Genomic DNA, 72,089 nt, shown 5'->3' with positions numbered 1-72,089 from the left:
TATTCCTGGGGAACAAAAGTGGGGGGAGGCTTCCTCTCCTCTGTTCCCTTGCTCCCTGTTGCTGTGAGCTCAAAGCAGGAAATTCCCCCGCTGCCCCCCCGCCTCTGCTCCGCGGCTCTGTATGCCAAGGCGGAGCAGTGGGGACAACCCCGCCTCCACTGTACCCACCTGGGTACAGATATAATCCATACGGGTAAGGAATGGGAGGTGTTAAGGGGAAGGAGGCGTGCCTGGCCCTGCCCTCGAAGGCAGGATCGAAAGCTCCTATGTTGTATGGGGAGGGTCTCTCCATTTTGGGTACCACCTCAACCCCTCCTGCGGCTCCTGCCACCACACCATCGCTCGCACTGAAATCTATAAGATCAGCTGGTCCTGCTGGCTTTGCCGTCCCTGGGGGGTCGAGCACAGCCCCTCCAGGTCCATGATCTCCCCTTCCCACGGGCTGATCTGTTCTAGCCGTGAGATCCGTTCCAGCCTGAGACCCTGCCCCGGCTCCGGCCGCTCCTATGGTCCCTGTTGCTATGGTAACCGCGCCTGGCTGATCGATCGCCCCGGCTTTCCCCACCGTGCCTGGCCGCAAAGCCGCAGCCCCATCAATCGCTTGCAGAGCGTCAGCTCCACTTCCACCAGCCTGCACGCTCTGTGCCGCCAGCTCCGGCTTCGGTAAGGGGACAAGCAACTCCCTGTCTCCAGCAGCCACCCCCGCTGCTGCTCCACCAGGTCCTGCCGGCAGCCCTGGGCTGGGAACTCCCGCTCCAACAGCCCCTGCCCCCACGCTAGGACCAGATCCAGCAGCCACCGCTGCCCCCGCCCCAGGACCGGATCCAGCAGCCCCTCCGGCTCCTCCAGCCCTCAAATTTGGAGCAATTAAGAGGTCCCAATCCTCTTCCTTAGGAATATAAACCTGGCTAATATCCTCTTTCTTGGTTTTTCCATGCCGGTTCCCCTTTGCCTTTCCCAGAACAAACACAGGCTCTCCTGAGTCCCCAGCTGGGGAGCCAGCCTTGGAAATACCCTTCTCATACCCTTTCATCCATTCTGGATGGGACAAAAAGGCCAAAAACAACTCAGCATACTTCACTTCATTCCATCTTTCCTCTGTATGCAAGATCGAAACTAGCTGTAACACATCCTCTAGCACAAAAGACCCGGTTTTGGGCCAAACCTTTCCCCTACGCCTACTACAATGAAGTGGCCACATATTAAGACAGAGCCTACACAGTTCCTGTTTCTTCAAAGATGTTTCAGAACCAGTAAGAGGACTCCAGTGATCTAAAACCAAGCCTAAAGGGGAATCTTTTGGTATCTCTTCCACTGAAATCTGGATACAGCCTATAGTGATTCTTTTACCAACACCACCACCAATGCCTCAGGCTAAACCAGATAGCTTTGACTCCGGAGTTCACAAGAGGCGTCCCCCTTGCAGCCGGCCTCCCAGCCTGCTACCCTCCTGCAAATGCTGCGTGGTCTGCCCTTCCCGAGGCTCAAGGGACAACCCCGTCCCTCCCAGGCGAAAACCCTCACCCTCCCAGGCCAGGAAACTGGCTAGGCCTAAGGCCAGTTCTCCCTCCCGGCCCTTCCGTATTCCTACCAGGGGCAAAAATCCCCCCTTTCCGTAGCCAAATGCCACAGAAACCCAAAGTAACTGCCCGTTATCTCACCTCCATGGTCCGGACCAGGAATTTGAAGTGAATCAGGTCCTGCTTCCACCTTTCGTGCAGTCAAACTGTTGCCGTAGAAGTCTGTAAAAAAGACTCCAAGCCAAGTTTTGTAGGAGATAAGATAATGGGCAGGCACTTTAATGAGCAACCCCGCTCATCCAGGAATACATCGACGCACGCGCCCGCAAGCTCTAAGTTCTATAGTTTTTATAATATAACCTATCCAATCACTACTGTCCACATGTCCAGTTCCACCTCTGTCCCCTCCCAGTTCCCACCCTTGTTCAATTGGGCCTGGGGTCGTTGGGACCCTCTGTCTTCATCCACCTCCTCTTCTTCAGCACACAAAGGTCTCTTGGATGCTCTCCAGGGCTTCGGGTCACACTGCTCCATGTTTATATTCTCTTCTGATATGCTTTAATCAGGTACCTTGAGGAAGAGACTAAATAGCTGGCAGATCTTAGCTGCCTGTTCTGGAGCAGGGGTAGAGATAGAAGGATTTTATGCTACAAGCTGCTAAATATTAATTCACTAAAATTTACAGCATTACATCTACTGTGTTCCTAAAATCAACAAAATATGAAAATTGAAAAATTAAAAAAACCACTTTCGGCATCAATATTTTGTTTATGTCATCATAACATCAGAAGCAGTGAGTTTCATTGTGAATGCATATTCAGTCTTGTTTGCCCTTCCTGGTTCGGGTTGCTACCTCTGGGGCCGCATTAAAAATTGCACCCAGCCCGTGAGGGGAAAAGGAGGGAATGTTTATTTCAACCCTTTCACCTTCTCCTCCCCCTTCAGATCTGCTATAACAGTCTTTGAGAATACTGAATTTCCTTTTGATGTTAAGGATAGCATAATCTTGTTGTTAGTCTTGCTTTGTCTTGTCTGTACCATCTACAACATGCTTAGGGGCAGAAGAGGGTTTTCTATGGAGGTTTTCTGGAGGCCTGCCCTGGGAGGGGATAATGCTGAGTGGCACGGAAGGACATGGGCCAGTATTTGGATAGTTTCTTTCCTCAAGTGATCTGGATATTCACCCCTGAACAGCTGCAGGACCCTGTCAAAATAATAAGCTGTGTGAAAGGGAAATGCTCTGGCAGCCCCAGAGGTGTGCATCTCACAGCAACCTGCTGGGCCCTGACCACTGCCTACTGCACACTGCTTGGTGTGGTACAGCATCATCAGGAGGAGGAGAAAAGGAGCAGATCCACGGGCACCATGTTCACTCAAACCACATCTGAGCCAGAGAGGAAAAGAGATACATCAGCCAGCACCATGTCCACCCAAACCACAGCTGAGCCAGAGGGAAAAGGAAACAAATCAACCAGCACCATGTCCATGCAAACTGTAGAGGAGCCAGAAGGACAACAGAAACCGGTATCAGTTACCCCTGTCCAGAAAAGAAAATCAAAGATCAAATCAGTTTGTATAGTCAATGACGAGGAAGAGGCAGGACCTTTACATCCAGCGGAAGAAATGGAGCCAGAAATAATCACCCGGTCCCTATCCCTGGGAGAGCTGCATCAGCTCCGGAGAGAGTTCACACGACAGGCAAATGAGTCCATAATGACTTTGCTGCCATGAATCTCGGACGCTGCAACCAATGATACAATTCTAGATGGGAGTGAAGCAAGGCAGCTGGGATCCCTGTCTTGAGATCTGGTTATTGATCAGGGGATTGGAAAGAGGCAGGAAACTCTCAGCCTCTGGCGGCGACTGTTGTCAAGCGTGAGGGAGAGATATCTTTGTAAGGAGGACCTCCACGTACAGCAAGGACAGTGGAACACGATGGAACAAGGTATCCGATGCTTAAGGGAATTGGCCGCACTAGAGATAATTTTTTCAGAGGACAAAAAATTCCCTAAAAGTCTGGATGGTGTCCAGTGCACATCCCAGATGTACTTAAAATTTGCATGGCTTGGGCAAGAAATGTGTTTCCGCTACTTAGCAACGTTGCAGTGGAGAGAGGGGGAGGGCAAGGTGGGTGCACTGGTCAGCAAACTCAGGATTTATGAAAACACTGTCACCGCCCCATTACGAGCCCATGTCTTAGCTGTGGAAACAAAACTGGCTGAACTGGAAGAGAAGATTAAGGAAGGACTCTTCCATATCTCTCCAGAACAAACGAGAGTCTCTGCCATCAGAAGCAGGCATCCTCCGGCTAAGGAGAAAGGGTACACTCCACGCGGCAATCTGTGGTTTTACCTCCATGAGCATGGAGAAGATATGAGGAAGTGGGATGGAAAACCCACCTCTTCCTTAGCTGTATGGATACGTGAATTGAAAAGAGGAACAAGTACCACAAGAAACTCTTCAAGGTTAAATGTCGCTCTGGTCTCTCATGGGCAAGAATCGAGATGGTGACCAGATTCTGTGACCAGATTCTGTGACCAGAACTAGGAGGACCCTGCCTCTAGCCAGGTAGAGGGGAGGGACAATCGGGTTTAACGGACTGTGTGGATTCTGTGGCTTGGCACATCAAACCCACAGAGATACAAGGCTTTAGTTGACACTGGGGTGCACAATGTACTTTGATGTCATTGAGATATGTAGGGACAGAATCCATCTTTATTTCTGGGGTGACGGGGGATCCCCCACAGCTGACTGTACTGGAAGCTGAAGTCAGCTTGACTGGGAAGGAATGGCATAGACACCCTATCGTGACTGGTCCAGAGGCCCCATGTATCCTTGGCATAGATCATCTGAGGAGTGGGTATTTCAAAGACCTAAAAGGACTTGGTTGGGATTTTGGCATAGCTACTGTGGAGACAGAGGAAATCAGACAATTGAACACCTTGCCTGGCCTCAAAGAGGACCCTTTCTGCTGTGGGACTGCTAGGGTTTGAAGAACAATTGGTACTGATGGCCACAGCAACAGTGCACCATCGGCAATATCTCACCGACTGAGACTCTGTGACTCCCATATACAAGATGATTCATGAGTTGGAGCGTCAAGGGATGGTCAACAAGACTCGCGCACCCTTTAATAGCCCCATATGGCCAGTGCATAAGTCCAGTGGAGAGTGGAGGCTGACGGTGGATTACCATGGCCTCAATGAAGTCACATTCCCCCGAGTGCTGTTGTGCCAGACATGCTGGAGCTTCAGTATGAGCTGGAGTCCAAGGCAGCCAAGTGGTATGCCACCATCGACATTGCCAATGCCTTGTTCTCCTTTCTGTTGGCAGCAGAGTGCAGGCCACAGTTTGCTTTCACCTGGAGGGATGTGCAGTACACCTGGAATTGAATGTCCCAGGGGTGGAGACACAGCCTCACCATGTGTCATGGACGGATCCAGACTGCACTGCAAAAAGGCGAGGCTCCAGAACATCTACAGTACATCGATGACATCACTGTATAGGGAAACACAGAAGAGGAAGTTTTTGAGAAAGGAAAGAAGATAATCCAGATTCTCCTAAGACCTGGTTTTGCCGTTAAATGAAGTAAGGTCAAGGGACCTGCTCAGGAAATTCAGTTCCTAGGAGTGAAGCAGCAAGACAGATGTCGCCAGTTTCCAACGGAGGTGATTAACAAAATAGCAGCTATGTCCCCACCGCCCAGCAAGAAGGAAACACAGACTTTCCTAGGCGCCATGGGTTTTTGAAGGATGCATATCCCTGAGTACAGTCAGATTGTAAGCCCTTTTCTACCTTGTGACATGGAAGAAAAATGATTTCCAGTGGGGCCCTGAAAAAGACTTTGAGCAGATTAAACAGGAGATTGCCCATGCAGTAGCCCTTGGGCCAGTCAGGACAGGACAGGATGTGAAGAACGTGCTCTACACTGCAGCCACGGAGAATGGCCCATCCTGGAGCCTCTGGCAGAAAGTACCTGGGGAGACCCAAGGACGACCGCTGGGATTCTGGAGTTGGGGATACAAAGGATCTGAATCTAGCTATACCCCAACTGAGACAGAGATCCTGGCAGCTTATGAAGGAGTTTGAGCTGCTTCAGAAGTGATTGGCACTGAGGCACAGCTCGTCCTGGACCCCGACTACCAGTGCTGGGCTGGATGTTCATAGGAAAAGCTCCTTTTACCCATCACGCCACCTGGAGTAAGTGAATAACTCTGATCACACAGCAGACCCGGATAGGGAATCCTAATCGTCCTGGGATTTTGTTAATCATCACCAACTGGCCGGAAGGTGAGAGTTTCGGACTATCCTCCGAAGAAGAAGAGGAGCAGGTGACACGAGCTGAGGAGACCCCACCATATAACCAGCTACCAGAAGAGGAAAAGCGATATGGTCTCTTCATGGATGGCTCCTGTTGCATTGTAGGGACAAACTGGAAATGGAAAGCAGCCATATGGAGTCCTACACGTCGAGTTGCAGAAGCGACTAAAGGACAAGGTGGATCAAGTCAGGTTGCAGAGCTGAAAGCCGTTCAGCTGGCTTTGGATATCGCTGAACGAGAGAAGTGGCCAAGACTCTTCCTCTACACTGACTTGTAGATGGTGGCCAATGCTTTGTGGGGATGGCTGGAGCGATGGAGAAAGGCCAACTGGCAGCGCAAAGGGAAACCCATCTGGGAAGCTGAGATGTGGCAGGACATTGCTGCCTGGGTAGAGAAGCTGAGTGTGAAGGTCCATCACGTAGATGCTCATGTACCCAAGAGTCAGGCTAATGAGGAGCATCGTAACAACGAGCAGGTGGATCGAGCTGCCAGGATTAAAGTCTCTCAGGTAGATCTGTATTGGCAGCAAAAGGGAGAATTTTTTCTAGCCTCTAGTCATGAGGGCAGAGATGCAACATACAGATGGGCTCGGGACCGAGGGGTGGATGTAACCATGGACAGTGTGTCACAGATTATCCATGATTGTGACACATGTGCTGCCATCAAGCAGGCCAAGCGGGTGAAGCCTCTATGGTATGGTGACGGTGGTCAAAATACATGTATGGGGAAGCCTGGCAAGTTGACTACATCACACTTCCCCAAACACGCCTGTTACAACCCGCCCCTGGAAAAGGGGACGGGGGTAACCTAGGTTGTTATCAGTAATTCCCTTGGGGTGGATTAAAGTGAAGCGACACTAGATAATTGCTGTTTATTTTAACAATTCCATATAATGTGACATAGAAATAATCTTAGTGGGGGGGGGGAAAGATGCATAGGGGGGAGAAAGACAGGAGAAGAGTTCAGGACAGCAAGGAAAAAGAAAAGAGGACAATGAAAAGATTCACATAGTCACTGCCCAGAGATCCAGATTTGCATCTCAGCAGTCCTGAAGGCCATGGTCTAGATCTGCAGGCAGTGGGGGTGAGGAACAAAACCCCCAAAGTCACCAGTCCATATATATACCCTCAGCATGCCTTTTGCACCTCCCCCGAGGCAGGGGGTTGTTTTCCATGAAGTAGTGTCACCAGCCGGCCTATGAACCCCCAATATTCCTCCTGCCTTTCATGATGGGCGCAGGGTTCCTGTGGAGGGCAGGGTAATGACTCTTCTTGCCTCTTCAGGGTTTGACACTTTCAGCACTGGAGGGAGGGATGGGCCCCAACTGCCCATCAGGGGTATAATGCAAAAGTCAAAAGCCTGCAAAGTCTCCTAGAATGCATAAATCATTAACCGTTTCAGTCTCTGACAACGCGAAGGCAAGCGCTACGTGCTGACCATGGTAAAAGCAACCACTGCATGGCTGGAGACATACCCCGTGCTTCACGTCACTGCCCAGAATACCATCCTGGGCCTTGAAAAACAAGTCATGTGGCAACACGGCACCCCAGAGAGAATTGAGTCTGGCAATGGCACCCATTTCAAGAATGGCCTCATAGACACCTGGGCCAGAGAGCATGATATTGAGTGGGTGTATCATATCCCGTACCATGCACCAGCTGCTGGGGAAGTTGAGCTGTGCAATGGACTGCTGAAAACCACCTTGAAGGCACTGGTAAAGTAAACTTTTCTGCGGAGAGAAAGGATTTCACCCAACAATCCTATGAGGTTTATAGTGAAGACCTTTTATTACACATAGCACATGGTTTATATAGGGTTAGAACTACAGCTTATTGGCAAAATGAGTCTCACACCACCACGCTAGAATCTTTAATTGGTTAAAATCCATATCTCACAAGTCCACTGTTTATATTATTTTATCCTGGCTTTTTTCATGCACCTGCAGAGTCCTGTGAGAACCTACTGTGTGAATCCTTGGGGAGTAACCTCCTCCCTACCAGCCAGCAGCACCTAAACTCCTTGCTGCTTCTAGCTAATAGTTAAGTCTCACAGGGTTTGTGCAAGCTGGTTTCAGTCTTAGAGGATCTTATATAGATCTGTGGTCCATATGAGAGGTATGTTAGGAAAGACTGTTTGGGTTAGTCCCACCTCAAACAAAGGCAAACCCATCCGAGGGATTGTTTTTGCTCAAGGACCTGGTTGCACTTGGTGGGTACTGCAAAAAGATGGGGAAACATGTTGTGTACCACAAGGGGACCTAATTTTGAGTGAGAACAGTCTACAATGTTTCATTGTATATATGTGTATATATTGATATATGTGTATAGTTAAAAAGGGTATTCATTTGGGCATGACATAGATGGTATAGAATAAGGGGTGGATAATGTCCTAATTCAGCAATCCAGGACCAGTTTATCACTGTGTGGGTGTGACCAAAGCTGTGTGTCCTAAAACCCTCTGTGTAATTTCTGATAAACTGTTAACAATGGAGCATTTGCAGCAGCTGCCCAGGGCACACCTGACCCCTCAGGATGTGAGCTGGGTGTTAAAGAAGCCTGTGAGATAAGAGCTGTGATAAGTCCCCTCCAGGAAGCCATTTGCACCTTCACACCCAGCCTGAGGGGGTGTGTCTGCTAATGGGCTGTTGTAGTTTGGAATGATAATATAAATTCCCTCCCTGCCACTAACTCCCATGCCATTAGTTAACAAAAGAAGTAGTTAATTGCTTGATCGTTTGGGTGGGGGGCAGACTGGGGTAAGGTGTGGCAAGGAGTGGGTTTGCACGGTCTCTTTTGTTCTTGGAGACATCACACAGCTCTGGGGGAAGGTTGGAGCTGCGTGTGCTGGCTGTCGGAGAGAAACCTTACTCTCCTGCTCCTCCCTGTGGCTGCTTTTTAGCGAGCTGGTTCTTTTTTTTTCCCTTGCCACTGCTGTTTCTCCTGGTTTCAGCATTGGGGCCCCAGCCACTGCTCCGGCCTCACCGTCGCCGGCAGTGTCACAGCTGCCCACCCCACCGTGGCAGCGAACCGGGAGAGAGGAGTCACAGCTGCCTTTCGGGATGCGCTGCAGCTCTCCACTCCCAGCTTTCCTTCTTCGTTTGGGTGTAAAGGACACAGGGAGAGAGACAGAATTCGTCTGAGTGCTCACCGCTCATCTGTCTTGCTGGAAAAAGACTGAGAACTCACCCTGCAGCTAGCAAAGGTGTGACACTGACACTGTCCATAAATATAACTTTCTCCAGGAGGAACCTACCAGTTTGGGGGTTGTTCTCTTTTTTTTTTTTTTACTTGTGGTGTTGGGGAAGCAGTTTGCTCTGGTTTTGTTTGCAGTTATATCTATACCTACATATATATATATATATATATATAGTAGTTAAGAACAGTTATCCTTCTTATATCCATTTTCTAATTAAAGTTCATTTTCTTAAATTTAATAAAGAGTGACATGATTATTGTGGAGGAATCCTCTCCTCTGCTTTTTGGTAAACATTTTGGTTTTTCCCCTCAAACCAAGGCATGGGTCATCAACGATTCCAAAATTACCCCATGACTCACAGAGTTAGATCACCCATTGTGGAACTCCCCGCCCTGGGGGAGTTACTCGGCGGTCCCACCTGAAGCAGAGGGTATATAATCTCAGGGTTTTTTTGGACTGGGGAACCACTCAGCGGATCCAGAGTAGGACCAGAACCTTGAAAGGAGGAGACCACCACTCCCAACCAGACTGCAACCATCATCTGTACCAACAGGTTCTTCACTTCCTTTTACTTTGGACTCGGGTTAACCATGTGGGGCTCAGCATAGGGGCTAACAAACCCCACTGTGTTTGTGCCCCAGGGTGCTGAGTTATACTTCTGGGTTTTGTGGGTTAAAACCAATTTTCTTTTTGTGCCATTGCATTTATTGTAATATTTAAATTAAAATGTAACTCTGACTTATAATCTCTTTCGTGTTGGGTTCATTTCTCCTGCCAGTTTACCTTTAAACCAGCACAATAACTCAGCTTAATATTATCACAAGAATCAGACTGTGGCCACTTTTGGTCCGCATAACCATAGGTAGTCACTTCTGACCAATTTTCCTTACATAGTTCTATGGCTTTGGCTTTTGACAACCCACCTGTTCCATCAATAGATTTCCAGTGTTGCAACAACTCATTTGTCAGTGATGACTTCATTATACTTTGTCCTCCTCCCATTATTATAAAAAATCACCTTACCACCAAACAAGATCTATACTACACTACTCCTACCCCCAGGTATCTCGAGGTAAACTCACCCATGGGCCAGTAAGGCAGATGGTTGGGATGCAGGCAGTAGTGAGATGTGGGATCAAGTGAGTTGGCTAAATCACAACCGGGTTGCCAAACTGTCACAAAAATTTCATAACTGCCCCATGCTGACTGAGGAGAGAGGTTAGGACACAAAGTATAGAATTGCAGGAATAATTGTTTATTCATGTGCATGAGGTCTCCTGTTCAAATCAGGGCACCGTGAATGCGGTTTACACGATTCTTATAACTTTCAAACATTCAGGTACAACTTAACACACACACACACACACACACACACACACACACATACACACTACTATTTTGAAAAGCAACTATAATTATATGTTGTCATCATCCACCTGCTTCTTTCTTGATCTAGGAATCCCTAGAGTTGGTCCTGCTACAGTTACTTATCTATGATGCTGTAATGGTTTGACCTATGGCTTCCTCAGTAACCATTGTATCTAAGGAAGTTACAAGTATTCCACACGTGTCTTCCACGTAGCAGGGGGGGCTGTGGTTTTGGTTGCGGTTTCCCTGTCCTTGGCTGAGGAGCTGGAGGGAGGTGGTGGAAGTCTGGTCCCTCCGGTCCCTGGTGTTTCTCCTGTCCTGGGTGAGATTGTTTCATTCTTGTTCCCCTTCCTTGAGGTTTTTAATTGTTTTTGTTTTGATTCATTCGGTTTCTTTGGGTTGGGTTGGTGTCTTCCCTATTTTCTGGCTAATCAATCCCCTTTTCTCCCTTCCCCTCTCCCCTGGGGGGTGGGATCCTATGTATTGTGTATACAGTGTGGTTTGTAAATGTTAGTAAATATAATTTATCCTTTTTATTCAGTTCAGTTTCTTTAGAGTGCGTTTCTTTTCATTTTTTTTTCCTTTCCTTTGCTGGGAAGGTTCTGGGAGGGTGAAGGGGGGCCAGTCCAGGGTTGGCAACAGCTAGGCCAAACCTGCGACAGATGCCAGATAATGGGATAGTTTCACAGAGGTATTTGGAGGGGCTAGGATGCTGGCATTATCTCAGTAGTCCAAGGATATCCTTTTTTCTTTGTGGATGGTATTAAGATTTTGAGAAATGAAAGGTCCTTATCTTCAGTGTGGGGGCTGTCCTTCTCCTCCTTGCAGTGAGCTGGGGCCCTTTAGTTATGCTGACTTAACAATGTTTATGCAGTATACAATGTAAAATATATATCTCTTAAAAAGCTAATACATACTATAAAGACTAATTGGTACAATTGTTAGGGAATACAGTTTTCCTAACAAAACTCTTCCTGTTGCTCTTGACATTTCTTGCAAGTCTCAACTCCAATAGAGCTTCAACTTTCCTGATACCATCCCTATATGCCTGGGCAATGTTTCTCAGTTTCTCCTCCGTAGCCTGTCTCTGCTTTCATCCTCTGCATACTGCTTTTATTGTGTTGGAGCTTCATTATTAGTGCCTTATACCTTTGCAGAGCTTGCTCTCCTTCAGCACAGTATAATTACATTTCCCTGAAAATTTTATCTATCTCTTCTAGAAGCTTTTGGATCTCAGGAGACATCCTTCTGACAAACAAGGAAAGAGATCAGCTCTAGAAGGCATGTCAGACCAAAGGGTTTTTTCTAATTATTTTAGTGGTGTACTACCTGTAAAGCCATACCTCCTAATTCTAGCTGGTTTTTTTCAGATTAAATGGTTTAAAGAGGCACAGAAATATGTGCCCAAATCATAGCCTCAGAAAATCAATAGAATATGATAGAAAGCAAAGTTGAATTATCTAGACCGTTTATCTAAAGCAGCTTTGAATTTTACAGAAGATCTTCTATTCCTAAGATACATGTAGTTATGTAAGTATGGTATGTTTATCTTCCATTTCCTAGAAATACTACCTTACAAACATTTTAAATACCTTTAATTTATTATGACAAAGTAATCACTCTCTTATAACTACTGACAGTGGTTTGAAGCTATAAGCTATCCTGTGCTGCTCCCACAGTGAGAAAGAAGTCTGAAATGACAAGCTTTATTCTTTGATTTCTTTTTCCTCTTCCCATGCTCTCCAGGCTTGCACACCCTTCTAACTGCCTCTCTCCACAGTGATTTAATCTTTCTGTCACTCTTACCTACCTAGGTGTTGTAGTTTGGGATTATTATGTAAATTCTCTCCCCTGCCACTAACTGCCCATGCCAGCAGTTAACAAAAGAAGTAGTTAACTGCTGATCACTTGGATGGGGGCAGGTTTGTCTCTTTTGTTTTTGGGGACATCTTTCCTTTTTTTAGCTTGGCGGAACGCGGGAGCGGTGGCTGCCGAGGAGGGAAGCTGCTCTGCTGGCTACTGCTAGGGCTTCTGGCTGAGACGCTGTTTTTCTCCTCGCCGCGGCTGTTTCTCCTGGTTCCTGCATCTGGGATCCCGGCCTCTGTTCCAGTCTGACCACCGCCTGCACCATCACGGCCTGCCCGCCCCAGCTGGGGCAGTGACCCGGGAGAGAGAGGTGTGCAGCTGCTTTTGCAGGACACGCAGTGGTTCCCCACTTTCAGCTTTCTTTTTCCTTCATCTGGGACAAGAGACACAGAGTTCATCTGAGAGCTAACCACTCATCTGTCTCGCTGGAGGGGGACTGGAAATTCACTCTGCAGCCAGCCGGGCTGTGACATTGACACTGCTTAAGTATAACTTTCCTCCCGGAGGAAAACCTGCTGGGTTTTGTTGTTGTTTTTTTTTCTTTCTCTTGTGGTGTTGGGGAAGCGGTTTGCACTAGTCTGTATATATATAGCAGTTAAGAACAGTTATCCTTCTTGTATTAAATTCCTTTTTTCTTAAATTTGATAAAGAGTGGCGTGATTATTGTGGAGAAGGCCCCCTCCCCCGCTTGTGGGTAAACATTTTGGTTTTTTCCCCTCAAACCAAGACACTAGGTCAGTGTTACATCCTCTGAACATGTAATTTTATCAACATCCAATAGACACAAAGTCTGATCTAAAGTTTGGACGTGCAAAAATATATAAATACTTAATAGTGAGATTCAGTGACCCAAAACTTTGCAAATCTGAATGCAAGTCAAGGTTTGGATTTCAAGTTTACCCTATTTTTATAGGTGGTCATAACCAATAAAATGTGTGAGAAAAACAGTGAACCTTCAGGTAGACCACAGAACAAAGAGATTTTATCCCATATACAACAAATCCCTTCCTGTCTCAATTGTCTGGAAAACATGTTTCAATATGATATCTTTGTATACTATACAGATTCCTTTGCTTTTAGCAAATACTGTTTATAAACATTCAAAGTTTTAAAATTTTAAAATCAGTAAAACTCACAAGAAATAGAAATTCTTTATACTGTAATCTCACAGAAAAAAAAATCCACCATCAAGCACAGCATTATCCTGTTTCTTTTAAAAGTGAATTATCACTGCAGTCAATTCATTATGAGATAACCTATTTTTTTAAAGTAGACAAGTAGCCAACTAGTGCCTAATAGTTGTTTAGATATAAAAGTGTAAGTAGACAATAGCCAATGAATCCAGAAGATAGATAAAACTACAATGCAAGGTTAAAAAAAACTAATGGCTGCTTGTGATGGATGCACCTGCTATGAGTGAGTGAATGGTACTTTGGTTCAGGCATCACTACCAACTCAGCCTCACTGAAATCATCCCTAATATGTAGACCTTGAGAATTGTGCTAGGCCATATCTTCTCAGGATCTAAGGAGTCTATCAGGAGCTAACACCAGCCTGAGCTGGGACTAGACAAAACTAAAACTGCTCCAACTGCACTCCTGCACATAAACCAAAGGGGAGTTTAACTACAAGTCAATCACTTTATACTATAAATATCTGTACCACCCTTAAACCCATTAAGCTCTCCTGTATGGCAGCAGCCTGCACCGCAGTTAATCTTTCCCCCCTGAGCAGGGATGCCTGTTAAGATTACTCCTTGCAGTTGAGAGACCCCTTACCCAGCATCTGATATCTATAATGGGGTAAGCAACATTTTACATTAGGCCTAAAAGTATATTGTATGCTAGCAACATTTATATATACAGCTGTAGCTTACTTATTAAAAGTGTAGTAAGCAGTAGAGTGACTATCAAAATCATCTTCTAACCACTAAATTACTGTTTAAATCTTTATTTAAATAATTCTCAAATCACTCTTAAATTACCATTCAATTATTGCTTAATCATAATTTGATTGTAATTTAATTTTCATTCAATCATTAATTATCATTAATAAATTAATAAAACCCTTTTTTTAACCCCACAACGATGACTTCTCTTAATAATTCACCTGTGACACCACTACACGTGCAAGTTTAAATGGAAACGTTAATTAGGGGCGGAGGCGTCTATCATTAGGGCAAGGGGTGGCGGGAAAGGCTTTGTTTCCTCTGCGCGCAGCTCTATCTTATTTTGGTGGGCGGGGGGAAGACGTGTGAGACAGTTATCACTGCTCATTCCTGTCCTCCCTAGGAGAGCAGATGATGTTCTCTGATTATGAGGGGAGTCTCTGTCTATTTCTGTGTAGCCTCTAGTCTTGAGGAGGGAGAGGTTGGTGACTCCGCAGGCAATGGCGAGGGTACTACAAGTATCCCAAATATCTTGTCCTCCCTTTTCCCCTCGCGTGGGAGCGCGCTGGCGCATAGTCCTCAGCAACAGCCAGGAGGAGGCGGAGCTGACGCGAGCGGACGGGCGGGTTCAGGTTCCTCCTTCCTCCACCCTTCTTTCTCAATTCTTTCTTTTTTTTTTTGTGCCTTCCTTTCGTCTTTCTCCTGCGCGTCGCGCGTTCTCATTCCGCGCCGCTTCCGCAGAAGGGAAGCGGTGGTGGCACCACCAGCTTCGTGCCCTACATCCTCCTGCCCTTCGCTCTCCTAGAAACAGTCCGAAGCCATCTGCAGCGCCTCTGATATCGGCCGTGGGGTTTCTCGCTCCGCCCCCTCCCAGGAGCAGGTACGTGGGCACTGAAGGGTGACTGGGGGAAGATACGGACTCGTTTTCTGAGAGCTGTTAGCGCGGTGGCGGTATGGGATATGGTTGGGCCTCCCCGAGGCGCTTTTTGCTGCCTTTCGCGAGGCGAGAAGTGGCAGGGCGTCCATCGTTTTACCCGGCGGACTCTTTCCTCTCACTCTGACGCGATGGGTGCTGTGGCGGGAGGCTGCGGGCCAGGATGGCTCACACTCTACTCTCTCCTTAGTGGGGCAGACGGGGAGCGAGACAATGAGGCTTTCTCAGTCCTCCCTGAGAGAGGATCCGGTGTTTTGTTTGTTTCTCCTCTGTAGCCCGCCCGCCTCTACGTCTTTTGTGTTTTGGTGTCCTGAGGGGGGGAGGGGGGCGGGCGGGCGAGCGAACGAGGGTGTTTGGAGGCCATGGCGACCAAAACGTACCGCGCTTTGAGCACTTGGCGCTGCCTCCCTTTTTGTCTGGATTACTGAGCTGCATTTAATTGTTATTGGGAAATGCCTGTGTTTGATCCGCGTTCTTCACGTTTGCTTCGTCTTTTTGCTCCACCTAGAACACTGTTAGAGAGGCATATACCTGTTTTTTTTGTTTTGAGTTTGGTTTTTCTTATGGTCCATTTTTTTATGGTCCTCTAGATGAGGATTTTCAGCTAAATAAGTATTTATTTAACCAGCCAGTTTAGCCCTATCAATGACTCAATTCTAAGGTTTTATTATTGATTTAAAGTTAGTATTTGTATTCCCTTTTTAATTAAGTAATTAATCTGGTACCTTAAGGGGGCCTCTGAGAAGGCTGGAGAGGGACTTTTTACAAGGGCATGGAGTGATAGGACAAGGAGGAATGGCTTTCAACTGAAAGAGGGTAGGTTTAGGTTAGATATTATGAAGAAATTCTTGACTGTGAGGGTGGTGCTACACTAGAACAAGTTGCACAGAGAAGTTGTGGATGCCTCATCCCTGAAAGTGTTCTAGGTCAGGTTGGATGGGGCCCTGAGCAACCTGGTCTAGTGGGAGGTGTCCCTGCCCATGGCAGGAGGGTTGGAACTTACATGGTCTTTAAGGTCCCTTCCAACCCAAATCATTCTATGAGCCTAGGAAATATTAGGGTAACTTGAAGTGCTTTTACTATGAACTGTGAAGTACATAAGTTGTAGTTTCTTGGAAGTGCACTCAGTGTGCACAAAAGCTGAATTATATTTGCCACTCAAATAATCTAAATATCTGCTGTTATTAGAGTTGACTATACCTCAGCTTAGTTGTAATTTAGAACTGAAAAGATATTTTATTTATGAGAGTCTGTTAACTTTAATAATAACAAAGTATTTTTGTTCCCCTTTTAGTTTGGCTGGGTAAAGTTGGTGGTGTAAATTACTGCTTGAATTAACATGCTGAATAAAATATCTCCTTTTTATATGAGGAGGTCAGGGTTAAACAGGGACATCTCTGAGGTTTAAGACTTGCTCTTTTGGGGGCTAGGAGAGATCATTTTTTTTTTTTGCAAAGGTTTGGTTATGGCCACTCAACCAAAAGGTTGGGGAATGTGTAAGGTCATGAGACTGTAATAGTTAGGTCTCTGATCATAGTAATTTTTTTGTTCTTGCTGTGAAATAGAGATGAAAATGTCTGAGATAATGTAGCATCATGAGGCAGTTTTCTTGATTGAATTTAAGTATCTGCACTTCCTTTTCCTCTGGAAAAGCAGCTGTAGTCACATTAATTGAATTTCATATTTTTCTCTTACAGTGGGTGCATGCTTGGCTGCTTCAGTTCTGTGGGTTGTTTGAGTTGGCAGCCTTTAGAAATATAAATAGGAGCCGATTTCTGAGGCCCCTGTAGACAAGGTTTTGTGTCTAAACCTTTAGATTAGTCTGTCACACTGCAGCCTTGTGACAGGCAGAAGCTAATGTGCTCAACCACGTGACCCAAGTTTCTGAGAAAAGTTCAGGAAAGCAGATACATAGTGGTATTAGCTTGTTTTTCAGGGTAGTAGAACTGAATTTGTAAGGCCTTAGGTACTTGCTGATCTTGGTAGAAAAGTTTGTAGAGAAGAATTGGAGAAGTCTGTAATCTGTGTTTTCTGAAAACTTCACTTTCACTGTTGGTTCAAAATATTAAATGGCATATTTTAGTGTCCTGGTTATTAGCTTAAATTTTGGAAAGTATATTATAACCTAGTCAGGTGATACCTGGACCTTGAAGAGTGAAAAAGCAGAATTTCTTAACAACTTGATTTTTTAATTAGCAGCATGTATTTCAAGTAGTGAAGGACTGTGCTGACAAAGAGCTGTAAAGACTCTTGTTTGTAATATGTTAATACCAGCATTAATACCTAAAGCTAAACTTAGTAAGTGGTGAAACATGCTAATTTGAAAGTGGAGCAAGTTGAGATTGATGGTGACAGTGTATGTGTTAGCACTTTTGATAGTGCTTTGACTGTACCTGCACATAATAAGGGCAGAAGTCCAGTCTTTATTTGTTATAATAACATAGAGCTACAATAAAGGTATTTTTTTCAAGGTCTTAGATTTTCTGTTGTGTCCGCTGATGGGTGTATGGTTGTAAAACTGCAATTTTTTAAAGAGATATATCAGAATACGTTTGAGTTTGCTTTTACAGTTGATGGCAAAGGTGAGAGTTAGAATTATCTACCTTTGGGAGATGCAGAAGTCTGCCTGTATCTTAAAGACAAAAAAGATTTAACTGGCTCTTTGGAAATGCACGGGTTGTGTAAATTAACATATTCAACAGTCTAAAATAGTTTTACTTATCTTGGAAGACTAAGATCTGTGATGACGTGAGTGACCCCCCCCCCCCCCCCCCCCAAAGCAGAACTCCGAGCTGCGTTACTGTAGGGTAAGATAAAAAGTAAAGTTCCTTTAATATCACAGGGCTACAGCCCACAGGAATACATGATGACATGCATGTGCTCCAGTTCTTGTTTCCATGGCTTTTATAATAAGATCCCTCCAATCATTGCTTTACACATTTCTCAGTCCAGCCCCACCCCTGGTCCAACCCCTGGAATTGGGTCTGGGGTCATCCAGACCCTCTGTCTTCATCAGCTCCTCTTCCTCAGGCACACAAAGGTCCTTTGGAGTTCATCCAGTTCTGACTTCTGGGTCACTCTGACCTGTGTTTATGTTTCGTTCTGTAGGCCTTCTGATATCCTTCAGCTCTACCTTGGAAAGGAGTCTAAACAAGATTAATTAACTAAAGGAATTTAAGCTCCCTGTTCTGGGACAGGGGTAGTGATAGAAAGGCATTAAACTTAAACTGTTAGAAATATTAACCTTCTAAAAATCCACAACTACTGTGTTCCTAAAATCTACAAAATGTGAAAATCAGAACAAAACCCCTTCGGCTACATCTCGTCTAAGCTTATTTCAGAAATGCTTTTGGATCATCTGTTTTGAGGGCCTATTGTATGTATGCTGTTGCTAGTTAACATTTAGTATTGGGCTTTGTATGCAATTTAAGCCAAGTTAAAGGACTTGTTATAGAGGCATCCTCTAAAGACATAAAATACAGTCTTAAAATGACTGTTGCCCATCCTTCAGTAATTTTTTTTGTTCTGTTTAACAAATGTCATGAAAGTACAAACTGCTAATAATGGGATTCAAATCAAAATGATGCAAGATCATCATTACTAAAAAAGTGGAGCAGTTCTTTTGGAGTCTGCAAAGATAAACTATACTAATTACCAGAACTGTTTAGTAGATCCAAACTTGGTCTTCCTCGTTCTACCCATCTAGCTGTGTTTGTTTGGTTTTATTTCTATGCCGTAAGTGCTCAGAGGTTGTGAATCAATTTTTTGTTCACCAAGTAACTCAATTTGGTCATAACCTGGGCACACAAGTTTGGTGTCTGATAATTATCTTGCTTCTCAGTATTACTGTGTGCATTGGTGTGGTGGGTTCACCTTGGCTGAATGCCAGGTGCCCACCCAGCCACTCTATCACTCCCCTTCCTGGCCAGACAGGGGAGAGAACAAGGTGGGAGGAAAAAGAAATAACACAAACTTTGGGCTATGATATGGCAGTTTATGGAAAAAGGAAAAAAATCAAAAGCAGTGTGCACAAGCACAAAGCAGAACCCAGCAGTTAATCTCTACTTCTCATAAGCAGTATTGGTCGTCCACTTCTCTGAGAAGCAGAGCTCCAGCACGTGTAATGGGTGTCAGCAGGAAGCCATTATGAAAAAATGAGTTGACGTCATATGGTATGGAATATCCCTTTGGTCAGTGTGGGTCAGCTGGCCTACCTGTGTCCCCTCCCAGGATCTCGCCCCCGACTGAAGAAGGAATGTTACAGTGCTGTGCTCAGCAGTAGCCAAAACATGGGTGTGTTATCAACACTCCTCTAGCTACCAATGCAGAGTACAGCACTGCAAGGGCTGCTATGGGAAAATAAATTCTGGCTCAGCCAGACCCACTACAATCTCTACCCCTTATTCCATACCATTTGCATCACACCCAGATCCCGTATCCACTTATTTCCTGTGCTTGCATAGATTTTTTTTTTTAGGGCTGTCTTCCACCTCTCCAGATCTTGGGCTTCATTCCATCGCGATGGATACTCAGGGCAGGAGAAGCAATCGATCATTGGGCACCGACACCAGCTTGGTTCAGGTTTTCCTTGTCCGGTGACTTATTTCCTGCAACATACAACTCAGAATACAAGTTATTTTTTTCCCCAAGGTTAAATCTCATTTAGGCACACACTGGGTCTCTCTGTCTTCTCTTATCCACCAGTTACATCCTGGTCCCTGAGCAAAGACAATCCCACAAATGGGTTTGCCTTTGCTCAAGGCAGGGTTAATCCAAATTGCTTTACCTAACATACCTCTCAAGTGAATTACTGGGGCTTGGTCTCCATCCACTGGGACTCTGAGTGGGCAGGGCCAGCTCAATTGACAGAGCCTCTAGTGTTGACTAGCCATGTAGCTTTTGCTAGGTGCTGATCCCAGTTCTTGAAAGTCCCCCCACCCAACGCCTTCAGAGTGGTTTTCCATAGTCCATTACACTGCTCAACCTTCCCAGCAGCTGCTGCATGGTATGGGATATGGTGCACCCATTCAATGCCCTGCTCCTTTGCCCAGGTGGTAACCAAACTGTTCTTGAAATGGGTCCCATTGTCTAAATTCACTCTGGGGTGCCGTGTTGCCACAGGACTTGCTTTTCAAGACCCAGGAGGGTACTTTGGGCAGTGGCGTGAGGCACTGGGTGTCTCTCCAGCCATCCAGTGGTTGTTTCCACCGTGGTGAGCACATAGCGCTTGCCTTGGTGGGTCTCTGGTAGTGTGATATAATCAACCTGTCAAGCCTCCCCATATCTATACTTATTCCACCGCTCCCCATACCACAGCGGCTTCACGCTCTTTGCTTGTTTAATGGCAGCACATGTCTCACAGTCATGGATAACCTGTGAAATAGTGTCCATGGTTGGATCCACCTCTCGGTCTCATGCCCACCTATAGGTGGCATCTCTGTCTTGATGGCCTGAGGCATCGTGGGCCCATCGAGCCTGGAACAGCTCTCCCTTGTGCTGCCAGTCCATATCTAATTGTGACACCTTGACTTCTGCAGCTCGGTCTGCCTGTTTGTTATTGTGATGTTCCACATTGGCTCGATTTTTGGGCACCTGTGCATCTACAGGGCAGACTCTCATGATCAGCTTCTCTACCCAGGTGGTGATGTCTTGCCACATAGCAGCAGCCCAAATGGGTTTTCCTCTATGCTACCAATTAATCCTCTTCCATCGGTCTAGCCATCCCCACAGAGCACTGGCTATCATCCATGAGTCAGTGTAGAGGTAAAGCCTTGGCCACTTCTCTCATTCAGCAATGTCCAGGGCCAATTGAACAGCTTTGAGCTCTGCAAATTGACTTGATTTGCCTTCTCCTTCAGTAGCTTCTGCCACTTGTCAGGTGGGACTCCAGACAGCTGCTTTCCACTTTCAGTTCGTCCCTACAATGTGCAGGAACCATCAGTGAAGAGAGTGTATGTTACGACCCGCCCCTGGAAAAGGAGACGGGGGTAACCTAGGTTGTTATCAATAATTCCTTTGGGGTGGATTAAGGTGAAACAACACTAAATAATTGGTGTTTATTTTAACAATTCCGTATAATGTGACATAGAAAATAACCTTAGTGGGGGGGACGGGGGGGGGGGGGGGGGGGAATGCATAGGGGGAATAAAGACAGGAGAAGTGTCCAGGACAGCAAAAAAGCATAGGGGGGAGAAAGACAGGAGAAGAGTTCAGGACAGCAAGGAAAAAGAAAAGATGAGAATGAAAAGGTTCACATAGTCACTGCCCAGGGATCCAGCGTTGCATCTCAGCAGTCCTGCAGGTGGTGGGGGTGAGGAACAGAACCCAAAACCCCAAAGTCACCAGTCCATATATATACCCTCAGCATGCCTTTTGCACCTCCCCCGAGGCAGGGGGTTGTTTTCCATGAAGTAGTGTCACCAGCCGGCCTATGAAGCCCCAATATTCTTCCTGCCTTTCATGATGGGCGCAGGGTTCATGTGGAGGGCAAGGTAATGGCTCTTCTTGCCTCCTCAGGGCTCGACACTTAGCACTGGAGGGAGGGATGGGCCCCAACTGCCCATCAGGGGTATAATGCAAAAGTCAAAAGCCTGCAAAGTCTCCTAGAATGCATAAATCATTAACCGTTTCAGTCTCTGACAGCGTACCATGTTTCTTCTTTGGGTAACTGATTGTATGGTAGAACTTCCGCAGCCTGTACCACCTGTTCTCCTTCCTCATCTGCCAGACTGAAGTTCTCACCTTCAGGCCAATTTGTTATGAACTCTGTGATCCCAGGGCAATTTGGGTTTCCAATCTGGACGCACTGTATGATCAGAGCAATCCACTTACTCCATGTAGCATTGGTGGCATGATGTGTAGAGGGCACCTTTCCCTTGAACATCCGGCTCAGCACGGGTAGTCAGGATGCTAGGAGAAGCTGTGCTTCCGTGCCATCACCTCTGAGGCTGCTTATATTCCTTCATAAGCCGCCAGGATCTCCTTCTCCATGGGGGCATAGTTGGCTTCAGATCCTCTGTAGCCTGGGCTCCAGAATCCCAATGGTCGGCCTCAGGCCTCACCCAGGCACCTTTTGCCAGAGGCTTCAGGAGGGACCGTTATCCCTAGCTGCAGAATTAAGTACATTTTTCATGTTTGGTCCTGTTCTGACTGGTCCAAGGGCCACAATGTGTGCAATCTCATGCTTGATCTGGTCAAAGGCTTGCTGCTGTTCAGGGTCCCAGTGGAAATCATTCTTCTTATGGGTCACTAAGTAAAGTAGGCTTACAGTGTGGCTGTACTTGGGGATATGCATCCTCCAGAAACCTATGGCACCCAGGAAAGCTTGCATTTCCTTCTTGCTGGTCGGTGGAGCCATCGCTGGGATCTTGTTGATGACTTCTGTTGGGATCTGTTGTCGTCCATCTTGCCACTTTACTCCCAGGAATTGGATCTCCCTGGCAGGTCCCTTGACCTTACTCCGTTTGATAGCAAAATTGGCTCTGAGGAGAATTTGGATGATTTTCTTTCCTTTTTCATAAACTTCTGCTGTGTCCCTCCATACAATGTCATCAATATATTGTAGGTGTTCTGGACCCTCACCCTTCTCTAGTGTAGCTTGAATCAGTCCATGGTAAATGGTGGGACTGTGTTTCCACCCCTGGGGCTGTCAGTTCCAGGTGTACTGCACACCCCTCCGTGTAAAAGCAAACTGTGGCCTGCACTCTGCTGCCAGGGCGATGGAGAAGAACACATTAGCAATGTCAATAGTGGCATATCACTTCACTGCCTTGGACTCCAGCTCATACTGGAGCTCCAGCATGTCTGGCACAGCAGCACTCAGCAGTGGGGTAACTTCATTTAAGCCACGATAGTCCACAGTCAATCTCCATTCTCCATCAGACTTACGCACAGGCCAGATGGGGCTGTTGAAGGGTGAGTGGGTCTTGCTGACCACCCCTTCGCTCTCCAGCTCTCGGATCATCTGTCAGCCTCCCATTGGTTGGTCCTGTTCAGAGGTGTTCTTCAGGCGGATGAACTTTCCATCGATGTCGATCTCCTCGGTGGACACGTTCCCAGTGGCAGAAGCTGAGTGGGAAATGGTAACACTGCTGCTTGCTTCAGACTCCTCCACATCAATCCTCTTCTTCCTGCTGGTTGTTTGGACACTGTGGCTTGAAGAAGCCTGGGACTTGGTCACCCACGAAGATGTGTTGGAAGAAATTTGAACTTAGAAGTTTTTGTGCACAGCCCAAGCCATGGAGAGGGAAACGGGGCCTCTGTATCCTTGAGCCTGGTTCAAGAAAAGCAGTAAACAACAGAAAGAATGCGGCAGCTGCCAGGAGAAGCAGGTAAACACATTGATACAGAAAGGCATAGCTTTGAGAAAAGCACCAATCCATCTGGTAGCACGCCCTAGCCGTAGACCAATGATATTCCTGTACTATTCGTAGACTGAGAAAATATGCAATATGTGTGTGTGTAATGTAAACAATAAAGTAGAACGCCGATCATACTCCCATGGAGGTTACATCGTGATTCTCGCGCCGGAACCCGGAGAGCTCGAAACCGACATTTCTTACTTTAAAAATGGGCTTGGGGTGAGTTTCAACCTCTCCTCTTCACCCTCCAGCAATTTCTGGTATGCATTGATTTCCATATCAAGTGCCAGCTTAAAATTCAGACTTTGTTGGTACTCAGTTGTTCCTGCATCAGATTTCTCTCTCCACTTTTCTTTTTCACTACTGGGGGCAATGACTGTAGGTATTATGGTCCAAGTACCTGTCTCAGCCAGAGTGTCCTCCATTACAGTTTGGGTCCCTGCCTCCACTACAGTCTTCTGAGAGTATTGAACTGTGGCTTGCTAAGCACAGGCCAGGCCCCAGTACAAGGCAAGAAGCTGCTGGTTTTGATTGGGGTAGGCAAGGCACCCTTCCATCAGGTGACGTGTCAGTTTGCTAGGGTTGAATACCTGTTCTGGTGTGAAGTCCCAGGTAACGGAAGGTGTCAAATGCCCTAGGAACTTGCCCAAATCCTTCCACATACCCTGCCACCCAGGAACTGGGCCCCTCAGGGCACATCCCAATATATTATCACCTAAAGATTGTTTTCTCCTGCACCAAGATAACACCACTTTCCCCAAACTCCATAATCTTCTGACACTATTGGCAGTAACATTACTAAACAGCTCACATAAGGATTAGCAAGGAGCATGGGTGACTTCATTATAAAGCCATTTATATCAAAGGAAGGGGGAGAAGGTTGTATTCCTCTATCAGTCTCAGATAGTCCCCCCAGAAGACAACTCCCGCAGCACAGAAAGGCTGTTAGTAAAAAAACCCATGCAATGCAATGTGTATATATAACTGCCTTTCTTGCCCCACGTTGGAGGCTGTGAGAAATAAAAAGAGAGGGTTCGTTGTGGGCGGTGTGGAAGGAAGGGGTTTTGGTTGATTTGAACAGTTGAATTAAAAGGTTCTGTGTTAATTGCTTTTTGGAAAAGCAGAATGGCCCTTTAAGGGGGGGGATTTCTCTCCACATGCAGGTTAGACAGGCGAATTTGGCGGGCAGTCTGTGAGGCAGCAGCCTCAGCAAGGGGGGCTGTTGTCAGGGCCTGCGGACGGTGGTAGGGCCTGATAGGGCGACTGGATGGGCAAATCAGCGTTGATGACGCAGCAAGAAATTGCCCAAAGAAGGCAGTGAAGAAGTGAAGTGATGGAGTAACCTCGAATCAGTGTGCACGGGACCATACATGGACTATGGAGGGATGGACTCCTGGAGGGGAGGGAAGAGGGCGTGGCGTGAAGGAAATAAATGGGGGTGACCTCCCCCTCCCCCGTGTGCTCCCTGGCAACTTTGCTGTGGCGAGGCACCCTGTGTGTGCAGTTTGGCCATTAAACCCTATTTTGCTTTGCTCCTTCAACTCGTCTCTCTAAAAATTCTTCGAGCCGAGATTTTTCTCACAGAGGCCAGAAAGGACTGTGGTGGGTTCACCTTGACTAAATGCCAGGTGTCCACCCAGCTGCTCTATCACTCCCTTTCCCAGCCAGACAGGGGAGAGAGCAAGGTGGGAGTAAAAAGAAAGAACACAAACTGTGGGTTAGGATAAGGCAGTTTATGCAAAATGGAAAAAAAACGAGAGCAGCGTGCACATGCACAAAGCAGAAGCCAGCAATTATTCTCTACTTCCCGTAAGCAGTGATGGTTGGCCACTTCTCTGAGAAGCAGAGCTCCAGCATGCATAACAGTTGTCAGCAGGCAGCCATTACGAGACAATGAATGCCTCCCTTCTGGCTCCTTGCCTCAGTTTTATATCTGGGTTGATGCCATATGGTATGGAATATCCCCTTGGTCAGTGTGGGTCAGCTGGCCTACCTGTGTCCCCTCCCAGGATCTCACCCTCGATTGAAGAAGGAATGTTACAGCGCTACACTCAGCAGTAGCCAAAACATGGGCTTGTTATCAACACTCCTCTAGCTACTGATGCAGAGCACAGCACTGTAAGAGTTACTATGGGAAAATAAATTCTGGCTCAGCCAGACCCACTACAATTGGGTTTGTGTGGCCAGGTTTTGGTAGCAGGGGGGCACAGGGTGGCTTCTGTGAGAAATTGCTAGAAGCTTCCCTTGTGTCAGATGGAGCCAATGCCAGCCACCTTCAAGATGGACCTGCCACTGACCAAAGCTGAGCCCATCAATGATGGTGATAGGGCCTCTGCGATAACATTTAGGAAGGGGATGGGGACCACTGCACAACAGCAACTGGAAGAGAGGAGTGAGAATATGTGAGAGAAACAACTCTGTGGACTCCAGGATTGGGGAGGGAGGTGTTCCAGGTGCTGGAGCAGGGCCTGTAACTGAGGGGAGCTCATGCTGGTGCAGGTTTGCTGGCAGGACTTGTGACCCTGTGAAGGATCCGTGCTGGAGCAGTCTGTTCCTGAAGGGCTATACCCCACGGAAAGAAAAGGTGGAAGGGACCCACTCTGAAGCAGTTTTTGAAGAACTGCAGCATGTGGAAAGGACCCATGTCAGAGACATTTGTGGAAGACTGTCTCCTGTGGGAGGGACCCCACACTTGAGCAGGGAAAGAATGTGAGGAGGAGGGAACAGCAGAGATGTGTAACAAACTGACCACAACCTCCATTCCCTGTGCCACTGGGGGATGGAGGGGTGGGGGAATAGAAAAATTGTGAGTGGAGTTTAGCCCAGGAAGAAGGGAGGGGTGAGGGGAAGGTATTTTAAGATTTGGTTTTGTTTTCTCATTATCCTACTCTGATTTCATTGGTAGTAAATTGAAATAATTTTTCCCACGTTGAGTCTGTTTTGTTCATGATGGTAATTGATGAATGATCTCCCCATCCTTTTCTTGATCCACAAGCCTTTCATTGTCTCTTTTTCCACCTGTCCAGTGTAGGAGGGGGAGTGATAGAGCAGCTTGGTGAGCACCTGGCATCCCCAGCCAAGGTTAACCCACTAAACTATGACAATGTTACTTATCAATACAATTGAAGTATTGAATTATATATTAACATCCATATAGCCATCTTTAAAAATGCTGATATCGCTTTTTGTGGGCAAGGTAAGCAAACCTACTTTAATTCTATAACCATGTAATTGAGTTTGGTAAAATGCCAGTTCTTAATGCAGTTCTTGGTTTTATTTACAGCATTGAAATGGCTCAAGAGACAAACCAGACCCCAGGGCCCATGCTGTGTAGTACAGGATGTGGATTTTATGGAAATCCTAGAACAAATGGCATGTGTTCTGTTTGCTACAAAGAACATCTTCAGCGGCAGCAGAATAATGGTAGAATCAGCTCAATGGGTAAAGGTTTGAGACGTGGGGTTTTTTTGTGTGTGTCTCGAAAATATAATGTATAGGTAATGAGAGGAATCACAGAGTGTATTTCAGATCTTCTGATAGCTGCATACTAAAACTGTGAATATCAAAGGGGATAATACTTAAAATCACAATAAAAATGTTTTTGTGTAATGTATTGTGGCCCACTTGGTGTTGGACCTTAATTTGGATTTTTACTTACCTGCTGCTACAATTGTGTTCTTATACGATCCCTGTGTTTTGGTCACTAACAATATAGTCTGTCTTTTAACGAAGATGATGCAGTAGAATGAGGAATGATTGGAAATGGTTCATAACTGTATTCAGAACTACTTGACTAACTTGTATTCTATACTTTGCTTATAATTAACTTCTCAAATTTTTGTTATGTAGGGGCAGCTAGTGGTTCAAACAGTCTTACCTCAGAGTCTGCATCTGTACAAAGAGCAGACGCTAGCTTAAGCAAGTGTGAAGGTACTGCTAGTAGCACATCTGGAAAATCAAGGTAAGACTATAGAATCATTTAGGTTGGAAAAGACCCTTAAGATCATTGAGTCCAACCACAAACCTAACACTGCCAAGTCTACCACTAAACCATGTCCCTAAGTGTCATGTGTACCCAGTCTTCTAAATCCTTCCAGGGATGATGACTCAACCGCTGCCCTGGGCAGCCTTTTCCAATGCTTGAAAACCCTTTTGGTGAAGAAATTTTTTCTAATATCCAATCTAAACCTCCCCTGGTGCAATTTGAGGCCATTTCCTCTTTTCCTATCAATTCTTACTTGGGAGAAGAGACTGACCTCCACCTCACTACAACCTCCTTTTAGGTAGCTGTAGAGAGCAATAAGGGCCCCCATGAGCCTCCTTTTCTCCAGGTGAAACAACCCCAGTTCCCTCAGTTGCTCCTCATAAGACTTGAGTTCTAGACCCTTCACCAGATAAAAGTAATTATTTTGAGGTTTGAATGAACTGTGAGTACATAGCAAGTTAAAGTAACATTGTAGTAAAATTGCCCTATTACAGAGAATTTCTGCAGCAGAAAAAGTGACAGTGCACTTTACAGTGCATTATGAATCTTTATAAATGAGAAATGAATAGTGTTTGGTGTTGGATTACTGCATTTACAAGGACACTTCTGGTTTATCTGGGGAAATATTTGCCACCGTTTGCCTAGTTTCCTCTATGGAAGAGAGATCAAAGTACAAGTCAGGAACACGTATCAATAACCGATTGGGTAGTTTGATGGATTTTGACAGTTTAAGCTCTTATTATGTACTCAGAACTAATGTAATCACCCATTTCGCTGTATGTAAACAGAAATGTACTTGTTGCCGCTTTGCCTGTAATGCAGCAAATGACAGAAATGAGCATTTCAAGAAAGGAGAAAGTATCACCAAAACCAGAGATCGAGCCAGGTATGTCTGCAGAGTAATACTGGATACAACTGACTTAACAGAAGCTGACAATTTATTTACTTTCTCTTAATTGGACATATCTTTGTGGTGATTGTCTTGAGGAACTGTTCACTATGAGTGCTTCTTGAGTATTAATACTCTCAGAATCAAGAAGAATTACTAGTGCCAGAATATAGTTTTCAGATGTGTTCAATTTTAATACGTAACTTTTGACACTTGAAGAGCAATTTAGCTATCAAACCTTCATTTTTAAAAGTAAGACACTTAAATTGTATCTGGGCTCAAGATGTTAAATTTTGAAGTTGGTGTTGATTTCTTTATATAGTCTAGCAGTACGGTTTCTGCTGACTTGTGGCAATCAAAATGGTTTATTGCATTTGAAGAACAGAGTTCTTAAATTCTGTTCTATAGAAGGATGAGAGCTGGGGCAGAAGGGAATAAGGGAATACTGGGTTTAAAATACTAATGAAGACTGCTAAAGGTCCTTGGACTAATTTGAATAATCAGTAGATATAACTGAAATGCTGTTTTGTGGATATAGAATACTTATGGCATTAATTGCCTTAGTAAGAATGTTCAGTTTTAAAAAGTGGGTGTATTCCTGTTTATTACATAGCAGTTTATTCAAATGGATATCTTAATGTACTTGTTAATTTTAATAGTTCTGAAACAGTCTTAAAACATTAAAAGCTGATTTTTAATAGGAAAATCTGTTTGCTACAACTGAAGATAAAATTACTTGTGTTGAAAATTCCTGAAGGTAGCACTCAGCACAGTATAGATGCATCTTTGTCAATAAGACTGCTGTTACAGCTGATAGTTAATTGCTCAGTGTTTGTACATAATTTTTACTATTTTAATTAAGTCAAGTTAAAATTGTGACATAAACTAAATCACAGTGGCTTTTACTGTATTCTTTTTTGGTTATGTATGGACTGAGGAGATTTTTACATGTTTCAGCTTCTTGTAACTTGTGCTATCTGAAGAGACTTATTGTATGTAACTTAGACATTTATACTTTGTTACAATATTTATAAACCCATATTGTCTTGTTATGAATTGCTACCTGAAAAAGTGACAGGCAGGAAAGAAAAACATAAAACGGTAGCAGTGGTCAATTAATATCTGAATTTTGTCTTATTAAAACTGCCAATAGGAATTTGTTCTTTTGCCAATTGTAAAGGATCGTCTTCTATTTCTGTTGACTCAGTATTCATTTTCTCATAACAAGGCAACTAAATGGTAGTGTCACACAGCACTCTATTGATTAGAATGGGGGGGGGACACCTAAAAGCAACTCAAGATAATAATCTTGTAGTTTGAAACTCAGAGTTAAAACCAGTCAAAGTTCTGTTAAAGCTTATGTAGAGATTATTGGGAAAATTCCTATGGAATTTAAATGTTTGGAAAAAAAGTCTATAACAAAATTGTTTTGCTTAGTATGCATCCTTAAGTTTGTGAACCAGTCTTCAGCTGATATAAAAGTTGAAGTTCAAGTTGGGGGCAGATTTTAGACAGCACAGGATAGTGTCTTTGTATACTATTTTTAAATTACAAAGGATTTATCAGACATTTAAGATATAGCAAACACTTGCTGTATTTACTAGTACATGGATCCTGTAAGTGTCTTGCAGTCAAAAAAGCTGGCCTCAGCTTTTTATAAATCCTTACTGTGATTGAGTTAGTTCCATTTTTTTTCCTTTCTCTTTTTCTGCAGCATCCAATTAGTCTCTCTTGAGGAGGAGCTGAAACAATAGTAGAGTAGAGAATTGTCACCTCATAAAACAAAGCTAATACTTCCTATGAGGTGTAATTCTCCAAGATAATGCCTGCCATGTCTCTAGTAAAACTATTTTAGTTTTATCTGTAGTCTCACCCTGGCAATTGAATTTCATAATTTTGTATCAGATGGTAGGTCTATGTCCTAGTTCAGCAGAAGGGACCAGCTAACCCTGTGTGGGGGTGATCAAAGGTGTGTATTCTACCCCCTCTATTCATTCCCCAAGGTCAATGGGCCATTAGCAGCAGCTGCCCAGAGAGCCATTATCACCTTCACACCCAGCCTGAGGGGGGCGGAGCTGCTAATGGGCCATCAACAGCTCAACACCCCCTGGCTCCCAGAGTTAATCACCCATTGTGTGAGTCCCCGCCCAGGGGGAGGGACTGAGAGCTCCCTGAGGGTACATAAGGGGTGGGTAAGAAGACCTCGGGAACTTCTCGTCGGATCCAGAGCAGCAGCAGGACCTTGACAGCAGGAGATCACTGCTCTCGCCCAGACCACAGCCCTCGCCTCCACCAACAGGTTTTTCTTTTCCTTTTGCTCTGGTCTTGGGGGAACCACAGGGGTCTCAGCACAAGGGCAAACAAAGCCCCTTGGGTTTCTGCCCCAGGACACTGGGTTATACTGCTGGGGTATTGTGAGTTGAAAGCAATTTCCCTTGTGTGTCAGTGTTGTTATTGTAATATTATTATTAAATTTTAGCTCTGACTTATAATCTCTCTTGTGGTGAGTTCATTTCCCCTGCTGGTTCACCTTCAAACCAGCACATCTTTTGGCGCCCAACGTGGGGCCACGAGAGAGAAGTCAGAATTACAATTTCATTTTGTGAATTTGGATACAGAAACTCCCTGACTACCATGTTGCTTGATGTATTCATGTGCATGGTGTATCTGGGCCTGTTCATATTTCGACACATGGGGAACCATGTGCCTATTTTGATGCTCTCTTTAATACCAGGGAGAAGGATCAAAATTGCTTTATTAATATACTATGTTTATGTTGTCATAACATCAGAAGCAATGAATTTCATTGTGAATGTATATTCAGTCTGGTGTGCCTGTCCTGGTTTGGGTTGTTACCTCTGGGGTCTCATTAAAAATAGCACGCAGACTGTGGGGAAAACAGGCAGAGATGGTTACTTCCACCTTTTCACCTCTGCTACAACAATCATTGAAAATATTGAGCTTCCTTTTGATGTTAGGGACAGCATAATCTTGCTGTTAGTGTTGCTTTGTCTCCTCTGTTCTGTATACACCATGTTTAGGGTCAGAACTGGGCTCTCTAAGGAGACTTGCTGGAGGCCTGCCCTGGGAGCGGATGATGTTGAGTGGCACGGGAAGTGGGAAGATATGGGCCAGTATTTGGAGACCTTCTCTCCTCAAATGATCTGGAAATTCACCCCGGAACAACTGCAGGACCCTGCCAAAATGCTAAGCTATGTGAAAGGAAGATGCTCTGGTAGTCCCAGAGATGTGCAGCTCACAGCAACCTGCTGGGCCCTGGCCACTGCCTACCGCACACTGCTTGGTGTGGTACAGCATCATCAGGAGGAGGGGAAAAGGAGCAAATCCACAGGCACCATGTCCACCGAAACCACCGCTGAGCCAGAGAGGAAGAGAGATACATCAACTAGCACCATGTCCACCCAGACCATGACTGAGCCAGAGAGGAAGAGAGATACATCAACCAGCACCATGTCCACCCAAACCATGGCTGAGTCAGAGAGGAGAAGAGATACATCAACCAGCACCATGTCCACCCAAACCATGGCTGAGTCAGAGAGGAGAAGAGATACATCAACCAGCACCATGTCCACCCAAACCACAGCTGAGCCAGAGAGAAAGGGAAACAAATCAACCAGCACCATGTCCACACAAACCATGGAGGAGCCAGAAGGACAACAGAAACCGATAGCAGTTGCCCCTGTCCAGAAAAGAAAATCAAAGACCAATTCAGTTCGTATAGTGCATGATGAGGAAGAGTCAGGACCTTCATCTCAGCAGAAGAAATGGAGCCAGAAATAATCACCCGGTCCCTATCCCTGGGAGAGCTGCGTGAGCTCCGGAGAGAGTTCACACGACAGGCAAATGAGTCCATCTTGACCTGGCTACTTCGAATCTGGGATGCTGCAGCCAATGATACAATTCTAGATGGGAGTGAGGCAAGGCAGCTGGGATCCCTTTCTCGAGATGTTGTCATTGATCAGGGCATTGGAAAGAGACAGGAAACTCTCAGCCTCTGGCGGCGACTGTTGTCAAGCGTGAGGGAGAGATATCTTTGTAAGGAGGACCTCCACGTACAGCAAGGACAGTGGAACACAGTGGAACAAGGTATCCGGTGCTTAAGGGAATTAGCCGTACTGGAGATAATCTTTTCAGAGGATGAGAGATTCCCTAAAAGTCCAGATGGTGTCCAGTGCACATCCCAGATGTGGTTAAAATTTGCACGACTTGGGCCAGAAATGTATTCTCGCTACCTTGCAACATTGCAGTGGAGAGAGGGAGAAGACAAGGTGGGTGCACTGGTCAGCAAACTCAGGATTTATGAAGACACTGTCACTGCTCCATTACGAGCCCACGTCTCAGCTGTGGAAACAAAACCGGGTGAACTGGAAGAGAAGATTAAGGAAGGACTCTTCCATATCTCTCCAGAACAAACGAGAGTCTCTGCCATCAGAAGCAGGCGTCTTCCAGCTAAGGAGAAAGGGTACACTCCACGCGGCAATCTGTGGTTTTACCTCCATGAGCATGGAGAAGATATGAGGAAGTGGGATGGGAAACCCACCTCTTCCTTAGGAGCTCGGGTACGTGAATTGCAAAGAGGCACAACTAACACAGGGAATTCTTCAAGGTTGAAGGCTGCTCCGGTCTCTTGTGGACAAGGCTCCAGACAGTACAGGAATGATGATGTTATGCCCGATCCTCTTGAAGGAACCTCCCGGTCATATTCACAGGGAGAGCGCAGTGAATACCATGACCAGAACTAGGGGGGCCCTGCCTCTAGCCAGGTAGAGGAGAGGGACAATCGGGTTTATTGGACTGTGTGGATTCGGTGGCCTGGCTCATCAGACCCACAGAAATACAAAGCTTTAGTGGACACTGGCGCACAATGCACGTTGATGCCATCAGGATACGTCGGGGCAGAATCCATCTCTATTTCTGGGGTAACAGGGGGATCCCAACAGCTGACTGTACTGGAAGCTGAAGTAAGCTTGACTGGGAAGGAATGGCATAGACACCCCATTGTGACTGGTCCAGAAGCCCCATGTATCCTTGGCATAGACTACCTGAGGAATGGATATTTCAAAGACCCAAAGGGACTGCGTTGGGCCTTTGGCATAGCTGCTGTGGAGACAGAGGAAATCAGACAGCTGAGCACCTTGCCTGGCCTCTCAGAGGAGCCTTCTGCTGTGGGACTGCTGAAAGTTGAAGAACAATTGGTACCGCTGGCCCCAGCCACAGTGCACTGTCGGCAATACCGCACTGACCGAGACTCTGTGACCCCCGTACACAAGATGATTCGTGAGCTGGAGAGCCAAGGGGTGGTCAGCAAGACTCACTCACCCTTTAATAGCCCCATATGGCCAGTACGAAAGTCCAGTGGAGAGTGGAGGCTGACGGTGGATTACCGTGGCCTCCATGAGGTCACACCCCCCCGAGTGCCGCTGTGCTGGACATGCTGGAGCTTCAGTATGACCTGGAGTCCAAGGCAGCCAAGTGGTATGCCACCATCGACATTACCAATGCCTTTTTCTCTGTTCCGTTGGCAGCAGAATGCAGGCCACAGTTCGCTTTCACCTGGAAGGGGGTGCAGTACACCTGGAATCGACTGCCCCAGGGGTGGAAACACAGTCCCACCATTTGCCATGGACTGATCCAGACTGCGCTGGAAAGGTTGAGGCTCCAGAACATCTACAGTACAGCGATGACATCATTGTATGGGAGAACACAGCAGGGGAAGTTTTCGAGAAAGGAAAGAAGATAATCCAGATTCTTCTAAGAGCTGGTTTTGCCATTAAACGAAGTAAGGTCAAGGGACCTGCTCAGGAAATTCAGTTCCTAGGAGTGAAGTGGCAAGACGGGCGTCGCCAGATTCCAACAGAGGTGATCAACAAAATAGCAGCTATGTCCCCACCGACCAGCAAGAAGGAAACTCAGGCTTTCCTAGGTGTTGTGGGCTTTTGGAGGATGCATATCCCTGAGTACAGTCAGATTTTAAGTCCTCTCTACCTTGTGACACGGAAGAAAAATGATTTCCAGTGGGGGCCCTGAACAACAACAAGCCTTTGAGCAGATTAAACAGGAGATTACCCATTCAGTAGCCCTTGGGCCAGTCAGGACAGGACAGGATGTGAAGAATGTGCTCTACACTGCAGCCGGGGAGAATGGCCCATCCTGGAGCCTCTGGCAGAAAGTACCTGGGGAGACTCGAGTCCAACTGCTGGGATTCTGGAGTTAGGGATACAAAGGATCTGAAGCCAGCTATACCCCAACTGAGAAAGAGATCCTGGCAGCTTATGAAGGAGTTCGAGCTGCCTCAGAACTGATTGGCACTGAGGCACAGCTCATCCTGGCACCCCGACTACCAGTGTTGGGATGGATGTTCAAAGGAAAAGCTCCTTCTACCCATCACGCCACCGATGCCACATGGAGTAAGTGGATCGCTCTGATCACGGAGCGAACCCGGATAGGGAATCCTAATCGCCCTGGGATTTTGGAAATCATCACCAACTGGCCGGAAGGTGAGAGTTTCGGATTGTCCTCTGAAGAAGAAGAGGAGCAGGTGACACGAGCTGAGGAGGCCCCACCATATAACCAGCTACCAGAAGAGGAGAAGCGATATGCTCTCTTCACAGATGGCTCTTGCCGCATTGTAGGGACAAGCCGGAAATGGAAAGCAGCTGTTTGGAGTCCTACACGTTGAGTTGCAGAAGCGACTGAAGGACAAGGTGGATCAAGTCAGGTCGCAGAGCTGAAAGCTGTTCAGCTGGCTTTGGATATCGCTGAACGAGAGAAGTGGCCAAGACTACCTTTACACTGACTTGTGGATGGTGGCCAATGCTCTGTGGAGAATTGCTGGAGCGTTGGAGAAAGGCCGGCTGGCAGCGCAAAGGGAAACCCATCTGGGCGGCTGAGATGTAGCAGGACATCGCTGCCCGGGTAGAGAAGCTGAGTGTGAAGGTCCGTCACGTAGATGCTCATGTACCCAAGAGCCGGGCTAATGAGGAGCATCGTAACAACGAGCAGGTGGATCGAGCTGCCAGGATTGAAGTCTCTCAGGTAGATCTGGATTGGCAGCATAAAGGGGAATTGTTTCCAGCTCGATGGGCCCATGATGCCTCTGGTCATCAGGGCAGAGATGCGACATACAGATGGGCTCGTGACCGAGGGGTGGATCTAACCATGGACAGTGTCTCACAGGTTATCCATGACTGTGACACATGTGCTGCCATCAAGCAGGCCAAGCGGGTGAAGCCTCTATGGTATGGTGGACAGTGGTCGAAATACAGGTATGGGGAAGCCTGGCAAGTTGACTACATCACACTTCCCCAAACACGCCAAGGCAAGCGCTACGTGCTGACCATGGTAGAGGCAACCACTGGATGGCTGGAGACATACCCCGTATCTCACGCCACTGCCCGGAATAGCATCCTGGGCCTTGAAAAACAAGTCCTGTGGAGACACGGCACCCCAGAGAGAATAGAGTCTGACAACGGCACCCACTTCAAGAACAGCCTCATAGACACCTGGGCCAGAGAGCACGGCATTGAGTGGGTGTATCATATCCCCTACCATGCTCCAGCTGCCGGGAAAGTTGAGCGATGTAATGGACTGCTGAAAACCACCTTGAAGGCGTTGGGTGGGGGAACTTTCAAACACTGGGAGCTGCATTTGGCAAAGGCCACCTGGTTGGTCAACACCCGGGGCTCCATCAATCGAGCTGGCCCTGCCCAGTCAGAACTCTTGAATACTGTAGATGGAGATAAAGTCCCTGTGGTCCATATGAGAGGTATGTTAGGAAAGACTGTTTGGGTTAGTCCCACCTCAAACAAAGGCAAACCCATCCGAGGGATTGTCTTTGCTCAAGGACCTGGTTGCACTTGGTGGGTAATGCAAAAAGATGGAGAAACACGTTGTGTACCACAAGGGGACCTAATTTTGAGCGAGAAGAGTTTGTAATGTTTCATTGTATATATGTGTATATATAGGTATAGGTAAAAAGGGGATTAATTTGGGAATGACTAGATGGAGTAGAATAAGGGGTGGATAATGTCCTAGTTCAGCAGAAGGGACCAGCTAACCCTGTGTGGGGGTGATCAAAGCTGTGTATTCTACCCCCTCTATTCATTCCCCAAGGTCAATGGGCCATTAGCAGCAGCTGCCCAGGGAGCCATTATCACCTTCACACCCAGCCTGAGGGGGGCGGAGCTGCTAATGGGCCATCAATAGCTCAACACCCCCTGGCTCCCAGAGTTAATCACCCATTGTGTGAGTCCCCGCCCAGTGGGAGGGACTGAGAGCTCCCTGAGGGTACATAAGGGGTGGGTAAGAAGACCTCGGGAACTTCTCATCGGATCCAGAGGAGCAGCAGGACCTCGACAGGAGGAGATCACCGCTCTCGCCCAGACCACAGCCCTCACCTCCACCAACAGGTTTTTCATTTCCTTTTGCTCTGGACTTGGGGGAGCCACAGGGGTCTCAGCACAAGGGCAAACAAACCCCTTTGGGTTTGTGCCCCAGGACACTGGGTTATACTGCTGGGGTATTGTGAGTTGAAAGCAATTTCCCTTGTGTGTCAGTGCTGTTATTGTAATATTATTATTAAATTTTAGCTCTGACTTATAATCTCTCTCGTGGTGAGTTCATTTCCCCTGCTGGTTCACCTTCAAACCAGCACAGTCTAGAGCAAATGATGTAGCCTTTAAGCAAAGTAGGTTGGTTTTGGCAACATTTTTTTTCTTAAGCATTATGAAGACGCATTTTATTTTGCAAGTCAAAGTTCTAAATAGTTAGGTCTGCACAATTGTCTTTAATTTTGTGGACTAAAAGCACACTCTCTTGATGTTTTGGACTTTAAGCATCCGATTACAGAGAGCTCTGAAGTTGAAAAAAATAAAGCTTAACAGGCTTGTATTTTCTTTTGTTTATCCCAGGTTGAGGTTGTAACCTGGATTCTCACTCAGAACAAATCAGGCCTGAAGGCAATGAATCATATTTTAGCATTTGAAGAAAGAAAGGTGTGACAGGTGTAACTGGCCTAGTTGGTTGTAATTCAGATGTGGAACATGCTATATTTTTTTTAACTTGTAATTTCTTAGTTCAACTTTCTTGCTTGGTGTAGTTTTGTTATTGAATTGTGGTACGTGTTCAATTGCTTATCTGATGAACTACATAGAAGTCAATGAAATATACCTTTATATCAAAACTCCAATTCATAATTGGGCATTAGTTATAGCATGCATTTTATAGGCTTTTGATCTGCTTCTGCACTTAAGGATTTAATTTTAGTTGTCTTGACCAAAGGCAGAATATACCTGAAATGTTCTAGAGATATTGTTCATGTTTGTGGGGGTTTTTCCATGCGAACTTACAGGAATTTAATGGAAAAAACCTTTTCTAACTTCTTTACTTTCCTTGTGTTGATTATTACGTTAGAGCAATACTGTTACCAAGTTGGTGAGGCATAGTAGAGGCCTTGAAGAAACCTGTTTTATTTAAACAACAGGTTAAGTGGCAATAAAAGATTGATACAAGAGGGCTGACTTGCATACTGAGCAGTAAAACCAAACTGTTGTTGTGAAAACAAATATGTTTATATAATCATATTGTATCAGTATCAAGTCATAGTGTATTTCTAGCATTTTTGTGCTTTTGTGGGTCGCTACCTTTCTGACTGAATCTCATCTCAGGGCTGTTAGTGTTTCCAGATTTAATTAGTCTAGCATGCATATCAAAAACTTTATTTTTCTGAACCCAGTAATAGCTTTGCTTTACAGAGCAGTGTGGTGAGTTATTGGGCCAGTTTAAAGGTAAACCGGAAGGAGAAACAAACCCAACACAAAAGAGATTATAAGTCAGAGTTACAATTTAATAACAATTTTACAACAAATGCAATGGCACAAAGAGAAATTGGTTTTAACCCACTGTGCTGGTTTATAGGTAAACCGGCAGGAGAAATGAACCCACCACAAGAGAGATTATAAGTCAGTTACAATTTAATGAAAGATATTACAATAAATACACTGACACAAAGAGAAATTGCTTCCAACTCACCAAAACCCAGTAGTATAACCTAGTGTCCTGGGGCACAAACCCAAAGGGGTTTGTTAGCCCTTGTGCTGAGACCCGTGTGGTTCCCTCGAGTCCAAAGCAAAAGGAAGTAAAGAACTTGTTGGTGCAGGTGATGGATGTAGTCTGGTTGAGAGTGGTGGTCTCCTCCTGTTGAGGTCCGGCTGTTCTTCTGGATCCATCAAGTGGTTCCCAAGGTCTTCTTGCCCCCGCTTATGTACCCTCAGGGAGCACCCAGTCCATGTCCCCCCCCCAGGGTGGGGACTCACACAATGGGTGATTAACTCTGGGAGCCAGGGGGTGTTGAGCTGTTGATGGCCCATTAGCAGCTCCGCCCCCCTCAGGCTGGGTGTGAAGGTGCTAACGACTCCCTGGGCAGCTGCTGCAAATGGTCCATTGTTCTTGGGACATGAATAGAGGGGGTAGAATACATAGTCTTTGATCACCCCCACACAATGATAAACTGGTCCCACCTGCTGAACTAGGACACCCACAAACCCCAGAAGTATGACCCAGCACCCTCGGGCACAAACACAAAGGGGTTTGTTAGCCCCTGTGCTGAACCCCACGTGGTTCCCCCAAGTCCAAAGTAAAAGGAAGTGAGAAACCTGTTGGTACAGATGGTGATTGCAGTCTGATCAAGAGTGGTGGTCTCCTCCCATCGAGGTTCTGCTCCTCCTCTGGATCTGCCAAGTGGTTCCCCAAGTCCCCAGACCCCCAAGATTACATCCCCTCAGGTCCAGGTGGGACTGCTCAGTACCTCCCTCAGGGCGGGGAATTACACAATGAGTGATCTGACTCTGTGAGTCATGGGGTATTTTGAAATCATTGATGGCCCATTAGGAGACATGACACCTCAGGCTGGGTGTGGAGGTGCTAACGACTCCCTGGAGGAGAGTTATCATAGCTCTTATCTCACAGACTTCTTTCACACCCAGCTCCCAGCCTGAGGGGTTGGGTGTGTCCTGGGCAACTACTGCGAATAGTCCATTGTTAACAGTTCATGGGAAATGAATAGAGGGTGTAGAATACATAGCTTTGGTCACACCCACACAGTGATAAACTGGTCCCACCTGCTGAACTAGGACAGTTATCACTCTGAAGCCACAGCTGTGCAGTAGTGCTGCCTATGAAGAAGGTGAACTGGAACTTGAAATGCATATGGTCTTGTGTAAATGAAAGTGTTAAAAAAATCTTCTACAACCATAGAAAACTTAGTCTTATTCCATCCATGTTGTAGGTTACCCTTTCTATTCCTGAAAGTTGTCATATAATGATATTAATGAGATGGTTACCTCACTTGTACCAAGCCACTATGATGAGTTATTTTATTGTTCAACACCACAGCTGTCCTACATGCAGGTTGAGACCCTGTATTATGGATTGCTCTCACTTGGGTTACAGATAAAACCAGTAGCTATGAAAAACAGTGTGTTGCAGATAATATTCTGAGTAATACGCTGAATATCTTATGTGATGTTGAGTGTTCAAGAACATAAATTATATTGCTTGCCTCTTGTTTTAATATCTGATTCTGATTTGTTTTCGCACATGGCTATAGTATTTAAATGTGGGTACTATCTATAGACAGTTCCTTTGTGGCTGTTGATGCCGAAAGGGTTTTTGTTCTGATTTTCACATTTTGTAGATTTTAGGAACACAGTAGTTGTAGATTTTTAGAGGGTTAATATTTCTAACAGTTTAAGTCTAATGCCTTTCTCTAACCGAGGGAGACGGGTTTGTGACCTGCTGAGACGACTTCACAGAAGTTACTGCAACAGGCAACTTTATTCATCCGCTCACAAAACTCTTATACACTTCAAAAGCTGAATTCCTCCGCAGCTCCGCCACCTTGGCACTGATAATTGGTTAACAATGCTGTTTGCATGACAATGCCTGCTCTAATTGGCCGATTACACACATCTGTTGAGAGGGTGGCAGGAGCTGCTGACCTTGTTAACTAGTCCTTGAAGCTACAACACGCTAAGTACAGAAACAAGTTCAATACACAACTCACACTTTAGATCTAAGAGCATATGAAATCCCCACAATTCCCCCGTTTATTTTTTTTTTTAACTATCCATGTTTGATTAATTGTCTGCAGAATGGCTTACTTAACATCCTAAGAGCATAATATAAACACACACAGCAATAATATCATTAAGACTTAACCGAATTACAATGCTAACTTATTAATCTTAAGAAAGTAAACTAAAAACTTAAAAGAGAAACCTTATCCACAGTAGTCACTAAAACAGATAAGTGCCGGCATAATAAGAGTTGTAAGGCACTGATTAGAGTTAAGAAGACTTAAAATACTACTTAACCATGTGATAAAAGGATTTCTTACTTGAGATTAGCTAATACAAGTCTCGCGCAGTCTGGTTACGTTGGCAAAGACAAACCAAATATCCTGAGTTGGCAGCAGAGTAAGGCTAACTTCAGTCATAACAGCAGAACTACCAAACATACACAGTTCTATCGTTATTACAGGTGACAACTTGTATGACCTAAGCAGACCCAAACAATTGGCAGAGTCCAACAGGTTGATCTCGAAAGGTGATATCGTCGCCACGCTGATTGTCGTCGTCTGGTGTGTCTTTATCTTGTTGTTTGGTGGCTGCCTTGGTCCACTTTGCCGGAATCCATTGAGGTCCTGTTGGTGTTAAAACACAATTATAGCCTCTCCCAAAGAATATTACTTCAGCAGGGCCTTTCCATTCACCTGTTTTAGGATCCCTATAAGTAACCTTGACAGTACAGTTGGGCTGTATTTTGGGCAGAGCTCTACCATGTAATAGAGCTGCAGGTTCTGCATTATCCCCAAAAATACATAAATGATTCATTACAAAGAGTGCCTTGTTTAGCTTCTCCTGAATATCTAATTCATCCTTAAATTTATCCAAGTATTCCTTTAAGGTTTTATTGGTTCGTTCAACTACAGCTTGTCCGGTAGGGGAGTGGGGAATCCCTGTTACATGTTTAATTCCCCAATGTTGAAACCACTTTTTCACACTTTGACTGGCATATGCAGGCCCATTATCTGTTTTGATGGTTTCTGGAACCCCCATGACTGCCACACACTGCGTCAGGTGCCATTTAACATGCAAAGCCCTTTCTCCTGTTTGCGCAGTGGCCCATACAAACCGCGAGTAAGTGTCAACTGTGACATGGACGTACTTAAGCCTCCCAAAACTAGGTACGTGTGTGACGTCCATTTGCCATATTTCTAGGGCTTTTAACCTGCGTGGATTTACTCCCATGCCAATTCCAGGCCCATGGTGGCTGCATTGAGGGCGAGTTCTCACAATTCCAGAGGCCTCTGCCTGAGAGAGCTCAAAGTCCCTCATCAGACCTTTAGCATTTTGGTGGAATTGATTATGCGCCATCCTGGCAGATTCGAATTTGTTAAGTGGACAGTGGATCGTTATTGCTGCAGAGACTAGTGCATCTGCCTTTGCATTGCCCTGTCCCAGACCCAAACTCCACTGATGGCTCCGTATGTGAATTACACAATACGGCAAGCTGCGCTGTCGAATAGCTTGCTGGAGCTGTTGGAACAATCGCACTAATCGTGGCCTACCAGTTTCTCTTATTGCTGCATCCTCAATGCGCTGGGCCACACCTGCAACGTACAATGAATCTGTTACTACATTCAATGAACTCATCATCCAGTGATTAAATGCCCAACATACCGCGGTAAGTTCTAGTGTCTGCAATGTATCCTCAGCAGTTCCCTTTAGCACTTTCTTTTGCCACTGATTATCTGTTTTCCACGCAATGGCAGCAATTTTCGATAACTTCCCTGCATCAGTAAACACACTGACAGCATCCACCAGCGGTGTTCTAGAGCACAAGGGTATGCCTGACCATCTCTGTGTGGTTAACAAGGTCCCAAGTTTCCCTGTAAGAAATTCTGTGGTTATGGAACCTGACCATCCTAGCAAGCTTCGTTGAAGCACCTCTGAGTTATTCAAGGCCCATTCAAGTTCTGTTGGTGTCATGGGCAGATGGACATATTCTGGTTCTGCCCCTGAAATGGCAACTGTTCTCATTCTGGCCTTCATAATGAGGTTTGCCATGCTCTCAATGAGTGGTACAATGCTTTTCTTGGGCATAACTGGACCAAATACCCACTCTATCAAACACACTCTCTCCTTCTGTTTTCCCCCCTTTTTCTTTTGCCATTGAGCAATCACTGCATTCACGAATGGGGCCGACAGGAAAACAAAAACCGAAAATGGAAAATTGAGAATTCTGCGGTGTGCCCATCTATTATTAACTTTGTCTACAATGTTTTGGAGGGCCATACGTTGTGCATCAGAGACACAGACAGGCTGGGTAGGGTCTGTACCCTTCAGCAGCGGCAACAGAGGTGCAAGGTCTTCATTCCATAAGCCTACCACTGGCCGTACCCATTGCAGATCCCCTAATAGTTTCTGAGCATCATGCAGGGTAACAACCTCTGTTGATATGGTCAGTTTTTGGGGACGGATCACTGAATCTGAGATAGCCCACCCTAAATACTTCCAAGGCTGGCTAATCTGGAGCTTTTCCTGTGCTATTTGAAGTCCAAAGGCAGAGAGGGTGTCAAGGATTTGCTGAGTTTGTTCAGAAGTAAAGGACTGTTGTTGACAGAAAACCACATCGTCTAGGTACTGGTAAATTAGTACATGTGGCCATGTTTGCCTTAGTGGAGCTAGCGCAGCCGCTACATAGAGCTGACACAAGGTGGACAGCGAGTTGGAATGCGGCTGTGTTACAGCTGCAAGCCACGCAGGGAGTTGGTCAAGAATGTCAGCAATAGCCTTGTTCTCTTTTACTGCTGCCCCCAGAGCTTCAGCTAAAAATACACTTGCTGCTGCGCTTGGGCTCTGGAGACTCGTTCCAGCATATCCACCAGCGAGGCCTCCTTAGGCAAAGTGCTTAAGAGCAATCTAGTTTTGCCATTTGCATGTTCAAAGGCGAAGGTCTTAAGGCGATTCTCCCTCATACCTTCTTGCAAATTCGCATCAGATTCCAAAGCACTGACTAAGCGATTAATAAAGGTCTCATAAGTCTCTCGCTCACCCTGACGCACATTCGCCCAGTTTGGCCCCTTTTTCTCTGTTGAGATACGCAACAACGCCTTATGAGCTGCTTCTGCAGACGCTCTATGGAACTCAGCAGGCAACTGGAGCTGTCTGGGAGTCGCTGCGTACGGGCCTTGCCCCATTAGCATATCGAGCTGTAACCCATGCAATGCATGCCCCTGCGGCACTGGTGTATTCACAACCTTTCTACATTCCTCCTCCCATAACCTTTCCCACTGCACATATTGAGATGGTGTGCATAGCAATTTTGCCAAGGCCATGCAGTCATTTGGACACAAAAGCTCTGCGCTAAAGACATACCCCAGCATTTGCTTTACCGGTTCGCAATGCAGCTGGCATTGAGTAACCGTAGCTCATAGCTGCTGTAACAGCTTCCATTCATAAGGCTTGTGGGTTCCTACGGCCTGGCCCTGCGGGTTGGTAGTTTGCAGTACGGGAAAACCACAATGAGACCCCAAAGCCCCTACCGCCGCCCAATCACCCTCCAGCAAGGCATCCCGTATTATACCGGACCAATTTCCCCCATTCCTAGGACGCAGTAGTAACCCCCCACCCGACTCTATCATTACGTCATTCCCGAAGTCAAGAGCCCTCAGGTTATCCGTGATGCCGGCGGGGGGAGGGGGTGGTGGAGGCCACGGCGGCGGCCGATAGCGCGGAGCGGAGGGGATCCGAGAGCCCCGATCTCGGCGCTTGCAGTCGATGTCGTCATCGGAATCAGAGTCGCTGGAGCCGCTGGGCGGGAGCGGGGTCGACCTCGGCGTTTTCGGACGGCAGCCAGCGTCCCTAGCATCGGCAGTTGACGTAGCGGAATTTGAGGCTTCGGCAGCTGCGGCAGCCTCTTGCACCTCACCAGCGTTCTGAAGGACTGGTACTTCCACGCCAGGGGCTACAGGAACCGTCTTGAAAAGTCCAGACTGGCCACGCCGGTCCTCATTGTCATCTAGCATATGTTGAGCTGCCATAGCCACCTTCTTCTCAGCCTGGTACTGCTTAAGGTGGCTCATAACTTCTCGCCAGGCTGGTCCTAGTTCTTTTGCCTCTTTGCCTCCATCTATTGCTTTTTCACGGAGCTTATCACCTACTTCTTGCCACTCCAACACATCAAAAAGTTGCGATGACAGTTTAAAGAGTCCTGCTTTCTTAGCCCACGCAAGCAAATGTAACAGCTTTTTCGTGGACACAGCAACGCCTCACACAGCGAGAAACTCTAAGAACAATTGCTGGGCTGCATCCTTCTCCATTTTTCACTCGTTTACAGCCCTCCACGCCCAGGGTGTCGACAAAACCTTTGGCGTGTTCGACCTTTTCTCCCACTACTTCCTCTTGCAAGGGCACTCACATATCCAGACGAGCTGGATCTTGCGGGCAACGTCCTGCACGTCCAAGTAACCGGATTCTGCGGGACAGGGTCCACACGTCTGAATTCTTCAGATTCCGCGGACTGAAATCGCATGTCTGGTCCAGCCAGATTTTGCGAATGGCTAGCAACCTGTTTTCGGGCGCCAGTTGTAACCGAGGGAGACGGGTTTGTGACCTGCTGAGACGACTTCACAGAAGTTACTGCAACAGGCAACTTTATTCATCCGCTCACAAAACTCTTATACACTTCAAAAGCTGAATTCCTCCGCAGCTCCGCCACCTTGGCACTGATAATTGGTTAACAATGCTGTTTGCATGACAATGCCTGCTCTAATTGGCCAATTACACACATCTCTTGAGAGGGTGGCAGGAGCTGCTGACCTCATTAACTAGTCCTTGAAGCTACAACACGCTAAGTACAGAAACAAGTTCAATACACAACTCACACTTTAGATCTAAGAGCATATGAAATCCCAACCTTTCTATCACTACCCCTTTCCCAGAACAGGGAGCTCAAATTCCTCTAGTTAATTAATCTTGTTAAGACTCCTTTCCAAGGAAGAGCTGAAGGATATCAGAAGGCCTACAAAACGAAACATAAACACAGGTCAGAGTGACCCAAAAGCCAGAACTGGATGAACTCCAAGAGACCTTTGTGTGCCTGAGGAAGAGGAGTTGATGAAGACAGAGGGTCTTGACGACCCCAGACCCAATTCCGGGGGTTGGACCAGGGGTGGAACCAGGGCTGGACTGAGAAATGTGTAAAGCAATGATTGGAGAGATCTTATTATAAAAGCCATGGAAACAAGAACTGAGGCTCATGCATGTCATCCTGTATTCCTGTGGGCTGTAGGCCCTGTGTTATTAAAGGACCTTTACTTTTTATCTTACCCTACACTAACGTGGCTCGAAGTCCTGTTTTTGGGGAGAGGGGTCATTCACGGCATCACTGTCAATAAAATCATCAGATATATCAACTTTGTCTTGTGCTGAAAATTATCTTCCCATTTCCCATGTCTCCTGTAGCTTGAGTAGTTGCCCATTTCTGCACCTTACCAGCTTTTTCTTTTTTGGAATGTTTTAGTTGTGGGGAAAGGATCCTGTTAGGCAGGTCTTTTGGGAAATGGGCATTTGCACTTAGGATTATCATCATTGCTTTCTAGCTCCCATGTTGCTGGTTTTGGCAGTGAACGCTTGTCAGTTTATTTATATTGAGGAGGAAGTACATTTCTAGTAGTTGATAACATTTTCCCTTAGGTGGATTTGGTTTTAATCTTTGTTTTGTGACACAAAATTATCTACTACTCTATCTCTGTCTTAATGGCTCAGTGAGCTCAAATCTGGTCACTGCTGCACTTGCACTGCTTCTTGTGAGGTTTGACCTCTACTGGTTCAGGTGGTTCCTGCTATAAATATGTCCTATAACATGCAACTCAAATACCAGGTTACAATAGTTTAAAGGCATATCCATTACAATCTCTACTCTTGGTCCCTTTGTACAAGGCCATAGGGTTTAACATTGCAATGAGCTCCTCCCCTTGTCTCTGCTCTGACTTCACAGACTGCAGTCCCTTAGGAGTGTGCCTGCTCCAAGTGGAGCCTTATCTATGCGCTGCAGTCTCCTGAGGTTATACCTGCTGCAGCACAGACTTATCCACAGCCACAGCTGCTTTCAGGTGCCCCTGTTTCAGCATGGCCTTTTCCATGGGCCACAGTCCCTTCAGAGATGTGCCTGCTATGTTGTAGACTTATCCACAGCCACAGATGCTTCAAGGTGTACCTTCTCCAGTGTGGACTTCTTGGGCCACAATCCCTTCTGAGGCATACCTGCTGTGGCACAGATGTAACCATGGCCACAGATGCTTCACTGTCCTGCTCCCATGTGAACTCATCCACAGGTCACAGTCCCTTTGACTTGAGCTCACAGAGTTCCAGCCTGTCCAGTACAGCAGCAAGGCCCATGTGCATGCATGATCATTGCTGTTATCAAAATGTTTCCAGACACAGCAGAGTAAGATGATAAGCAGCCACTAATGAGCACTACACTTCAATTTACAGTCAGGCAAGTGAGCCCACAGCAAGCTCAGGAGCCTGCTGATTACTAGCTAAACATCACTAACAGCTATAAATTTGACCTAGCATGTTCCAGTCAAATCTGTTGTTATCTTAAACCCTTCAAGCTCCTCGTTGGGCACCAAAAATGCCTATTGTGGCTTAACTGCTGGAGTGAGATGGGAGAGAGAATTTGAAGGTTCCCTTTTTCCATTTGCCATAGCTTACAGCTAGCAATTCATTTTAAACAGACTGGTAATAGAAGAAATCAAAAAGGAGCTTGACCATGCTGCTTGATTTGGGAGATGTTTAGTCAATTTCTTCATGCCTATCACCTAAGGTCTGTGGTATCCAACAGGCTTACAATGTGGCATCAGTGCTTTTAACCTGATTTTTTTGGTCACAGGCTCTCTAGACTATCTGATGCTGAACACTACTTTCCTTGGGGTTTAAAGACAAGTTCAAAGGGTTATATTTTTTCATCTTGAAAATATTAATTGTCCAGACAAAGGGATTCTTTAATTAAAAAAATTTTGTGGAAATGTCTCTGTAAATTTTTCATACCAGTTATGATTGTAGTGCCATACCTTTGCTTTTTATTAATAGCATGCTTAGATATGGGAAAAAATGTTATATATCCAAGACTGGATAGTATGGTTGTCCTCAGAATCAGCAAAATAGTGTTGATGCTGAACTCTTCACACTTTTTAGAAAAATCTATAGAATATTCAAAAATAAAGTTAGTAAAGACCTTGAGTTGCTCCTTAGGTCTTTAGTTATAATATTGCATAAGAACATACTGTTTTCCTGTATAAGGCTTTTTGTGTATGAGCACTGAAAGTTCCTTGTTACCTGTGGAAGTTTGTCACTACTGAATCTTGTTCACAATCTGAAATATGAACTACTGACTGGAGGCTCTCCTTGTTAACTTCTACAGCGAATTGTGAAATGGGGCTTGGATCTATGAGGCTTTATGTTAGTAGTAATAGGCATATGAACACAGTACAAGTAAAATAAGAGCAGTGTCACGTGAAAAGGAGGAGCAGAAATGCAAAGATCTCTTGTCCCACCTGTATTAATATAAAGTTATTAGCTATAAGCATCCCAGAACAATCGAAGTCTTATGAACCCAGAACTGCCTGCCTGACACTGGGCAGGATATAGGCTGGAAGGGTCTTCGACCTTCCTGTGAGGACCATGCTTTAGCCAGGCAGAACTTTCTCCACAAAGATATTAGCTATAAGTGTCCCCAGAACAATCAAAGCCATATGAACCCAGCACTGCCTGCCTGACACTGGATGGAACACAGACTGGAAGGGTCGTTGACACTCTGCTATGAGACCACACTTAATAGCAAGAAAGAACTCTCTGTAGCAGCTCCTGAAGTAACTTTTATTAATGCAAGTATGTGACAGTTATTGTGGGTTTCACGTTGCTGGTGATAACATTAGCTGCAGGATTGTATTTAATTGATGACCAAAAACCCCAAGAGAAACCAGCACAAAACACACTCTACAGACAAGCACACCAAACATAAGCTTCAATACAGAATTTGAGCAGTTTATCCCCCACGACAGACTTAACTAACAACAGAAAACTACTAACCAGGAACACAACAACCTAAACCACAAATCTAGAACCCCTCAGTAACACACCAACAAAATGAACTGCACACAACCTTCACTGTAACACAAAGCAAAAGGAAAGACTATAGCTGTGTCCCATTAACACACATGTTAACAATTAACACTACACACCTTAAAGGAACGCAACAACCACTATAAAGTGAGATATATACCCAGTAAGTTATGAGGTGTAAGGCAAGTTATAATTATTAGTATTAAAGTCGCAAAAGACAGTTGGTAAGTAAGGTGCCTGTAAAGATATAGCCCAGTGAAATTAGCATCAAAGTAGCTGTGAGGTAAAAGTGAAAGCATATTATAAGGGTATAAGGTACTTTATAAGGTATAACGTAACAGGCATAGTATAACATAGAATGTATAAAGTAATAGGTGTTGTAAGAGAGTAAAGTATAATATATAAAGTATAGCGAGTACATAATTTCTCACCCCTACATTGTCCAAAGAGGTGGGAAGAGACAGGGCAGCTCCTCTCAGCTACCCCTGTAGATATGATGGCATTTCTCCCCAATTTTTGCTCATGCCCAATCTCTTTTATACTTTTTCTTTCTTAGGTTTGAGTGACTTTAGTCACTAATTGGTTTTGGGGTGATAGATGACATAGGCCTGAGGGTTGGCTCCCTGTGTTCCCAGAAGATGTCGCAAAGGACAGCCATGTCACCTCCGCAACGCTCCGCCCTTTGTTAATCTTATCAGTCTGGCTTTAGCACTTTTGGAAAGCCACTGGGATTTCTTTGTCCTCTGACAATTGTTCTGGGAGCACCCCTCCAGCAGGCTGAAGCTTTCTCTCAACTTATCAAGAGCTTATCAGGGCTATCACCCCACAAGCAGGTAGTAACAGTAAAGATAATAAAAAGTTAACTATTAGGGGTTCACGATGTTTGGAAAAAATCCACTTTCAGAATGCAATGCTTACTGATCCAAAAGGATCTCAACTAAAAAATCCCCTTTGTATGGGTGAAGTTGGTTACAAGTGAGTCCTTTAAACCTATATTCTCAATCGTTAATTATGGAGTGTATTTTATCATTTGCTCATTATCTTTTAAAACAATAGATGTAATCATACAACTGAGTGTCCAGGAAAACTGAACAGAGACAGATTCGTTGGGTTGTATGTGTTAAAGTTTGTATACAAACACATCTCCCTTGACTTTCCTTTGCACTAATTTGAATATTAAAAGGTTTTTAAAAGCAACTGATGAAAAATTAAGTTTTCAAAGAAAACTAACAGATCCACAGTTCACAAAATGACCCATTTTTATCCTCCATAGAACTTGAATAAAAAGTGACAAATTTGACCAAAGGTGTTCATGACAAAGACAATTGAAAAATGAGCTGTTTTGATTCAAATTGCTTGATCATTAAGGCTGAATATAGTACAAGGATACCAATATGCAATGTAAATATAATTTTTTCTTTAAATTACTGAAAAAAGCATCTGAAACGATGGTTCTTTTGAGCTGTGATTTGTAGTAGTATGCTTGGTGTAGCACAGAATCTGGTTTGAAGCTCAAGAACATTAGATGTTGTACTGTTTGACTCTGAGGTTTTAGGTCATGTGACTTGGCAACTATAGTGGCAGAGTAACTTGGTACTATGACAAAAAAGCATTACTGTAAATGTCATTTGTTTCTAAATCATGTTTCTATTGACTTTTCCACAAGTATCCCCTCTGTTCAACTACTTCACCAATTCTGTTACTGTTTTGGATTAATTTAAACTGGATCATATTACTTTTAATATTGTGTGTACATGACCTATATGGGTGTATACAGGTGATAATACTAGGTATCCTGTATTTTCTAGATGATGGAACAGAGGGGAAAACTTGATCATTTTCTGTAGAGATAAAAGGGAAGTTAATAAATACCTATTCTACTTAGCACTTCAGACAATAAACTTCAGGGTCTTAGAGGGGAATTTACTGTTAATAAATACAAACATGACAGTGAAGTCAAGAAAAGGAAGAAAATAATCTTTATTTTTTGCTTTAACAGTTATTACTCAACCAAGCCCATCAGTTTCTCAACCTGGTACTTCAAAGGGTGAAGAGAAAGCTTCTGAACTGCCTAAACCAAAGAGGAGCAGATGTTTCACATGCAGAAAGAAGGTTGGCCTTACGGGTATGATAGCACTTTGTCAGTACTGAATAGATTTATACGATTCGTTGCCTCTTACTAGATTAAATATGTTGAAATCTGTAGGCATTAAGCTTTTTCTTGCTGTTTCAAAACCCATAATGTGAGATCCCTTAATAAAGCCGATATTTGAAAATATTCATTTCACTTAATCCGTTTGTTACAGTAGATACAAATACCCCCTTTGTACTGGCTAAGCCCTTAATTTATAGCTTTCATAAGTCCGAAGCTTCCTAGTGATGTTACTTTTCTTTTTACAGGATTTGATTGCCGATGTGGAAACTTGTTTTGTGGACTTCACCGTTATTCTGACAAGCACAACTGTCCATATGATTACAAAGCAGAAGCTGCAGCAAAAATCAGGAAAGAGAATCCACTTGTGGTGGCTGAAAAAATCCAGAGAATATAAACTAGCCTACTTGTGAAAAGACTGACTTTTATTTGTTTTATTTTAATATACCCTAGAAAGGCATTAAAGAGCAGATGCATGGCCATTTTCTTTTGTTCTCTAAAGTTTTAATTTTAGCCTTGTCTGTCTTAATGATATTTCAGAACGTTTGAGTGTTTGTTACAGGCAAAATTGGATAGATACAGTCCTTGAAAACGTATATGCTCTTCTCAGAATATGATTGGATGGTCAGAACCTGCACAGGAATACACATACACAGAAGACAGATTCTAGTTCACATGTGCTAAACAAATGTATACTTCATGTTTGCAGCAGATCTGCCTTTTGAGCTGTTCAAGGTGTATATCACTAGGCAAAGACTGTACCTGTTTCGGAGAAGGATATGTCAGAAAGGCTGATGGTCTACTATCCATTTAAAGTCTTATTCTACTTTTAGTTTCCACACTTCATTGTTTTCTAGCAGAACATAAGACACGTAGAGGGCTCTACCACCCAGTAACATGAGTGTTGATGCCATATTTAATAAAAAAGTTATTTAGCAATTGCAATGAGAAAAATGGGGGGAAAGAGATATGTATGAGAAGAAATCTATTTTGGAACATATAGCATTGCCTTGAGAATCATGAAAATGAAAATAATTTCCCAAAGGAAATGTCCTGTTAGAAACTTAAGAACTGGCCTGCAACACTTGTCTGCTTTTCCTTGCATAACTAATAACATTGTGTAGCACAATATTGTGCCAAGATTGACTTACAAAACAAAAGCTATGTGTGGGATTTTTAGACATGCCACAGCAACTCTATCAAGTGATACATGCATCTGTGTAAATTGCAGAAGTATTCGAGCAGTTTATTATTCATATACTTCTTAAATTCAGTGTGTTCTGAGTTCAAAAGAATATTAGGAGCTTTTTTCAATTTTTTAAAAAATGTTTTAAATGTGACAATTGTTGGGTATAGAAATCATACCCAACATATGACTCCTGTAGGCTTAAGTGGGAGCTGGAACCGCTCTTGGAGGGCTGCTTTATAATTTTCAATTGTACTTGGGTGTAGGACTGTAGTGTTCTTGGGTGTATTGCATGGGCTCCATTATTCACAGCTTTGTATAATAACTAGAAAGGGCAGTAGAGTTTGCTGATGCTTGTCTGGTGATATCACTTCTGTGTTATGATGGAAGGGGTTTTTGTGATGTATGAAACTTGTGGTGGTTTTTTATATAATCTAGTATAGTGTAGACTACTGTTGTAATGCCTCTTCTCATGTGTAAATAGCTGTTTATGTGCACAAGATGCTACTTATGATTTTTATTGCAGTGTTCAGTCTTAGTTTTTTAGTTCACTATTAAAAGCATCAAGCTTTTGCTTTAACTTTGTTCTTTCAATTTAGTTATCAGATATGCAAGCATGTACAGATAGTTCATACTTAGGTATTGCACATGATCACACTATCCAGCATCTATGCTCTGTTGTATTATATAAATAATAAAAATCATGTACAGAAGAAAATACCTTTTTGTGGTAGTTCATTGGTTTATTGCTGTAATTTAAAAGTGGCCCTGTGTAGGTTGGGGTAAAAAGCTAGTACTAGGTTTGTATAGATCTATGTTTTTTAACCTGTCTAACCTCCTCCTATTTCTTATTTTGACATACCAACTTTTTTAAGATGACTTGTTGAGGTCAGAGAAGCATGAACAACTGGAATACAGGTAACTACTTGATGACCAGACAAAGATGTCAGCAAAAACCAATGTGCTTAAAAGGGAATGAATTAAATATTAGCAGTCAACTTTAAATGTTTTTGTTCTGTTTGGGGGTTTGGGGTTGTTTTTTTTCTTCTTTTGGTTAGAGAAGTTGTTTTCAGTGGATCTGTTCTAATACAGCCAGTATACCGACTACATTATTTTGTTAAAATCTTCATCAGAAGGCCTGGGCAGAGTTGTCAGGGTCTGTATCCAAATACGAATGTCACGTACGCCAGACATACCTTTCCCAAGGAGAAACAAAAGTACAGAGCACACAACACATGTTGACTTGAAAGAATCTGTCTTCACTGCTGAATAATACATAATAATAGTTTATATCAGAAATGTGTAATGTGCATCCCGTCAGTTAGTACTTATACTCAAGAGATAAGTTATTACTGCTGCCACTATATATATATATATATTTCTGATAAGGGAACAAGGGCATGTTCTGGGCCTTCATGTGCCAGGATGAATTTTATTTTTTTGTGGAACTATTTTAAAGCATGAAAATTATAATTTTTCCACCTTTTTGTATTTAAGTAAAATCAACTCATCTGCATCAGGAAAAGCTTGTTCAGTGTGGGGGTGCAGTTTTTTGTTTATTTTGTGAACGCACCTTGGAACTGGATATTTGAGGAGAATGTGTCCAGATTTGGGATATTTTCAGGGTGAGAGCATTTTAGGAAGGATAACCGTACTGATACTAGTACTTAATGATTCTGACGGTCCCCCTTGCATTCATTTGCTTTTTTAATCTGGACAAAGGCTTGTTTAATTTAACTCCGTAGATCTCAAGAGGAAAGTATGAAATGAGAAATCTCTCATTGTTCAATAAAATCATTATTTATTGTATAAAGTGTTGACAGGTGGGATATGAGCTTGTATTCAAAACTAAGCTTTTTTCTGTTAATTCATAACGATCTATAATCATTCATCTTCTCTGGGGACACCCCCTTGTCGCAGGGCAGAAGCTTGCGTGCCCTCATGAGGTTGAGAGCTATGCTGGAGGTGGTTTGTGCCGCCGGTAGGGTCTCCCATGCCAGACAGGTCTCAGCTGAAGGGTCAGACAAAGTGTGTCCACGGGCAGGATGGGCTCGCTAGCCGTCTGGCAACCATCCTAGGAGAAGGACAACTCCAACCCCAAACCTGGGCAGATGGAGCTCGTTTAGGCCTGTAAGGCCATCCATCTAAGAGAAGGATACTCTAACCAAACCTACGTCCTGAGGTATTCGCTGTCACCGTCCAAGCTCGCTAGGCCGTGGCGATGAACCTTAGGAGTAAAGGGTGGGGCCAGTTCTGCGCACGCTGTGCCTCACCTGAAAAAATCCATTGTGCAGGCTTGAAGGGTTCACCCACATTGCAAAGCCCTGTAGCGACAGGCGAGGGTCGAAAACGGCAGGTGATAGGAAGCAGCTGGAAGCCGCAGACCCAACCCTGCAGGCAGGCGGTTCAGGATATGGGTCATTAGAGACTTGACCCTGGAGATGACAGTCTCTTGCGGCAGCATCCTGAATGACCAAGCAGCCTTTTCTAGGGACAGCACTGCTTGCTCCACACGGAGAGGGGCCTAGCAAAGGTGGCCTAACCAAAGGTCATCTCCTCACCTGGTTGGATAACCGCGGCCAACCGGCATCTTCCATGCGGTCAAACAAAAACAAAGAGATTTCAAAGGCAGACACCTGCCTGCAAAGGTGTGCTCAAACTAACACTTGCATGTTGGAACATCAGAACCATGCTTGATACTGTGGATAGTGGACGTCCTGAGCGTCGTTCTGCTCTACTTGCCCACGAACTGTCACGGCTCAACATTGACATTGCTGCTCTCAGTGAAGTTCGTCTTCATGAGGAAGGCAGCCTTAAAGAACATGGTGCTGGCTACACACTCTACTGGTCAGGCAAACCCAAAACCGAAAGACACCTTTCAGGAGTTGGCTTCATGATTAAAAACTCCATTGCCTCCAAACTTGAAAATCTGCCGACAGGTCGTTCCGATCGCATTATGTCCTTACGCCTCCCTCTACACAACAAGCAACATGTTGTTCTTTTTAGCATATATGCCCCAACTCTCCAAGCTGACCCAGCGGAAAAAGACAAATTGTACACAGACCTGCGCCGCCTCACCCAAAATGTTCCTGCAGATGATAAGATCATAATCCTTGGTGACTTCAACGCCAGAGTAGGTAAGAATTCTGAAGCCTGGAAAGGAGTCCTGGGCAAGCATGGCGTTGGAAACTGCAACGACAACGGACGCCTCCTGCTAGACTTTTGCGCAGAACGGCAGCTCACCATCACCAACACTATCTTTCAACAGAAAGACAGCCTGAAGACAACCTGGATGCATCCTCGATCCAAGCACTGGCACCTCATTGCCTATATCTTAGTACAACAGAGAAATGTCAGTGATGTCCGTCATACTCGAGTGATGCCGAGTGCAGAATGTCAAACAGACCACCGCCTTGTGCGCTGCAAACTTAACCTCCACTTCAAGCCCAAACCTAAGAGGGGCGGCATTCCAAGGAGGAGGCTCCAAGTCAGCAATCTTCAAACAGCCACAGTAAGAGACAGCTTCCAGGGAAACCTTCAAACTAGACTTAAAGATAATCCCATAGATCCCTCTCCTGAAGCGCTTTGGCAACATATTAAAAGTTGCATCCTGCAGTCCTCTGAAGAGTCCCTAGGGTTCTCCTCCAAGAAAAACAAAGACTGGTTTGATGAGAACAATCAAGAGATCCAGGAATTGCTGAAGAAGAAGAGAACTGCTCACCAAGTACACCTTGCTCAGCCATCTTGCCATGTAAGAAAAGCCGCCTTTCGTCTTGCATGCAGTAAGCTCCAACAGAAACTTTGAGACATCCAGAACAAATGGTGGCTCAACCTAGCAGAAAAGATGCAACTATGCGCAGATTTGGGTGACCAAAGAGGATTCAATGAGGCCCTGAAAGCAGTGTGCGCACCCACACACCAGGTTCAAAGCCCCCTACTCAGTGCAGATGGTCAACTGCTTCTAACAGATAAAACCTCCATCCTGAACCGATGGTCTGAGCATTTTCAGACTCTCTTCAGTGCCAACCGTGTAGTCCAAGGCTCAGCAATTCAGCACATTACACAACAACCGGTGAAACATGAATTGGATGCAGCCCCTACTACGGGAGAGATACTCAAGGCCATACAACAGGTGAAAACTGGCAAGGCAGCTGGGGTTGATGGAATTATACCTGAAATCTGGAAGCATGGAGGTCAAGCACTCCATGCCAAATTCCACGAGCTTGTTGTGCGTTGCTGGGAACAAGGGGAACTACCACCAGATCTCCGTGATGCAGTCATTATCACCCTTTACAAGAAGAAAGGAGAAAAATCAGACTGCTCAAATTACCGAGGTATTACTTTGCTCTCCATTGCTGGTAAAATCCTTGCAAGAACACTTCTGAACAGATTAGTACCCACTATTGCAGAAGATCTTCTACCCGAAAGCCAGTGTGGTTTCAGAGCCAATAGGAGCACCACAGACATGGTATTTTTTCTCAGACAACTGCAAGAGAAGTGTAGGGAACAGAACAAAGGTCTCTATGTAACCTTCGCTGACCTCACCAAAGCTTTCGACACTGTGAGCAGAAAAGGCCTGTGGCAGATCTTGGAACGTTTAGGATGTCCCCCCAAGTTCCTCAAAATCATCATCCTGCTACATGAGGATCAGCGCAGACAAGTCAGATATGGCAATGCACTCTCTGAGCCCTTTCCAATAACCAACGGTGTGAAACAAGGTTGCGTTCTTGCACCAACTCTATTCACAATCTTCTTCAGCATGATGCTCCAAAGAGCCACAGCAGACCTCGATGAAGAAAATGGAATCTACATCCGATATCGTACCGATGGAAGCCTATTCAACCTAAGGCGACTGAAGGCCCACACCAAGACCCTGAATCACCTTGTCCGTGAGCTGCTTTTTGCTGATGATGCCGCCCTCGTTGCTCACACAGAAGCAGCTCTGCAGCGCTTAACATCCTGCTTTGCAGAGGCTGCTGAGCTTTTTGGGCTGGAAGTCAGCCTGAAGAAGACGGAAGTTCTCTACCAACCTGCACCTCAAGAAGTCTTCCATCATCCTCGCATCACCATAGGCAATTCAGAGCTTAAGTCAGTCCAGCAGTTCACCTATCTGGGAAGTATCATTTCCTCAGACGGTAAGATTGACAAAGAGATAGACAACAGGCTAGCAAAGGCATACAAAGCCTTCAGAAAACTCCATAAAAGAGTCTGGTCCAATAAACACCTGAAGAAAAGTACAAAGATTAGTGTCTACAGAGCCATTGTACTGTCTACTCTTTTATATGGGTCTGAATCCTGGGTCATCTACCACCACCACCTGCGGCTTCTCGAACGCTTCCATCAGCGCTGCCTCCGTTCAATCCTAAACATCCACTGGTCTGATTACGTGACCAATGTGTCTGTTCTTGAACAGGCAGGGGTCAGCAGTATCGAGGCCATGCTGATGAGAACACAGCTGCGCTGGGCAGGGCACGTCTCCAGGATGGAGGATCACCGCCTTCCGAAGACTGTGCTCTATGGTGAACACGCCACCGGCTGCCGCAAGAGAGGAGCCCCAAAGAAGAGATACAAGGACTCCCTGAAACAACACCTCAGCCTTGGCCATATTGACTGCCATCAATGGTCCACTCTGGCCTCCAGTCGGGATTCATGGAGACACACCATTCACGCCGCTGCTGCTTCCTTTGAGAATGCACGCAGAGTCAGTCTTGAGGAGAAAAGACAACGCAGAAGGAACCGTTCCTTGCCAATGTCACCTAGGGAGATGTTTCGCTGTGCCTTTTGTGACCGGACCTGTCTATCCCGTATCGGCCTTTTTAGCCACCAGCACGCTTGCAGCAAGCGTGGGTAGTGACCTTCTCAAATCTTCGTTCGCGAAGCCTAGCCATGATAAGAGCACTATTTTCATTGAGGCTCATTACACTTTCAAAGAGGGGGAAGGCTGGTAATTAAGAGTGGGTACAGACAGTGTGATAAAGGGATCTTTACTTTTTGGTGCAAACTGTGGTACATACCTCTTGGCAAAAAAAAAATGAATATAGGTACAGAACACTTTGGATTTTGATTTTGTCCTTAAATCTAAAGTGACAAATGGTTATGACAAGGTGACCCCCCCCTAGTTAATCAAGGGAAGCCAGGTGATGTAATCTTTATGGATTTTAGCAAAGCTTTCAATACTGTCTCTTAAAGGATTCTTCTGGACAAAATGTCCAGCACACAGCTGGATAAACATGTCATGTGATGGGTGAGCAACTGGTTCATGGGTCAAATACAGAGGATAATAGTGAATGGGGTAACATTAGACTGGCGACCTGTCTCTAGTGCAGTTCCACAGGGCTCCATCTTAGGCCCTGTGCTCTTCAACATCACTTACTTATTCTTGTCTCTTAAATCTCTAGCTAGGATTATGGCTACACAATAGTGGTTTCCATAGGATTGTGTGCAAACTTAAACCTGAAATTTGGAGAAAGAACAACAAGCTTCCTGTGGTGTTTTGAACCAGTTGCTGTAGGGTAACTAACTGTCAGATAATTAGGTTGGTTGTGGTGTATAATGATGTAATGAAGTTCAAAAGTCCTGACTACATTCTGAGACCTTGCTGGTATTTGACCCTTTGAAAATGTGGTTTGATAATCATATATTCTAAACCTAAATAGTGAAACTTCACAGGCATTCTATTTCAGCACTATTTTTTTTTTAATTCAGAGTGATTCAGAAGCAGGTTTGGCACTTCAGACTGATATATGAAGCATATTTTACTCTGTATCTGTAGGATAATAGATGAGCTTACTTCTTGTCACTGATTATCCCTTTCTTGAATATATAAATAATTGGCTCACTTAATAACTGCCATGAGGTTTTCTATGTGTGGTGTAGTTAGTGTACTTCTATTTATAAATCAGGCAAAAGAGCATGAAGACAGATTTTCAGTATAAAGTATGTGATAGCAAATATGTGGCAAACTTATACTTGTAAAGTTTTACCTTTGGTTTTATTATTTCCTTTTGCATTAAGTTAATGGAACTTTTTTATATGCTTTGCTGTACAGGAAATGCAAAGGAACAGATTTAAACTTTAGGCTTTATCTTTCGCTTTTTTTGTTTGAATTCAGACCTAAAAGCTACATCTGCTTTTAATTTTTCTTCTTTCCATAATGGAAAAAATCCACAACAAAATAGATGGAAAATTTTCCATGGCATTGATACTTCTTATAGCTGAAGAAATGGCAGATGTGGGGGCTTGTATTGCTGAAGAAGGCCCTGTAAGTATATTGGGAAGGTGGAAATTTGCTCCATGAATGAATAACTCAGGATAAGTATTTCAGCAAGGTGGATCTCTCTTCCTCACTTTAATAAAGGGGTTAATTTTAATGTGTTTACAGATATGAAGTGCCTTTTTCAAATGTGTTTCACGTATGGAACAGGATCTCCCCAACAGCAGAAATATCCTCAGAGAAGGTACCAATTTACAGTAGTACCTCTACATGAAACACAAGCAGTAGAGCTGTGTAGGATAGAGCTTTCTCCCTTAAAGCACCATGAAGTTGGTCTAATGTTTGGAGTTTTTTTGTTTAGTTTTGTTTAGAAAACAAGTCTGGTGGGTTAACCTTGGCTGGTTGCCAGGTATCCACCCAGTTTTTCTCACTGCCCCTCCTCAGTAAGACGGGGTAGAAAAAATAGTGAAAAAGCTTGTGGATTAAGATAAGGACAGGAAGATCACTCAGTGATAACCATCATGAGCAAGACAGATGTGGGGAAGATTAATTAAATTTATTGCAAATTAAAAATAGAGAAGGATAGCAAGAAAAAAACCACACACCACCTTCCCCCCACCCCCTTCTTTCCAGGCTTGACTTCACTCCCAAGTCTTCTGCCTCCTCCCCCCACACACATTCTTAAGCATGGGGACTGGAGGTCAGTTCATAAAGTTGGCTCTGCTGCTCCCTCCTCCTCACCCTCTTCCCCTGTTCCAGTATGGGGGGATGGTATACAGTCCTTCATGGAATTCTCTATGGGTCCTTTCGACAGGCTGTAGTTCCTGCTGATTTGTGGAAAGAGGACTCTATGTCCAGTAAGGTTATAGAGAGGTACATTTATTCCAGGCCCGCGTGCATGGGGGATGGCTCCTCCAAAAACATGCACACCTGGTCGAGTTAACAACTGGTTTATATGCAAGTAAGTTATACATATTTATTATTTCTTCATGCATAAACATTATTTTCTTAATGAAGGCAGGGTTATTATAATGAGTTTCAAGAACTGATTTCCTTTTTTTCCGCCCCGTGCCACTCCTTCTTGAGCCTGCGCCTTTCCTCCTGGTAATTTGGGGCAGGGGTCTCTGGTGGTCTTTGGGGATGAAGTTAGTGGTCTTCCTCCCATGAACTTTTTACCTTTTGCTCAAAACTGCTTCAAACCGGATCTGTTGGCAACTGTAACTGGTCTAATTGGCGAATTTCTCTAGTTATCTTGTTCTTTTGACATATCTTCTGATTTATCTTTGTTTCATAGGGTATCCTGGCTATTTTGATTAGTCCAAGAGGCTCTGGGGCCTCTTGGTATGGCATCTTCAAGGACAGGTCTGTACCTTCTGATTTTTGCCATATGTTATACAGTGAATTTTATAACAACTACTAAGCAAATTCTATGATAGGTATATCGATTAATAACATTTTCAATTAATAAGCATAAGTCCCCCCCCAATCACTGCTAAGAGCCTGCTCCTGTGTGGGGTCCTCTATGAGTTGCAGGGGAACAGCCTGTGTCACCATGGTCTTCTCCACAAGTTGCAGGGGACTCTGCTCTGGTATCTGGTTGTTGTGGTTTTAGTTGACTGGGAAACAGAAAGTAATTTTAACATCATGGCATCACCTGGAGCGGGGGATAGTTTTAGAAAGTGGCCGGAACAGGGGGATCCTGTAAGAAAGCATCCTGGGAGTTCAAAAGACTGAAAATAAAAAAACCCAGAGCTTCCAGTGCTGGCACTCCTCTTCCTGGGTGAGTTGCTGAGGAAAAAGACCACTGCATTCCCCACGCTGGGCATTTCGGAGAGTTATCGGGGTCCAGCACAGCATCGACTGCTTTTCGGGCGATTTCACGGTATTCTCGCTGCTAGCTGCCTGGAAGTAAAAACCGGCACTGCGGCAGCCGTCCCAAGTCAAAAGCTCGCCCTGACGCTGCCCCCACGCCACAAGCTGCCGGCACTGAGAGAGGAGCCCTATATTGGACACAGCTCACCATCGGAGACAATTCACGCAACCAGCAAGAACCAGAGAGTTTCCTGTACTCACACCAGCATGAAGAAGATACCCAGGTTTTGTTTCGATTTAGGGAGGTGGAACCAGCGGGGGGAAAACTCTCCGCCATCTTCCCTGTATTCCCTTTGTTTGCCGGGGGAGGGGAGAGCCACACGGCTGGGCAGTTTCCAGTCTCTTCAGGGGAGGGGCTGGAGAGGCAGACCATTTTCTCCCTGTACCCGTGTGGTTACTGTTTTGCGGTTTGGTTTGGGTTGGGTTATTTTCCTTATTAAAATCATTATATCTTTTTTCTTCCTTCATTCACGTTCAAAATTTGTCAGTAGTTTTTTGGGAACGGAAATAAACAAAAGAGGAAGAAGGGTTTTACGTCATCAGAGGCCCCATCTCCTAAAACATATTGTCAGTAAACCAAGATGCTGGAGCACCTCCTTACCTTTCCTCTTCACTGACCTTGGTGTCTGCAGAGTTGCTTCTCACATTTTTCTCACTCTTCTCCCTCATGGCTGCTGCATCAGGTTTTTTACCCTTTCTTACATATATTATCACAGAGGTGCTACCAGCATCACTAATTGTCTTAGCTTTGGTCTGCAATGGGTCCATTTTTGAGCTGGCTGGAACTGGTTCTGTCTGACATGGGAACAACTTGCAGTTTCTCACAAAAGTCACCCCTACAGCCCACTCACTCCCAAAACTTTGTCATGTAAGCTCAATATATTCTACCCTTCACCTATATGAATCATATTTAAAAATTATCATTAAAATATACATTCATCATGCAATCTTCATGGACATCAGTAAAACTTGATGGACACAATTTGGAGAAAAGGAGGCTGAGGGGCACATTACAGCTTCCTGAGGAAGGGAAGTGGGGAGGGAGATGCTGAACTTTTCTCTAGTATCTAGTGATAGGATGCATGGGACAGTTAAAGCTGCATCAGAGGATGTTCAGACTTGACATTAGGAAGCATTTCTTTACTGAGATGATGGTCAAACACTGGAACCAGCTTCCTGTAGAGATGGTCCATGCCTGTCAGTGTTTAGGGAGTATTTGGGCAATGCCCTTAATAGCATGCTTTAACTTTTGGTCAGACAGTTGGACTAGATGATCATTGTAGGTTCCTTCCGACTGAACTATTCTTTTCTAAAAAAATTCCACACACCAAAGTCAAAATACCATAATCACACCACCAACAAAGATCAACAGTTTACACAGGCTCCACCCCATGTCACATTACAACATTGCATCAACAGAAATTCCCTATAATTATTTTGCTTTCTGGCAATATCTGGTCCAAGTTTTGCCTGTTCTCTCTTCCAGTTACTGTCCTTATTTCAAACTCTTCAAGAGCCCTATGTACCAAGCTGACAGTCAGGCATTTGTCTTCCAAAGCAAATTCTATGGTTACTGAGGCTGTTGCCTAAAATGGGAGAAAAGAGCTTTTCAGATAGTATAGATAAAATAGAGAGCTGGTCTTTAATGAAAGCACTTTCAGGTGCCCCAAAATACATAGGTGCACACTACAATGTGAGGTTTTCACAAATTTGTAACAATACTTAATTATATCTAATAGATACATCCAACCTGAGAATTGTCAATCCCCAGAACCCCCCTCAGGTCTGCCCCTTGGCACACCTCCTCAGAATTGAGTCGGAGGTCCCAAGACCTCCCTACTTCCTCGCCATCATCATCTTCACATCACATGCCTTCCTTGAAGCTTCGCTAAGGTTTCTGGGCCTTCTATCTTGCTTTGACTACAATCTATCTTATTATGTCCTTCCAGGTGCATGTGTCCCAAACAAGATGTCCTTGCTAAAACCTTTTCCTTGAAAAGAATGTTAAATAGAATTTCAAGAATGTGGCACGAACCACGAGAAAGAGGTTTAGAAACTGTCAGCTGCTACCTTAAGAGTGAGAAACTATACAGCTATATTAAAATATAAAAATCTTAAGGCCCTACTTCCTAGGAAGTGTCTGCATGTTGCCAACTGATGGGAAGTAGAGAATAAATCCCCTTTTTGCTTTGCTTCCATGTAGAGCTGTCTCGGTTTTAAAAAAAACCCTCAAGATGTCTATCAAGGAAAATGAGGAATCCTCCTGGACTAGGAAGTAAGCCTCCCTCTCCTTGAGCCACCACAACCTTTGAAATTAAGAGAGTTTAGGCAGAAAATGAAGAAAAGATGATAACAGTTCTTTGCTACAAATATATATAATGAAAAAAAAACAGAACAAGCAACAACACCATAACCGAAATGTTCAAACAGTAAAGTCCCACTTTGTCTTTTAGTGCAGTTATAGCCACAAACAGCAGGAGGCGCTGTTGGGCTCCGGGAGAAGCGAAGGTTGCAGTTACTCACTGGTGGTCGGCAGGGGGAGTCCGCGGGCTGCTCGGTGGCTGCCGGCAAACAGGGCTCCCCACACAGCACAAAAGGGGGTTCCCTCCAGTTCTGGATTCTGTGACCCATGGGGCAGGCAGGGAAAAAAATCAAGCTGCTAACAAGGGGCTATATGGAAGCTTCCTCACCAAAATGTTGCTCGGAAGTCGCAGAAGAAACAACACAGGACACACGGGGTCGGGAGTAAGCCGGAACCTCCCTAGAGCCACTGGGAGCCCCCAGCAAATCAGCAGCAGGACACTAAAGCCGATGGCACCAGAGACGAGTGAGAACAGCCCAGGAAAAAAAAAATAATGCGGAGCCCTCCCCACACCACTCCCCCAGCCAGGGAAAAAGCGAAGTGACAATGAAAACCAAAAAACTTCCCCCACCAAATTCTCTCCCAAACTATTAGGTTGGTATTTAAGGGCTATCAGCTACTCTTTTGTTTAGCTTGGTTGTGATGGTTTGATCCAGGTCTTCCCTGGTAACCAGGTGTAACTAGGGAAAGGTTCATCTCCTAGATATTCCTCACCTGTTTTTTTTCCCCTCCCACATGACAAGGGAGGATATGAGAGAGGGAGATAGGAAGTAGCCTGGTCTTCTGTTTCTGGCAAGGGTTGGGAGCAGAGAGTTTTGCTGCTCTCGGTCACTTGTCGGAGCCACACAGGAGATCAGAGAGAGGACATGAGAGAGAGAGCATGAGAAAAAGCTGGCTTTCTTCTGAGAGTCGTTGGTAAGATTGCATTGTACTGGTTTGCTTGGGGGGTGGGTGGGGGTGTCTAGTAGTACCCACTTGTTCTGTTTTGTCTCTTTGTTGTCCCTGTTTTCCCTTTTCCTTTTCCCCTGGAAGTTTTCCGATGTTAGGTGCAGATTGCGTATATATAATTGTAAGCATTTAGAAAAAATACATATATACTCTGACTCAATTCAGTTTCTTTCAAGTTTTTTTCCCCCTTTCTTTCCCCTGCTTTGAGGAGCAGAGGTAGAAGGAGGAGCAGTTCGGGGGCTGGGAAGCTGTGATAGTTTTGATCCAGGCCCTCCCCCCTTAGTAACCAGTTGTAACTAGGGAAATGGCCAGTACCCAGGTATTCCACACTTGTGTTTTCCACGTCACAGGAGAGGATAACTAAGAGAGAGATAGGAAGTTGGCTCTCTTCTTCTTTCGGTGAGGCTGGGGAGTAAGCAGTCCAGGCATTGGTCTCCCTTATCAGACTCTGAGGCCCTGTTGCAGTGACTGTCGTCATCTACCCTGCAGGAGATCAGGGAGAGGCTGGTTTCCTCTTGAGGCAAGTTTTGGTGAGATTGTATTTTGCCAGTTTTTAGGAGTTTTGATTGTATTTTGTCTGTTTTGTTTCTGTTTTGTCCCTCCTTGTCCCTGTTTCCCCTTCCCTTTTCCCTTATTCTCCAGGAGCTCCTGATGGTGTGTACAAATTGTATATGTAGTTGTAAATGTTAGAAAATAAATACATTCTGTTTTAATTAAGTTTCTTTCAAGATCTTGGTTTCTTTTCAGGTTGATTTTTTTCCGCTTTGCTTGGAGGACCAGGGAGAGGAGGGAGAAGGCAGTTTGGGCTTGGAAGCGGGGGTGGGGGGGGGGTGAGGGGTGGGGGCAGGTCAAACCGAGACATTCTAATTGGAGGCACCACTGGGATGTTCTTCAGGTGTTTTGGTTAAGCTTGGTTTGTTTTAGAAAACAATTCCTGGGAACAGCCAAACTTGGATTACCTCTTGTAAACCAATCTATTGTTTTCAGAAAAGTGTCCAGGAACACTGTCAGTGTCCCGGAGAACTGCCAACTAAGTTTTGTTTACAAAACAATTACCAGGAAAGCAGCCAAAAGCACTTTGTTGATATAAACAAGGGTTTTGGAAGATAAAGATAAACAATGAATAAGGCAGTTTTAACCTTTTTTAGCAATTACCTCAGGGGTACCAGAGGGGGTCCTAACCATGACCCTGAAGTTGGCGTTGCCTTTTACGGTGAAAAGCCTCCTGTTAAGAGTCATTTTACCTATTTATGTGCTGGTGTTGGCAATACTTCTGCCTGTTCTAGGGTATCCCATAGGGAAACGTACAGGCCCAGATGATGAATGCTACCCATATTTACCTTTCTTTAATTGTGAAATTAAAGGCCTGTTAAAAGAGATTCCCATCATTACAATTGGTTCCAACTATTACCTAAATTGTATTGCGACAATGCTGATGTTTATGAAGGCAATGGAAGTGTTGTTTAAAATCGGAAGAATGGTGGTGTGTTGCTTTCCCTGTTTTAGATCTAGGAAAGGTCATACCTCAAGGGGACTTGCTGGAACTTTGGAAAGAGCTCCGGATAGGCCAGTCCCTGGTTGGGATGGAGCCTGGTTAGATCTCGGTAAAGTGCAGGGCATTTGGCACCTCCCATTAACTGGGAGTTTGCGCCAGAACAAGTGTGCGATTCTGGTGAGCTGGCCCGCTGTTAATCAGAAGGGAGTCTTTCCTGTGAGGATCCATATATGCGATTCTCCGATTAGTGTTGGGGCCTGGCTAGTGCTTATCGGTTTGCCATGGACCAGCTTCAAAGGGTTAAAAGCCAAAATAGAAAACCAAAATATGCCATCCAAGACCAGTGATGTTCCCGTTGAGTCTACAAGAAGCAGAGTCCAAACACAGCATAAAGCCAATGCTGTTTCTAAAACTAAGACTCAAGCCAAAGCCAGCACAGCTTCTGCTCACCCTGTGGTAAACCAAACCCAAGTTACAAAGCCGAAGATTACTATTGCCCCTGAGAAGGAACAAGGGCCGATGCCCAAACCCCCTCCCTAAGTTCCAGGCCTGTTTGCTCCAGCCTTATTGCCAAGCATGTTCTGTTCTCTTTACTAGGACACGATTGTTGTTCAGTTTTCTGTACCATAGCCTATAGCCGAATTAATCAGGTAATGGTGGACATTTGAATAGAGCAAAATGGTAGCTAGCCAAGATTTTTTCTATTAGTTTTGGCTGGGTCACCTATGAAAGGAAGCAAGTTGGGCCAAGGAGAGGAACCCTCCTTTTGCGGATGAAGAACAGAAGGACCCCTCCCCAAAATTGATGCCAGAAGAAAACACCGCCCCAGCTCTGCCCAGACCCTGCCTGTAATCAATATGCAATGAGATGTTGTAATCAATTATGTTTAAATGTATAAAATAGCCTACTTTGACACCTGCCAGGTGAACACGCCTCTGCAGCGTTTTGCTGCCTTGCTTCCTGCGCAGAAATAAATACCTGCTGCTAACAGATGCAAAAACCTTCTCTTAGCAGTTATTTTCACGGTGTTTTCGCTTATCAGCCCCCATAAAGAAGAAGAAGACGTGGATGAAGGAGACTGCAGAACCTACATACCCAGTCCCGTGATTGGAACGAGTAGAAGAAGAAGAAGAAAGAAAAGCAGAAAGACCTGTCCCATCCACACAAGAAATAGCGGATGAAAGAGCAGTAGCGGATGAAAGAGCAGTAGCGGACGAAGGAGCAGCAGTAACAGACGAAAGAGTAGCTACAACAGATGAAGAAGCAGCCGTGAGAGAGGAAGAAACAGCTGTGACAGAGGAAAGAGCGACTGCAAGGGAAGAGCAATCACAATAGAGGAAGGAGCAGTCACTAGAGAGGAAGAAGTGGTCACAAGAGAGAGGGCATGCCTAAAAGAGCTGGGGGCACATCCAAAAGAACTAGAAGTGCGTCCAAAAGAGAGCAGAGTAGTGTCAAGAGAAAAGAAGGAGACAGTACAAACGACCCGTGGTAGATTGTCACTTGATGATCTGTGCCCTGACTATCCATTCGGTATTTCAGAAGACATAAAGAAGGGGCCAAAGCGTTTCCCTCAACTTGAGGGAGAACCACTTCTACCTCTCCGGACCCACCCTTCCCTTGGAGGCATAGTTCCACCTCCCCACATCAAACCCAAATCGGAGGGAATAGATGACTGGGGGAGGCCCTTGTACCAGCACTCGAAAGACTATTCACTACCTCCACCCATAGAGTATGATGAACGATGTAACAGTCCCTCTCCACGGCGTGAACGGCATAGGAGCTCATCCCCATGACGCGAACGGCATAGAAGCTCATCTCTATGGCATGCTCGGTCCCCGTCTCCACGTGAGAGGGGCAGGGAGGAGGTGGGAGAGTTTCCATGTAAGAGCAGAAGAGTAAAAAGAGAAGTGGAGAGGATTCTACGTGGGAGAAATGGGCAAGAAATAATGAGGGAAAGTGAAATTACATGATCACTGACCCCAAAAAAGATTCAGGATTTACAAAGAGATTATAATCGCCTGCCTAATGAACAAATCCTCACTTGCCTGGTGCGATGTTGAGGCACTGGGGCTAGTAGTCACATGCTAAAGGGTCACAAAGCACAACAATTGGGATCTCTTGCCCAATGTCTCAGGTTTAGCCCGGCCCCCCCTTGCCAAGCCTGAACTGCCTTCTCCCTCCTTCCCACATTCCTGGAGAAAAGGGGAAAAAAAACTGAAAAGAAAGCAAGAATTCAAAAGAAACCAAATCAAATCAGAATATACATCTATTTTCTAACATCTACAACTATGTATGTAATTTGTACACACCATTGGGCCCCCGCCAAGGGAAAAGGGAAGAGGGAAAAGGAAACAGGGAATAAGGAGGGACAAAAAACAAAAACGAAACAGACAAGTGCAATCAAAAAAAACTTTAAAAAGGAGGGAAACTGGCAAAGATACAATCTCACCAACTCCAAGAGGAAAACCAACAAAACAAGGGACTACCGTCTGGGTTCCTTCTGCTCCCCAAGCCTCGCCGAAAGAAGGAAGCACAAAAACCCCTAACTTTTTATTTCCTTTTTAGTTTAATGTTCCCTTATTATGTGAAAAACACGTGTGGAATACTTATGTAATGCCCACTTATCTAGTTACAACTGGTTACTAAGGAAGCCTGAATCAAACCCATTACATTCTCCACCCTTTATTCCACACTAGTCTTTTCCATGTAACACTTGTATTCTCGCGTTCACTTATATCCCACGGATATATACATATATATATATAGTCCTTATGCAGACTTTTGAAGCAAATGTCTTGTCATCAAGGATCAGCAGCAGCATCAGTTCAATTTGGATCTTTTGCCTTTTTGGTTACAGTCACAGTTCCAAGTTCGGGACTGGTTCATGGGTTGGGGCTGTCTTATCGTTGGACATCATGGGATACCAGTATCAGCTTTGTTTGGGTCTTTCTCATCTGGCGTCTCGTTTCCTGCAAAACACAACTCAAAGCACATAATTAGTTTTTCCCCAAGGCTAAGTTGCCTTGGGGCACACACTGGATCTCTCTATCTTTTCTTATTACTCACCAGGTATTTTTGGACCCTTGAGCAAAAACAATCCCACGAATAGGTTTGTTTTGTCCTGAGGGAGGAGTAATCCTAAAGTAAAAAATGTTGATTTTTTTGAGGTCTCAAGGGTTCGGTGCGAGAGTCAGAGATGTGCCCTTCACAGAAGTATCGTCAATGATCTGAACTTTATTTACTAAAACACACACACTTATCACATACTTCTTGAGTCCACGAATAGTACAGGAATATTATTGGTTAATGGCTAGGGTTTGCTTTCTTTACCACACAACTTGATTGGTACTTCTCTCTAAACTATGCCTCAATGCATCACTGTTTCTGCCTGCTTTTTCCAGCAGCTGCTGCATACCTATATTGTTTACTGCTCTTCTTGAAGCAGGCTCAAGGATGCAGGGGCCCCGCTTCCCTTTCCATAGGCTGGGTTGTGCATACAGGCTTCTAATAGCACACTGTGGCCTGTGCTATTAAAATATTCCTCAACATAATCCAAACAGATTTCCCTAGCATGCCTGTCAGGTGAATCGCTGGAACTTTGTTTCCATTTACCGTGTGGAGGGATTCTGCTTGGGCAGGACCAGCTCGATTGACAGAGCCTCTAGTGTTAACCAGCCAGGTGGCCTTGGCTAAATGCTTATATCAGTTCTTAAAAGTTCCTACCCTTAGTGCCTTTAGAGTTGTTTCTAACGGTCCATTGCACTCTTCAACTTTTCCAGCAGCAGGTGCATGATATGGAATGTGACATACCTATTCAATACCATGCTCCCGTGCCCAAGTGGCCACTAGATTATTCTTGAAATGGGTCCCATTGTCTGACTTAATACGATCTGGAGTACCATGCCTCCACAGGACCTGTTTCTCAAGGCCCAAGATAGTATTCCGGGCCATTGCATGTGGTACCGAATATGTCTCTAACCATCTGGTGGTTGCTTCTACCATGGTAAGCACATAGCGTTTACCTTGGCTAGTCTGTGGCAATATGATGTAGCCAACCTGCCAGGCCTCTCCATATTTATATTTGTCTCAGCGTCCACCATACCAGAGGGGCTTCAACCTTTTTGTCTGCTTAATAGCAGCACAGGTTTCACAATTGCGGATAACCTGGGAAATAATGTCCATGGTTAAATCCACCCCTCGGTCTCATGCCCATTTATAAGTGGCATCTCGGCCCTGATGGACTGAAGCATCATGGGCCCATCAATCAAGCTAGAAATAATTCTCCTCTTTGCTGCCAGTCTAGGTCTAATTGTGACACCTCGACCTGTGCAGCTCAGTCTGCCTGTTATTATCATATTCTTCATTAGCTCGACTTTTAGACACACGGGCATCTACATGGCAGAGTCTCACATTCAGTTTCTTTACTCTGGCAGCAGTATCTTGCCACAAATCAGCAGCCCAGATGGGTTTTCTTCTACGCCTCCAATTCATTTTCTTCCATTGGTCTAGCCATATCCATAGAGCATTTGTTATCATCCATGAGTCGGTGTATAAGTAGAACCTTGGCCATTCTTCTCTTTCTACGATGTCTAGGGCCAGTTTGAAGGCTTTGAGTTCTGCGAACTGACTCGATTCGCCTTTTCCTTCGGTGACTTCCGCCACACGTTGGGTGGGGCTCCACAGAGCTGCTTTCCACTTCTGGCTCTTCCCTACGATACGGCAAGAACTATCGGTGAAAAGGGTGTAGCGCGCCCCTTCATCTGGCAGCTGATTATATGGTGGAGCTTTTTCAGCTCGACTCACTGATTCTTCTTCTTCATGTGCCACACTGAAGTTCTCATCTTCAGGTCAATTGGTTATGATTTCTAAAATTCCGGGGCGATTTGAGCTCTCAATTCGAACATGTTGCGTAATCAAAGCAATCCACTTGCTCCACGTAGCATCAGTGGCATGATTCAGAGAGGGCACTTTTCCCTTAAACATCCAGCTTAGTACTGGTAGTCGAGGTTCCAGGAAGAGCTGTGCTTCGGTACCAATTACCTTTGAGGCTGCTCGTATGCTTTCATACGCTGCTAAGATTTCCTTCTCCATAGGGGTGTAATTGGCCTCAGAACCCTTGTAGCTTCGGCTCCAGAAACCAAGTGGTCTCCCTCGTGTCTCTCCAGGCACCTTTTTCCAGAGGCTCCAGGAGGGATCTTTATCTCCAGCTGTAGAGTAATGTACATTCTGTACATCTGGTCCCATCCTGACAGGTCCAAGAGCCATGGCATGTGCAATTTCTTGTTTGATCTGCTTGAAAGCCTGCTGTTGTTCAGGACCCCATTGGAAATTGTTCTTTTTATGGGTCACAAAATAGAGAGGGCTCACAATCTGGCTGTACTCAGGGATGTGCATTCTCCAGAAGCCTATGGCTCCCAGAAAAGCTTGGGTCTCTTTCTTGTTAGTTGGCAGAGCCATTGCTAGAATCTTGTTGATGACGTCGGTTGGAATCTGGCGATGTCCATCTTGCCATTTCACCCCTAGGAAATGAATCTCTTTGGCAAGTCCTTTGACTTTATTCTTTTTGATGGCAAAACCAGCCTTGAAAAGAATTTGGATAATCTTTTGTCCTTTTTTGAAAACTTCTGCTGTGTCTTCCCATACAATGACGTCATTGATGTACTGGATGTGTTCTGGGGCTTCACCCTTCTCTAGTGCAGCCTGGATCAGCCTATGACAGATGGTAAGACTGTGTTTCCACCCCTGGGGCAGTCGATTCCAGGTGTACTGCACGCTCCTCCAGGTGAAAGCAAACTGCGGCCTGCACTCTCCTGCCAAGGGAATGGAGAAAACCGCGTTAGCAATGTCAATAGTTGCATACTACTTTGCTTCTTTGGACTCCAGCTCATACTGGAGCTCCAACATATCTGACAGCATCACTTAACGGTGGTGTGACTTCATTCAAGCCAGGATAGTCCACAGTCAATCTCCATTCTCCATCAGATTTACGTACAGGCCAGATAAGGCTGTTGAAGGGTGAGTGTGTTCTGCTGATGTCCTAGTTGAGCAGAAGGAACCAGTTGACACTGTGTGGGGGTGATCAAAGCTGTGTATTCTACCCCCTCTATTCATTCCCAAGGACAATGGGCCATTAGCAGCAGCTGCCCAGGGAGTCATTATCACCTTCACACTCAGCCTGAGAGAGCGGAGCTGCTAATGGGCCATCAACAGTTCAATACCCCCTGGCTCCCAGAGTTAATCACCCACTGTGTGAGTCCCCGCCCAGGGGGAGGGACTGGGTGCTCCCTGAGGGTACATAAGTGGTGGGTAAGAAGACCTCGGGAAC

General features: G+C 45.0%; 1 long non-coding RNA gene across 1 annotated transcript; it reads left to right on the top strand.

Annotated features, from left to right (window-relative positions):
• Positions 1 to 14,790: 14,790 nt before the first annotated feature.
• LOC139683020 (uncharacterized) lies at positions 14,791 to 52,650 on the top strand. Its single transcript, XR_011699730.1, has 3 exons — positions 14,791 to 15,038; positions 50,536 to 50,661; positions 50,937 to 52,650. It is a non-coding gene; the product is annotated as an uncharacterized lncRNA (long non-coding RNA).
• Positions 52,651 to 72,089: the final 19,439 nt, after the last annotated feature.

Source organism: Pithys albifrons, chromosome 26, assembly GCF_047495875.1.
Source record: "Pithys albifrons albifrons isolate INPA30051 chromosome 26, PitAlb_v1, whole genome shotgun sequence".
Classification (NCBI taxonomy): Eukaryota; Metazoa; Chordata; class Aves; order Passeriformes; family Thamnophilidae; genus Pithys; species Pithys albifrons.
Note: the sequence above shows the minus strand (reverse complement) of the source record. Positions and strands in the feature narration are given on the sequence as shown.